This window comes from Jaculus jaculus, chromosome 9 (genome assembly GCF_020740685.1).
Source record: "Jaculus jaculus isolate mJacJac1 chromosome 9, mJacJac1.mat.Y.cur, whole genome shotgun sequence".
In the NCBI taxonomy this organism is placed as follows: Eukaryota; Metazoa; Chordata; class Mammalia; order Rodentia; family Dipodidae; genus Jaculus; species Jaculus jaculus.
The window spans coordinates 100,682,685-100,739,454 of NC_059110.1; the positions used below are offsets into that span (position 1 = coordinate 100,682,685).

The 56,770-nt window shown below is 43.8% G+C and overlaps 1 protein-coding gene across 1 annotated transcript; it reads right to left on the reverse strand.

The window, feature by feature from the left end:
* Positions 1-22,269: 22,269 nt before the first annotated feature.
* Dgke (diacylglycerol kinase epsilon) lies at positions 22,270-50,624 on the reverse strand. The gene is made up of 11 exons (XM_004669977.3): positions 50,161-50,624; positions 43,164-43,323; positions 40,118-40,237; positions 37,520-37,663; positions 37,089-37,246; positions 36,423-36,474; positions 35,174-35,287; positions 30,069-30,140; positions 27,988-28,115; positions 26,696-26,807; positions 22,270-25,551 (listed from the first exon to the last, which is right to left on the reverse strand). Exons 1-11 carry the CDS (start codon positions 50,622-50,624, stop codon positions 25,372-25,374), a joined length of 1,704 nt encoding a protein of 567 aa, XP_004670034.1. The 3' UTR covers positions 22,270-25,371.
* Between the last annotated feature and the right edge of the window lie 6,146 nt (positions 50,625-56,770).

A 56,770-nucleotide genomic window follows, 5' to 3' on the forward strand; every position in this document is an offset into this window, starting at 1 on the left:
TCCGAAGTTTGCAGCGGCTGAAGGCCCTGGAACACTCATTTTTATCTCTGACTGTCTGTCTACTACTCTCTCTCAAATAAATAAATAAAAATGTAAAAATATATTCAAAAAATAAATAAATAGGGCTGGAGAGATGGCTGAGCGGTTAAGGCACATGCCTGCGAAACTAAGAACCCAGGTTCAATTCTCCAGGTCCCACATGAGCCAGATGCACATGGTGGCACATGCATCTGGAGTTCATTTGCAGTGGCTAGAGGCCCTGGAGCACCCACTCTCACTCTCTCTCTCTCTCTCTGTCTGTAATAAATAAATAAATAAATAAAAATAAAATCTAAAAAAACTTAAATAAATTATTTAGAACAAGCAGGGCATGGTGGCATACGCCTTTAATCCTAGCACTTGAGAGGCAGAGGTAGGAGGATTGCCATGAGTTCGAGGCCACCCTGAGACTACATAGTGAATTCCAGGTCAGCCTGGGCTAGACCCTACCTCAAAAAACCAAATGGAAAAGAAAAAGAAAGTATTCATGGGGCTGGAGAGATAGCTTAGTGGTTGTGGTGGTTTGATTCAGGTGTTCTCTTGTTGTGCCAAGACCCCTGACCAGGAGCCAAGTCACCTGGTCACCCAGGAGTCACCCAGAGAACCGCCACAGAAGCCGAGACACTCGAATGCAAAAGCAACAGGTTTCTTTATTGCAAGCCTAGGCCTGGGCTCCGTCCCCACAGTCCGGCACAGCGGTAGTGAGGGAGAGAGCCCCTTTCTTTTGGGGGAAGGGGTTCATATAGGAATTCGAACAAAGAAATAGGGGATAGATACATGATTGGTTGATTTAAACAGTTCTGACTGGCTTGGGATTTCAGCGGGCAAAGTTGGGGGCAGGAGCTAGGGGCAGATGAAGTCAAGTCATCTCCATTGTCCTTGAAGCGGAGATTCCTCAGTTTCTTATCTAAGCAGGTGGTCGGAGGGCCCCCCCACCACCACAGTGGAGTGTTTCTGCAATGTCCTTGAAGTGGAGATTCCTCAGAAACGTTAGGGGGAAAGACAGCAATTAAGCAAGCAAAGTTTACAGAAGCAAAAGGTCAGCACATTGGCCGGCTAGTTCTCTATCTAAGTCAGGCCTGGGCCTTTTTAAAAAATGGTTATATTTGGTCTCACACTATATACTTAGGTGTCCGGAATGCTAGGTTCCCAGCTGATGGAGATTTGGGAATTAATGCCTCTTGGGGCAGTGTATTGTTGGGGGCAGATTTATGGGTGTTATAGCCGATGTCCCATTGCCAGTGTTTGGCACACTCTCCTATTGCTGTTGTCTATCTGATGTTGGTAGGGAGGTGATGTCCACCCTCTGCCCATGCCATCGTTTTCCCTTGCCATCGTGGAGCTTCACCTTGAGTGTGTAAGCCAAAATAAACCTTTTTTTTTTTTTTTCCCACAAGCTGCTCTTGGCCAGGTGATTTCTGCCAGCAATGTGAACCTAACTATAATAATAAAGTTGGTACCAAGGAGTGGCATTGTTACTAGACACCTGACTGGGTGACTTTGGCCTTACGGAGCTGATTTTCAAGAGGAATGTGGAAGAATTTAAAACCTTGGCCTAAGAGATGCCTTGCAGTGCTGTAAGTACAGCTTGATGGTCTATTCTGGTCAGAGTTGAAAGGCCTGAATGCAGTAAGAACTAATGACTATGAGATTTGGCTTATGAGGGTGAGAAAGAGCTTTGCCTGGATTGGGCTAGAAGCAGTTTTTGTGAGAGGCTTGCTGTATTGCCTGTGTCTTGAGACCTTGCATAGAAATAGACTGATGTGAGCAGAGTGATATGGCACAGAAAAAAAAAAAAAAAAAAAAAGAAATCTTTGGGAAACTGCTACCTGTTCAGCTACAATTGCATGAGAGATTACAATCATTGAGATTGGGCCAGCTGGTCTGCATCAGGACAACAGAAGGTATGCAGTCTTTTGGAAGGGTTTGAATGCCAAAGGAGTGTCTTATCATTAAAGTCTGTTTTATTCCCCCCTGGATTAACAAATTGGCACCCCACCTGGTATTATGGAGTATAAGAAACACAGGAAAGAGAGGGTCATTGAATTTGTGTTTTGGAAATGGCCATGGGTGGTGTGTAGCAGGTTTGCTGGATTGCCTGCATGGAGACCCAATGGAGCCGTGAGGATGAACCATGGGTTGTAATGGAGACCCAGTGGAGATGCTGGGACCACGAGATGGCTGCTTAGGAGAGCTGCAGGCCCCGGGTGAAGTTTTCCAAGACTGTGAGTAGCCTAGCTAGAGGGGTGGAATTGGAATTGCTGGTTAGAATTATCGAACTTGGAGACTTGTCACTGACTAGAGTTGTTGGAGTTGGAGCTACAGAGTTTAATGTTTGCCCTGTTTAAATCTTGTGTTGATTGAATATTTTTCTTTCCTATGCCCAGTGTCATCTTTTGCAGTGTAAATGTGTATTCTGTGCCACTATTATTATTATTATTATCATTTTTTTTTTGAGGCACTGTCTCACTCTAGCTCAGGCTGACCTGGAATTCATTCACTATGTTGTCTCAGGGTGGCCTTGAACTCACAGCGACCCTCCTACCTCTGCCTCCAAAGTGCTGGGATTAAAGACATGCGCCATCATGCCTGGCTCCAAAAGCAAAATTCTGAAAAACGATGAAATGTTTCAGCTCACAAACATACAGTCTCTAGAAAGGGAGGGTCTGCATGGGCCCACCCAGTGTCAATCTTTTGTATAATAAACACAGCCGACTTGGAGATGAAAACAAGGTTTATTTTGTCCCCGAATCTGCACTCTGCAGGGTTTGGCAGGGACACTGCATTTCTGCTCTCTTTGGTGTCCACTGTGCAGGCTTGTGTTCTGAGGCCTGTTCACTTGCATGCCTGGCAGGCAGCATTACCTGAGGCAGTCCCACCTGGCTGATTCCCGTCCTATGCAGCGTGTAGGTTTTACCTATGTTATGTTCAAGAAAGGGCTGGGTGCTGAGGGCAGCTATCCCACAGGACCAGGCAGAACCTATATTACCTTATATGACGAAGCCTAAGAAGACATCAGCTGTATTCTCATTAGAAGTAGGAGGAAGGGCTGGGCATGGTGGTGCACATCTTTAATCCCAGGACTTGGGAGGTTGAGGTAGGAGGGTCATTGTGAGTTTGAAGCCAGCCTGAACTCCAGGTCAGTCTGGGCTAGAGTGAGACCATACCTCGAAAAGCCAATTAAAAAAAAGAAAAGGTAGGAAAAAGGGGCCAGTACATATTCATGGAGAGAGGAAATAGACTCACTTGAGGTATGACAAATAGTTTGTAGACTGTCATGTGTATTAACTTATTAACTCCTCCACACATCCCTATGAAGTAAGTTCTATAACTTCATTTAAAAATATTTTATTTATTGATTTATGAGAGAGAAAGAGACAGATAGAAAGAGAGAAAGGGCATTCCAGGGCCTCTAGCCACTGCATACGAACTCCAGACACATGTGCCCCCTTGTGCATCTGGCTTATGTGGGTCCTGGGGAATCTTAGGCTTCACAGGCAAATGCCATAACTGCTAAGCCATTTCCCCAGTCCCTTATAGCTTCATTTTTTCCCCCAGGTAGGGTCTTGCTCTAGCCCTTGCTGACATGGAATTCACTATGTAGTCTCAGGGTAGCCTTGAACATACAGCAATTCTCCTACCTCTGCCTCCCAAGTGCTGAGATTAAAGGTGTGTGTCACCATGCCCAGCTATAACTTTATTTTAAAATATTTTTATTTTAGGGCTGGAGAGATTGTCCAATGGTTAAGGTGCTTGCCTGTAGTGCCTAATGTTCCAGGTTCAGTTCCCCAATACTCATGTAAAGCCAGATGCACAGGATGGCACATGTATCTAGAGTTAGTTTGCAGCAGCTAGAGGCCCTGGTAAGCCCATCCCGTCCATCTGTCTCTCTTCTCTCTATCTCTCCCTGCTTGAAAATAAAGAAATAAGTATTTGAAATATTTTTAAAAAATTACTATTTTTGAAGAGAGAGAGGAAGAGAGAGGATGGGTGCACCAGGGCCTCTAGTCCCTGCAAACAAACTCCAGATGCATGTGGCACTCTGTGTATCTGGCTTTATGACCTGGGAATCAAATCTGGGTCTCTAGGCTTTGCAAGCAAGCATCTTAATCTTGGAGTCAACTCTCCAGCCCAGCAAAATATTTTTATTTTGTTTATTTTCACTTATTTGAGAGAGAAAGAGGAAGACAGAGAAAGAGAGAGAAGGAAAGAAGGAGAGAGAGAGAGAATAGGTGTACCAGAGCTTTCTGTCACTACAAGTAAACAAAATGCACCATTTTGTACATCTGGCTTTATGTGGGTAATGGGGACTCAAACCTAGGTCATCAGGCTTTGCAAGCAAGCGCCTTTAACCGCTGAGCCATCTATCACTTCATTTTATAGACGAGGGACCTTGACAACATTAAGCTACCTGAAGTGAGCCAGGTATGAAAGGACAAGTATTATATGAGTCATTCTTCTGATTCTGATGACAGAATATCCAAGAAAAGCCAATCATGAGAGGAGGGATTTATTTTGCCTCAGGTTCCAGATCATTAGTCCACCTTGGCAGTGAGGTACGGTGGAGCAGCTCCAGAGCAGCAGGTGTGTCTCCATAACTCCTACCTCTGAGCAGGCCGAACACAAAAAGCTCAGGTGAGAAGCAAGGCTTGAGATGGAAATGGGGTAAGGAATTTAGAAGCCCCTGCCCCAAAGTCATGTCCTATACTGTAACAGACTTAAAGTTTTAAAAATTTATATATGTATATACATATATATATATATATATATATATATATATATATATATATATATATATTTTATTTATTTGTGTTTTTTTTTTTTTAAGGTAGAGTTTCACTCTAGTCTAGGCTGACCTGGAATTTACTATGTAGTTTCAGGGTGCCCTCAAACTCACGGTGATCCATTCTCCTACTTCTGCCTCCCGAGTACTGGGATTAAAGGCATGCGCCACCAAGACCCCCCCCCCCCGCCTTTTTTTTAGTATATATATATTTAAATATATATATATATATTTTATTTATTTATTTATTTATTTACTTATTTATTTGAGAGAGAGAGAAAGACAAATAGAGGGAGAAAGACAGAATGAGTGCGCCAGGGCTTCCAGCCTCTGCAAACGAACTCCAGACGCGTGCGCCCCCTTGTGCATCTGGCTAACGTGGGACCTGGGGAACCGAGCCTCGAACCGGGGTCCTTAGGCTTCACAGGCAAGCGCTTAACCGCTAAACCATCTCTCCAGCCCTATATTTAAATATATTTTATTTATTTGAGAGGGAGAAAGAAGGAGAGAGAGAGAAAGAGAGAGAGAATCAGCACGCCAGGGCCTCCAGCCACTGTAAATGAACTCCAGATACATGCGCCCGCTTCAGCCACTGCAAATGAATTCCAGAGGCATATGCCACCTTGTGCATCTGGCCTATGTGGGTACTGGGGAATTGAACCTGGGTCCTTTGGCTTTGCTAGTAAGTTCCTTAACTGCTGAGCCATCTCTCCATCCCTGTAGTAGACTTTTGTATTTATTAGTAGTTCTTTTTTTAAAAGATATTTTAAGAAACATTAAATTTTTTTAAAATTTTTATTTATTTATTTGAGAGCGACAGACACAGAGAGAAAGACAGATAGAGGGAGAGAGAGAGAATGGGCGAGCCAGGGCTTCCAGCCACTGCAAACGAACTCCAGACGTGTGCGCCCCTTGTGCATCTGGCTAACGTGGGACCTGGGGAACCGAGCCTCGAACCGGGGTCCTTAGGCTTCACAGGCAAGCGCTTAACCGCTAACCCATCTCTCCAGCCTGAAACATTAAATTTTTAAAATTTTTTTTGTTTATTTTTATTTATTTATTTCAGATCAAGAGAGAGAGAGAGAAAATGGGCGTGCCAGGGCCTCCAGCCACTGCAAACGAACTCCAGACGTATGCGCCCCCTTGTGCATATGGCTAACTTGGGTCCTGGGGAATTGAGCCTTGAACCGGGATCCTTAGGCTTCACAGGCAAGCGCCTAACCGCTAAGCCATCTCTCCAGCCCTATTTGTAGTTCTTGTACTGCATAGTCTTTTGTGTTGATACTATAGATTTTCTTACTGCTTCAAGGCCATAGTTTGTGTTGCAACTTCTGGCCTGTACTGAAAATCATCTGTCTTTCTTTCTTTCTTTCTTTCTTTCTTTCTTTCTTTCTTTCTTTCTTTCTTTCTTTTTTGTTTATTTTCATTTATTTACTTGAGAGTGACAGACAGACAGAGAGAGAATGGGCGTGCCAGAGCCTCTAGCCACTGCAAACGTACTCAAGATGCATGCACGCCCTTGTGCATCTGGCTTACATGGATCCTGGGGAATTGAGCCTTGAACTGGGGTCCTTAGGCTTCATGGGCAAGCGCTTAACCCCTAAGCCATCTCTCTAGCCCTTGTGTTTCTTTTTATCGCCATAACACAGCTGTCGGCATATCTCTGCTAATTAACCATCATTTTTTGTGTTTTCTGTAAAACTTGTCTTTTTCATACACAAGGTCTCTGGCACTAGGCCAGGGCTTTTAGCTCTGAGACTTAATAGCAAGACTAGTTGGAGATAAAGTGTATAAGCTTTGAGCCACCCAGAAACTGATTCCTCTGGGCCCACACTGGCATGAAAATAAAAGCAATTCTCCTCTCAGTCTCTGGTGCTGGTTCTATGAGACTCAGTTTCCAATTTCAGGTGGGGCTATAAGCTTACTTTAAAGGCCCGCCGCCAGGGACCCACCCATCTCCACCAGGTATGCCTGCTGCCCAGAAGTCCCACGGTCTCTCAGAATGGGCAGCAGCAGGGACCAAATGTTCAAACACAGGAGCCTGTGGGGAATATTTTACATTCAAACCTTAACAGTTCCTTAGACGAGGTGCTGGACAAGTGCAACTTTATAGAGCCAGAAAGCAGAACGGTGGTTATAGGAAGGAGGGAGAATGGGCACTTTACCTTTGGAATGTTTTGGAAAAAGTTTTAGAAATAGATAATGGTGATGATTCAAAAAAAAAAAAAAAAAGATAATGGTGATGGTTGCACAATCCTGTGAGGCATTGGATTAAAAATATTGGGGCTGGAGCTGGAGAGATAGTTCAGCAGTTAAGGTGCTTACCTGCAAAGCCTAACAACTCGAGTTTGATTCCCCAGTGCCCATGTAAAGCCAGATGCACAAAGTGGTGCATGAGTCTGGAGTTAGTTTGTGGTGGCCAGAGGACCTGGCATGCCCATTCTCTGTTCCTCTCTCTTCCGGATGTGGTGGCTCATGTCTTTAGTCCCAGGATGCAGGAGGAGTAGGTAGGATGATTGCTGTGAGCTCAAGGCCAGTCTGAGACTACATAGTGAATTCTAGGTCAGCCTGGGATAGAGTGAGACCTGACCTCCAAGAACCCTCCCCACAAGAAAATCCTGGGGCTGGAAAAATGGTTCAGTGGGTAAGAAGGGTAAGAACACTAGCTGGGCAAGCACGAGGACCTGAGAGGGCTTGTGACAACTTGAATGTGATGCCCTGGCACCCATGTAAGCAGCTGAGCATGGCCACATGCCTGTAACCACATGCCTGTGAGGAACAGAGAGTGGGCCAAATAATCTCTGGGGCTTGCTGGTCAGCCAGTCTGATGGTGACTCCAGGTTCAGTAGGAGACTGTCTCAAGAAAACAAGGTGAGGGGCTGGAGAGATGGTTAAGGCACTTGCCTGTGAAGCCTAAGGACCCAGGTTCTATTCCCTAGTACCTATATAAGCCAGATGCACAAGATGGCGGCATGCACCTGGAGCTGGTTTGCAGTGGCTAGAGGCCCTGGCATGTCCATTTTCTCTATTTCTCTCTCTCTCCAGTAACTAAGTAAATAAAATATTTTTTTATAAAAAAAGAAAAGAAAACAAGGTGAGAGAGCATTTGGGGACAGCTGATGTTCTCCTCTGGCCTGTGCATATATGTTCATTGTCCATGTGAACCTGCCTACACCATACACAACATACTATACCAAACCACACATGCCACATAACAGAATCCCACACAATCAACAAAATCCTGAAAGTGAGGCTGGAGAAATGACTTAGTGGTTAAGGTGCTTGCCTGTGAAGCCTAAGGACCCAGGTTCAATTCCCCAGTACTCACGTAAGCCAGATGCACGAGGTGACATTTGTGTCTGGAGTTCATTTGCAATGGCTAGAGGCCTTGGTGTGCACATTTTTCTCTCTCTCTCTCAAATAAATAAATAAATAAACTATTTTTTCTTAAAATCCTGAAGATGTACATTTTGTTATGCATATTTTGCAAAATGAAAAAGGAGAAGGGACTTGCAGATAAGATGACATCATAGCAGTCATGCCAAAACAGCCTAAAGAGAGAAATAAGAAGAAAAACAGCAAAATACACTCTTCTACCAAAAAGTGAAGGTGTTTAAGTTATTATCAATGACAGCAGAGAAGCAGGAGAGACCCAGATCTTCTAGAAAGAAGGAAACTGGCCTGGCTGGCCCACAGGAGCAGAAACCAGGTGAAGAGGTTTGCCGTTCACATCAGCCTCCTCACAAAGTTAAGAAACCTGAAGGGAAGACAGCAGGGCCTGCTGGGCAGCTGCTGAAGGAGATCACAGACGGGACCAGCTGAGCGGCTCCGATACAACTCAGGCGAGCTGCGCAGCCCCCGTCCCCCAACTGTCAGGGCTGAACTCATCCACCCCCGCCTCCAGCCACACAACATCCAGCACAGCTTATCAGAACACCAGATCCAGCAACCCAAATAGCCTAACCAACTCCATGGTGCAACAGAAAGGGATCAAGGCGGGCTCTGAGCACTGGTGAGACTGGAAGCCATCCCAGAAGGTAACAGGGTTTACGTATACACAAGCAGGCACATAGGCCTGCACTGGAAGTGCTAATCTTTCTTTCCATGCCAGGGAAGGTTATGTGTTATATTTGATGGATATATTCTTGGTTAGCTTTACCCTTGTCAAATAAGCTGCATTTGGTGGTGAATATCATTGCCCTTGACATTTCATGATTTACAGGGCCTTTCTCTTTGTCTTCTGCCATTATTGGGGGCAGGGTTTCACTCAGCCCCAGGCTGACCTGGAACCCATTTCAGATCAGAAGTCACAACTTCCCAGTTGACAGGATTAAGGGTGTGAGCAACACACACGCTTAGGGACTCTGGCTTTATTAGATTGTCTGTTTGTTTTAATCCCCACTCTTACATAAATACTCTGGGCTGGTTTGGATTGAATGTGTATATTGCTCAGTTGAATTTTAGAATTTACCAATTTGCTCTACCCAGTAAACCAGAATACTTGAATAGCAGGTCAACTCAACACTTAGGGTCACGTCTGCTGTTTCTCGCGGAGTATAAGAGCTATACCTTGAACCATAAACTCCTATCCTGAAGATATATAAAGTTAGATTTACATGGCAAAGGACACTGCAGATAATTAGAAAACCCAAGCATCAAATTAAACCAAGATGCAAAAATCTCTACATTATAATACAAGAAACACAAAAAATCAAGACAATACAATTCTACCAAAAACTATAAACCCATCAAAATAATTTCCAGTAAGACTGTTTTAGATGAAATGCCTGATAAAGATTTTTTTAAAATTGATTATATCTAAGCTCAAAGAAATCAAAGAAGAAAACAAACTCCTGAAGGAATCCCAAGAGAACATAGGAAACCAACTTAATGAAATAAGGAGGTCAATACAAGACATGAATAAGGAGTTAGAAATAATGAAAAATTACCAATCAGAAATACTAGAAATGAAAACAGAGTAAGTCAAATAGAAAACTCTGTAGGAAGTCTCACCAGTAGAATGGATGAAGGAGAGAACAGAATATCTAAACTAGAAGACCAGGTGGCAGATCTAATACAGTCCCACAAAGAGAAAGACAAACTTATAGGAAGATATGAGTGGGCATTTCAAGACATGAAGAGATCAAAATAAGAATTCCAGGCATAGTAGAAGGAGAATAATTTCACTTCACAGACATATATTTTCAACAAAATCATATGAGAAAATTTCCCCCAAATAGGGAAAATGATGCCAATATAGATACAGGAATGCATAAAGGACAAAATCAGGAAAGAATCTCTCACTGTCATATTGTAGTAAAACTACAAACACACACCAAAGAAAATACATTGAGAGCAGTTAGAAAAGTCAAGTCATATACAAAGGCAAGTCCATCAGGATAACAGCAGATTACTCAACACAAACTATAAAATCCAGAAGGGCTTGGAATGTTGTATTCCAAATTCTGGAAGGTAACAATTACCAACCAAGATTACTTTATCCAGCAAAGCTATTCATCCAAATTGATGGGGGAAATAATGACATTCCACACCAAAAACAAGCTAAAGGAATATATGGACAAATGAGATAACCCTTACTTTTTTTTTTTTTATAGAGAATTTAATAGGTGTAGGCCCTCTTGCAGCCTATAATTGATGGTAGCTTGATAATGGAGAGTGGGCTTATATTTGGATATGGTTCTAACTTGTTTCCCAGGTCCAGCTATGGGTCCTGTGCCACTGAGGGGATCAGTTAGCCGAATCAAGAGCAGTTGGTTCCCCACCATGGCTGTGTGCCACTATTGCACTTGTGTGGGCATCACAACGGGTTAAAATAGCATTTTACATCCTTTCACCCTAAGATAGGTTAAAAAGCAGAATCCTTCTATTTGTAGTCTCCAAGAAATTCACCTTTCCATATAAGACAAATACTATCTCATCAGTTGACAGGTCATCCCGGCAAAAAATAAACAGATGCATCTGGATTAAATGAGGTCATAGAACAAATGGACCTAACAGATATCTACAGGACACTTCATCCAAATGCTGCAGAATACACATTTTTTTTTCAGCAGCACATGGAACATTCTCTAATATAGACTATATATTATGACACAAAGCAAATCTTAACAAATACAGGAAAATTGAAATAAGTCCTTGTATTTGATCTGATCATGATGGGATCAAACTACAAATCAATAGCAAGAAAAGTTATAGAGCATGCATAAAATCATGGAAACTAAACAATACACTACTAAATGATGAATGGGTCAGTGAAGAAATTAAGAAGGGAATAAAAAACTCATAGAACCAAATGATAATAATACAACATACCAAAATCTTCGGGACACAATGAAGGTAGTCCTAAGAGGGAAATTTAAGTGCCTATATTAAGAAATTAGAATGGATCTGGAAAGGATTATAGTGATGTAACCCAGGCCCAGAAAGCCAAGCGTCACATGTTCTCTCTCATATGTGGATCCTAGCTACAGATGATTGGATTTCTGTGTGAGTAGGAAGAAAACTCAGTAGCAAAGGCAAGTAAGGAAGGGAGGGGGGTATTTAATAGGATGGTATTGTATACATGTAAGTAGAAGAATAGATTAATGGGGGTAAAAAGGCCCAAGTGAAGTCAGGGGAAGAGACTGAGTAAAGGTAAGATGGAGGGAGGGCTAATCAAAATCTAAAAGGATATAAATAAGTCATATGGAAATCTACATTTTTTTGGACAATGGAACACTCAGGAGCTGTTGCTAGAAAATTTTCAGTGCCAGTTGTTGGTCAGAGAGGTCCCTGATACCCCCAAAAGTCATAGGCCATTGATGAGGCCCTTGGTTTCCTACCAGGAATAGATGGTAAGATCCTATTGCTGAAGACTCCACATACTTGGGCTGCAAGGCCAATGAGAAATCCTGCTGGCACTGAGCTGATAACCTCCTCCATGTAGACCAGCTGACAGAAAGCTGGAAGAAGCCATCCTGCATGCCGTTCAATGGGAGAAAGAGAAATCACCAGTGAAGATATTCAACAGTGGACACTGCAAGCCTTATATTTTGCCAGCCACCCCAAATGAGCCAACGGGTGCAATAGTGGCACAACTGTCATGGTGGAAACCAACTACCCTCTAATTGGATTGGAGGCCCGCTCCATGGGAGGGAATACATCCCTGATACTGAAAACTTAAAACAGGGGTAGTCATAAGCCCTAGGCATGTAACGTCTGCTGCTGTCTGGCTAAATGTATATACTATGCTTATCAAACTACTCAGTAAGCACTTCTCTTAATGTTCATACCTTTATATTAATGCTACTCTCACTTTTGGTAGAGAATCTTCTCTTTCAAATGACCTTGGGATGACTCAAAAGGCATAATGGTGCTGGAAAGAAGTGACAGGAGTGCTCAGTATTGCAATATCTCTATCACACCATCCAAGGCTCAGGGTCTATTGCGGAAGAGGTGGCAGAAAGAATGTAAGAGCCAAAGGAAGGATAGGACTCCTTACAATGTGCTTCTCCAGACACAAAATGTCCTGGATATCCATGACCTCGCAGTGCCTGACACTACCTACATAAGACCATCATAATAGGAGGAAGAGATCATGACATCAAAATAAAAGAGAGACTGATTGAGAGGGGGAGGGGATATGATGCAGAATGGAGTTTCAAAAGGGAAAGTGCAGGGAGGGAGGGCATTTCCATGGTATATATTTTTTATAATCATGGAAGTTGTTACTAAAAAAAAATTTGAAAAAAGATTCAGCCAAAAAAAAAAAAAAAATAGAAAGGTCGTAAGTAAACAACTTAATGCTTCACTTTAATGCCTTGGAAAAAGAAGAACAAGGCAAACCAAAAATTAGTAGACGGGAAGAAATAATAAAGATTAGGTCAGAAATTGACAAAATAGAAACAACTACAAAAATAACAAAATAACCCAAAGAATCAACGAAACAAAGAGTTAGTTCTTTGAAAGGATAAACAAGATTGATAAACACTTACCAAATCTGATCAAAAGAAACAGAAGAGACACAAATTAATAAAATTAGAGATGAAAAAGGCACCATCACAACAGATACCAGATAAATTCAAAAAATCATAGGGATATATTATAAGAACATATACTCCACTAAGTTTGAAAATCTGAAAGAAATGTATGACTTCTTTGATTTATATGACCTACCAACATTAAATCAAGATGAGATTAACTACTTAAGTAGACCTATAATAAGTATGGAGATCCAAGCAGTTATCAAAAATCTCTCAACTATGCCAGACATGGTGGCACATGCCTTTGATCCCAGCACTAGGGAGGCAGAGGTAGGAGGATCTCTGGGAGTTCAAGGCAACCCTGAGAATACATAGTGAATTCCAGGTCAGCCTGGGCTAGAGTGAGACTCTACCTCCAAAAACCAAAAACAACAACAACAACAAAAATCTCCCAACTAAAAAAAGCCCAGGCCCAGATGGATTCACTGGTGAATTTTACCAGACCTTCATGGAAGAACTAACACCAATGCTTCTCAAGCTTTTCCATAAAATAGAAAAGGAAGGAATCCCACCAAACTCCTTCTACAAAGCCAGTATCACCCTGATACCATAACCAGACAAAGATAGAACAAAAAAAGAAAATTACAGACCAATTTCCCTCATGAACATAGATGCAAAAATTCCGAACAAAATATTGACAAACAGAATACAAGAATATATCAGAAAGATCATTTACCCAGAATAAGTAGGATTTACCCCAGAGATGCAGGGATGGTTCAACATATGCAAATCGTAAATATAATACATTATATAAATAGACTGAAGGATAAAAATCACATAATCATCTCACTAGATGCAGAAAAAGCATTTGGCAAAATTCAACATCCCTTCATGATGAAAATCTTACAGAAACTGTGAATAGAAGGAATATATCTCAACATAATAACGGCTACTTATGACAAACCTACAGCCAAAAAATAAAAAATAAAATAAAAAATAATGGCTGGAGACATGGCTTAGTGGTTAAGGCACTTGCTTATAAAGCCAAAAGACCCAGGTTCGATTTCCTAGACCTACGTAAGCCAGATGCACATGGGGGCTCACACATCTGGAGCTCATTTACAGTGACTGGAGGCCCTGACATGCCCATTCTCTCTCTCTCTCTCTCCCTCCCTTTCTCTCTCTCTCTCTCTCCCTCCCTCCCTCCTTGCCTATTTCTCTCTCTAATAAAGAAAAATTAAAAAAAAAATCCCTACAGCCAACATAATACTAAATGGGGAAATCTTGAAGTTTTCCACTAAAATCAGGAACAAGACAAGGGTGTCCACTTTTATTTAATGTAGTACTGGAAGTTTTAGCTCTAGCAGTAAGGCAATAGACACACATAAAAGGGATACAAATTGGAAAGGAAGAGATCAAATTATCATTATTTGCAGATATGATTCTATACATAAAGGACCCTCAAGACTCATTTTTTTTATTCAAACCACAGCATCCATGGTGCCACACATTGAGAGAGCAATGGGGCCAGAACTCCAGAGTCACAGAGCTGACCCTCAAACACATGGCCTTCGCCGCCACCTCCTTGCGCACAGCACACAGTGCCTGTACACTTGCGGTTCTGACCAGCCCGGCACTTCTCTGCGGATGTGCTCATTCTCTGCTCTCTATCCAGAACCTAGATTATCTGCTGCTCCTCAAAGCCCAGCTCTCCTGTGTGTGTTGGGGAGTAGGGGGAAGCTCCACTTTGGCATCATGGTGACTTCGCATGGACTCACTCACTCACACAAAGCGTATCAAGGTTTGGCAGGATGTCTCGTAATCTTCTGGGACGTGGGAGGCAGGAGGCCTGAGCAGAACTGTGTGAGCCTGTTGGCTTGCTGCCTTCTCTGTCCTGGGAGCTGTGGTGAGGTGGTTTCTCATCTCTAGGGGCTTCTGCGGAGGTCGGGGGGAGGGGCCTGCCCCGGGCCTCACAGCAGAGCTTCCGACCATCACACACAGCCTAGAGTTTGTGCTTCAGCACCTTAAACCACCCAGCCACTTCCCTTCATCAGGCCTGTTTCCTTCGGGTGGTGTTTTCTAGTGTGTGAGACAAAAATCAAGGGCGCCTGGCACTTTCAGGTTATTCTTTCCCTTTCTGCTTCTTCCCTATTTCTTTCCTCCCTCCTTCCCCCTCCTACTACTATTACTACTTCCTCCTCCTCTCTCTCTCTCTTTAAATTTTTATTTATTTATTTGACAGAGAAAGAGGGAGAGGGGGAGAGAGAGAGAATGGGCACGCCAGGGCCTCCAGCCACTGCAAATGAACTGCAGATACATGTGCCACCTTGTGCATCTGCTTTAAGTGGGTCCTGGGGAATGGAACTTGGGTCCTATGGCTTTGCAGGCAAATGCCTTAACTGCTAAGCTGTCCCTCCATCCCTCACTCCCTCTCTCTTTACTTATGTATGTGTGAGTCTGACAAAGAGAGGGAGGGGGAGGCCGGGTGTGGTGGCACACGCTTTTAATCCCAGCACTGGGGAGGCAGAGGTAGGAGGATCATCACCATGAGTTCAAGGCCACCCTGAGACTACACAGTGAATTCCAGGTCAGCCTGAGCTAGAGTGAAACTCTACCTTGGAAAAAAAAAAAAAAAAGAGGAAGGGGGAGAGGGAAGCAGATTGAGAGAATGGGTGCACCAGGGCCTCCAGCCACTACTAACAAACTTCAGACACATGTGCCACCTTGTGCATCTGGCTTACATGGGTCCTGAGGAACCTCACGTGGGACCTTTGGCTTTGCAGGCAAAACTTTGCGCCTTAACCACTAAGTGCTCTCTCCAGCCCCTCTCCTTTTAGTTTCTGTGATGCTTGTATGTGTGTATATGTGCTGATGCAGTACCCTGTGGGGTTGCCTATTGTAGCTGGAGGAAAACATTGAGTATCCTCCTCCATCCTGCACTCATCTGTTCTTTTTATATGTGTGTGTGTGTGTGTATATTTCTCTTTATATATATATATATATATATATATATATTTTTTTTTTTTTTTCCCTTTACTTATTTATGAGAGAGAGAGAGGGAGGGAGAGAATGGGCACACCAGGCCCTCCAATCACTGTAAACAAACTCCAGATGCATGGGCCACCTTGTGCAGCTGGCTTATGTGGGTACTGGGGAATTGAACCTGGGTCCTTAGGCTTTGTAGGCAAGTGCCTTAACCGCTAAGCCATCTCTCCAGCCCCCTTTCCCCTCTCTTTCCACACAGTGGAGTCTCTTACTGCCTGTAAGCCCCAGTGACTCTCCAATCTCTGCTCTCCACAGGACTGGGGTCACAGATGTGTGTGGCCATGCCCATCTCGTTAAATGGGTTCTGGAGATTAAACTAAGGCCCTCATACTTGCACAGGAAGTCCACTTAACTGCTGAACCATCTCCCCAGCCTGACCTGGAATTCACTGTGTAGTCTCAGGCTGGCCTTGAGTTCACAGTGATCCTCCTACCGCTGCCTCCTGAGTGCTGGGATTAAAGGCGTGTGCCACCATGCCTGGCTAGTATCACTTTCTGTTTCCCTCTAGCTGGCCTGAGCCTGTAGGTTCACAGGTTACTTCTCTGTGAATTTGTAGATGAGTTAAGAGTGTAAACTGTCAGGGCGTGGTGGCATACACCTTTAGTCCCAGCTCTTGGGAGGCAGAGGTAGGGGGATTAGTATGAGTTCAAGGACACCCTGAGACTACATAGTGAATTCCAGGCCAGCCTGGGCTAGAGCAAGAAGACCCTACCTCAAAAAACAAACAAAACAAAACAAAAAAGGAGTGGAAAATGACTGGAGACAGCAGATTACCAGCCAGAACAAGTTCATTGCCAATTCATACTGTCTGAGACACGATGAGCAAGGTCTTTTGTCCTTGGCTATGAGAGTCCTATCTGGAGTCTAGGAAAGAGGGCCCTGACACAATTGTGTTTTATGTGCAGAGAGCTATGGAGGTAGTGGAGGGAAGGAAAAAGTATCTGTTACTAAACCCAACTCCATATAGAGGTCTGTTAGTGATCTGATGAAAGAACTAGCTAGAAACCGCGACCTGGGCAGAGATGGTGTAACTTAGTGATTGGGGAGGGGGGTGTCAGGGAGGAGACAACCCACTGGATTTCCGAGTCAGAAGACGCTGTGGACAGGTATCCTAGCTGTGCAGCACTGGCATGTCACTAACCTTTCTGATCACCATGTCCTCATTTGGAAAAGAGAAATTATATCTCAGTTGGGCTGTGGATAGGAATAAATGTTAATATATAATTGCTTTATAAATCATCAAATGCTCTACAAATGTTATTGTACCACCTAACTCTAGGCCATATGGTTATTTTTGTATGTTTCAGCTTAAATACTGTCCTACCTATGTCAACAAAAGCATTCTATTTATCTTACGCTCACTCTCGTTGTCCCTGGGTATGTCACCGGTCCAGAGTCCAGTGCCATTGCGTTAATCACAACTACAAAAGCCAAGCTGTGGTATTAGACATCGATGGTAATGGCGCCTTTTATCAGATTAAAGCAAGGCTTCTGTTTCACATTAGGGCTTGTTTTTACAGAAAATTCCCTGCAGCTGACTCTGTTTCTCCTAAAGGAAGCAGTACTTCCAAACTACATGTCAGGGCCTCCAGCCACTGCAAACAAACTCCAGATATATGTGAGCCCTTGTGCATCTGGCTTACATAGGTCCTAGGGCATCGAACCAGGGTCCTTTGGCTTTGCAGGCAAACACCCTTAATCATTAAGTCATCTCTCCAGCCCTGTTTTTTTTTTTTTTTTTTTGGTTTTTTGAGGTAGGGTCTCACTCTAGCCCAGGCTGACCTGGAATTCACTATGTAGTCTCAGGGTGGCCTCGAACTCACGGTGATCCTCCTACCTCTGCCTCCCAAGTGCTGGGATTAAAGGCGTGCGCCACCATGCCCAGCTTCTCCAGCCCTGCTTTTATCTTCTAAAACACCATGGGTCCATATTTAAAAAAAAAAAAGAGGGCTGGCTCAGTGGTTAAGGGCACTTGCTTGCAAAGCCTGATGGCCAGGGTTCCATTCCCAGGCTGACCTGGAATTCACTATGTAGTCTCAGGGTGGCCGCAAACTCACAGTGATCCTCCTACCTCCGCCTCCCAAGCACTGGGATTAAAGGTGTGCGCCACCATGCCCGGCTCAATGACCACTTTTTGGTAACTTGACGTTCAATTTATCTCATTATTGCATTAAAATCAACACAAGAGGTCTGGAGAGATGGCTTAGCGGTTAAGTGCTTGCCTGTGAAGCCTAAGGACCCCGGTTCGAGGCTCGGTTCCCCAGGTCCCACGTTAGCCAGATGCACAAGGGGGTGCACGCGTCTGGAGTTCGTTTGCAGAGGCTGGAAGCCCTGGCGCGCCCATTCTCTCTCTCTCCCTCTATCTGTCTTTCTCTCTGTGTCTGTCACTCTCAAATAAATAAATAAATAATGAATAAAAAATATTTAAAAAAAATCAACACAAGATTGTAACTGTTTATGTGTTGTACTTTTTATGTTTTTTTAACAAACAAGCAAACATATTTGACATCCCAAATGCTCTATTTTACATCTGGCTGCAGGCACTAAGCACGACACACACCCAAATCACCAAAAGCAATTAACACCGGGTAATGAAGTGGTAGGCATGACTACTGTAAGAGGGACCAAAGTGACAGCAGGTAGCTGGCTGCTGAAGTGGTCACTGAGCATCCTCAACGGTGTGGGCTCAGAGATCTGTGAGGGAGCCTGGGCGTGAACAGCTACAAAGCAGAGTGCTGGTCTAGCTGCACACACTTATCTGCACGTGCCAAAGGAGGAAGACAATCTGACTCTCTAACTTGTCCTTACTTTGCATTCTGCGTTGTCACCAAGAGGATCAAAGCTCCTCTCCTGCTTACTGCCTTCTGTTGGCACCTTCCTGTGATCTGAGTGAGCCCAAGGTAGACCAAGGAGACAGGAAGTGCCCTTGGTCTGTATCAGTGTCCCAGTCACACAGTTTCTAGAGGGCTTATGTTCTGTAGCTGTTCCCGGAGCACTAAAGAGCTCAACCATTTAAGTCTTGTAAACTTGTTGTAGAGGGTGACTTTAACATTCTTTCCTGAGCTCGGGAGTGTGCCTTTTTGACACCAGTAGGTCCATTTACCACTCATGTGACACAGCAGGGCTATGAGAGTGTGTATGTCCATGTGTATAAACAGTACACAGACGAGTCCTATACTAAAATTAGAGAATTTTACTAACTTACAACTAAACTTGCTACTATACTATGCGACAAAATGCCTTTGAACTGTGAGGTAGCCAAGTAACTATTTCCCAAGCAGCAATCGAGATCTCCTGGAACATTTTCAACGAAAAAACGAGGTTGTAAATGCACAAACCCCACAAAAATCCAAATGAGTCACTGCACCAAGTGGCTCCAAATGCCGTGTGACGACGGTGCGTGTGCAGGCGTGTGCGCGCGCACGTGGAGGTCACAGGTCTCCAGGTGTCTTCCGCAGGTGCACTCCACCTTGCTCTTTGAGAAAGACTCTCACTGAACCTGAGGTTTATGGACTTGGCTCGCCTAGCTAGCCAGTGCGCCCGTATCCATCCCTCCCCATGCTGACATCACACGCGCACACACGCGCACACACACACACACCTGGCATTTCACCTGAGTGCTGGGGAATCTGAACTCAGGTCCTCAGGCTTGTGTGCAAACACTTTACCTACTGGACCATTTTCCCAGCCTCCAAATGCATTTTTTTCTGAAAATAGGAGGATCCAGAATAGAAGAGGGAGTAGTTGGAAAGGGGCTTCAGTGGCAGGAGCTAGGGGAGAGGGAACAAGAGGGTGATGGGAGGGGATTATGAGGGTACATTGTGTACATGAAGGGAGGTTTCAATGAAGTTTAAAGACACCAAAAGACAGGTGATGCCTTACATAGCGTATTTTATTTACAGAAGCCTTTTGCAGCAGCCAGTATAAAAGAGTGGGGCTGTACAGACTGAAGTCAGAAGGCAGAGGCCTCCTGTGCTCTGCTCTTTACTCCTCCAAGACCCTGTGGGTAAGTCTAAAACCTTGGTTCCACCCACATACACATCTGCAGAATACACACCAACTTTCATGTTAACGACAAGCACAATTTGGATAGGATCTTGAAGTATAGCCCAGGCTGACCTTAAAGTCAGTATCCTAGTATTGGGACTATAGGCACATGTCTCCATACTTAGCTACAATTATTATGTTATTATTATTTTTTTAGAGGTAGGTTTTCACTCTAGCCCAGGCTGACCTAAACTTCCTCTGCAGTCCCAGGCTAAAACAAATTCTTTCTTCCTTTGTAAAGTATTTTTATTATTTTTTTTTTTGGGGGGGGGAAGAGACAGAGGGAGGGAGGGAGGGAGGGAGAGGCAGAGAGATTGGATGTGCCAGGGCCTCCAGCCACTGCAAACTCCAGAGATATGCATCATCCTGTGCATCTGACCTATGTGGCTACTAGGGAATTGAACCTGGGTCCTTAGGCTTTGCAGGCAAATGCCTTAACTGCTAAGTCATCTCTTCAGCCCCTGAAACAGTTTTTTAAATTTTTAGTTTATTTGACGGAGAGGGAGAATGAGAGAGAGAGAGAGAGAGGGAGGGAGAGAGAGAGAGAGAAGGAGGGAGAGAGGAGAGGGGGGAGGCATGTCAGGACCCTCCACCACTATATATAAAACTCTATATGCATGAACCACCTTGTGAATCTGGCTTACATGGGTTCTGGGGAACCGAACCTGGGTACTTTGGCTTTGCAGGCAAACATCCTAACTACTAAACCATCTCTTCAGCCCTTTAAAAATAGTTTATTTTAGCCAGGCGTGGTGACTCATGCCTTTAATCCCAGCAAGACCCTGCCCTGAAAAACCAAAAAAAAAAAAAAAAAAAAAAAAAAAAATTATCTGGGTGGGAGGGGCAGATAAAGAGAGAATGGGTACACCTGGGCCTTCAGCCACTGCAAAAAAATTCCTGATGCATGTGCCACTTGTGCATCTGCCTTACATGAGTCCTGGGGAATCGAACCTGGGTCCTTTAGCTTTGCAGGCAAGTGCATTAACCACGAAGCCATTTCTCCAGCCCCCCAGATTCTTTTATTTTTATTTTTTTTTTTTCTGAGGTAGAGTCTCACTCTAGCTCAGGCTGACTTGGAATTCACTATGTAGTCTGGGGTGGCCTTGAACTCACAGCAATCCTCCTACCTCTACCTCTTGAGTGCTGGGATTAAAGGCATGCGCCACCATGCCCGGCTCCAAAAATTCTTAATGGAACTTTTTCAGAAGAGTTTTCGGGAGAAAATGACTGCTTCATGGTAAATAAAAACAATTGTAACAGCATCCAAGTTGGGCATGGTGTCTTACACCTATAATCCCAGGACTGAAGAGGCTGAGGTAGGAGTATTGTCATGAGTTTGAGGTCAGCCTGGGCTACAGAGAGACCTTGCCTCAAAAAACCAAAAAGCACATCTATTATTTAGTGTTTCTGAGAGTACTTTTCCAGTGAAAGCCAAAGTTCAGTGCGCACTGGAATCTTTTGGGTGTTGTTAATTAAAACAAAGATACTTGGCTGGGGAGATGGCTTAGCAGTTAAGGCACTTGCCTGCAAAGCCAAAGGACCTGGGTTCAATTCCCCAGGACCCACATAAGCCAGATGCACAAGGTGGCACATGCAGCTGGAGTTCTTTTGTAGTGGCTGGAGGACCTGGCACACCTATTCTCTATCTGTCTCTCTCCTCTCTCTCTCAAGTAAATAAGTAAAAATAAAAATATTAAAAACAAAATAAAACAACACAACAGAGATGCCTCTGTCCCAAGAGACCATGACTGATTCCCTCAAGAGTGGCGGTCAGGAACCCATCTTGCAGGGGTCTGCCTGCCTCACTCTAAAGCTCAGATGGACTGCACAAACACACTCAGTCCTGAGACAGGAAGCAGGTGAAGGGAGACCTTCAGAAAGGCAAAACATGCTTTATGTATCTGGCTTATGTGGGTTCTGGAGGATCAAACCTAAGTCCTTAGGCTTCACAGGCAAATGCCTTAACCACAAAGCTATCTCTCCAGCCCGGGACATGCTTTGTAAACCAAGACCGAAACAAGTCCTGTTGAGCTGCTGAGTAGTTCCTCTATAAGCTGGAGGTAGTAACAAAACTATTTTTTCCTTTTAAAATGTCTAGAGTTAAAAGACAGATCTGTGTTAACATTCAACTGTCCTAAATGTGTAGAACCAAACATGTAACAAAATCCCACAAAAACCTATCACAATATTTCTGAGTACAAAGTGCTGGTTTTCTTGCTTCAATATTACCATTTTGAGGGGAAATCCCTCAAAACTGTCACTCATTCCATTTTCCTTTTTGGCCAAATTATGCATATAGGGCCATATTAACTTTTATAAATTAACAAAACCTTAAACATTTTCTAGCTAGTGCAAATTAAAGATCCCATAACATATGTTAGAAACAATTTTACTTTATATTACAAAGGCAAATTATTTTTCTTTTGACATGCTGGTAGTAGTACTCATTTTTATAGCACAAAACTGACTGCAGTTTCTGAGTCACAGTAGATGTCACAACTAAGTGTGTAAATGTACTTCAAAAAGCAAATACTTTGATTTTCACACACCATAAAAATAAAAATAAATAGTTTTGGCTATAAAACTTTTATAAATATTATCTACTTATAGTTTCACAGCTAGCTAAGGAACACTGAAAGCATTTAAATGCTGCCGTCTTTTTTTAGACAAGAATCCTTGACCTCTACTAGGCAGACAAAGCACTGAAGACCATCATCTGCCTGAGGTCCCCAAGAGCTGTCCCTGCAGGCAGTGGGCACGTCACCACACCGACAAGGGCCCAGAAGCCAGGAGGGCAGACAAAGATGAGAAATGTGAACGCAGATGAGGAAATATGATTTACTTCATATACTTCTTCCTGAGAACGTGTGTTATTTTAACAGCAGGACAATTATATGCGGAACAGAAAAATCTTATGGTGAGCTATTTTGTAAAGTACAGAATCCTCGGTAATACAAGCTATCACTATCCTAATATCTAATTTGCAAGCATGAGATCTTACAGAGTCTATCTAAACAAGGCACATGCCTGTACATTTATCTGATGTGCTGGGTGAACTAGTGTCTAAAATGGTAAGTGAATTTTACCATGACAAACTCATGTCATATGTCATAGTGTTCTTGAAGTTACTAAGGGCCGAGTGAGGAAGGCAGAAGAAAGTTCATGAAGGTCAGCAGGAAAAAAGTCCTCGGCAGATTACAGTTGAAAAATGGTTAAATACATGAGACATTGGACACAAACCTGCTCTAAATCCAGTGTAATATTATGGTTATAGTAGTTTAAGCAATTAAAAAATAGTTATTTTAATTGATAGTCCAAATGAATTTTCCATTACTAATTAGCATTATGACTCACAGGTGTAACCTACAGTAAAGTGGGCTTTAACAGTGCACTTGGGAAATGCGATGTCTATGACCATTCTGACCATGAATTAAAGGATAAACTTCATTATGCTCAAAAACCGATAAAGTTCATAAAGAAAATCTGCACATCTCTCCCACTACCTCCGCTGTGGTTATCCAGTATGAAAGGCTTCTGAAACAACCTGTGCAAACAAATCTTTCAATACCAGACTCTGGCATCACCTGTGAAGAGCTGGAAGAGATTAATTTAGCAAAGTGGAAATATTTGCCACAATGTACTCATTCCCACATACATACCAAGTTGTCCTTTTAAAACATGTGACTCACATGAAGTTTATGGTAACTCATGGATAACAGAATTGTAATAGACCTTTAAAAGGGAGTTAATGGTGTTTTGGGGGATACATTCTGGTCTTCTGGTAATTAATGTCATGAAAAGACCACCACAAACCAACCATTTCTCAGAAAACCACCAAACTGCCATCCAAGGGCAGGCTGGCTGACAATTGCAGAACAGCACCCTCCGATGGGCAGTTATGGAACTGCTTTCAGTAAGCACTCAACTGAGGGACAGACAGCAATGAGACAATTACTCCAAGTCCTTTGTCAGTGTTTTTCATGCCTCTCCCTCACAAACACTGAAAATTGACAATGGGAGAGTAATAGATATCAGAATTAGATGAGGACTTTAGTGGGAAGTTTTATCTGACTGTGCCAGCAGAATTTGTGACCACTTTACCTCACTAAATATAGCTGTATAAATAGTGTAAACACTGAACACAAGTATCATGCTACAAAGTAATAAATAAGTTAAAAATATAGATCTTTCTCATTTAAAATAAATACAATAGAAACATCTTAGCAGAGGTTTTTCTCACTTCTCTTAGCAAAGGTTATAGCTCCAAGGGGAAATTCTGTGAAAGTGCTACTGTATTCAAAATACTGCAAGACCACTCAACCTTGAAACATGAATCAGCCTTGAACTGTTGAGCTTTTTTTTGAGCAACTAATTGGACTTGGTAAGCTTCTCTCAAGCACCCCCCCTCCCCTGTTGTCAATGCTCTCTTTAATTAAACAAGAAGTCAGTGGACTTCAGCTTGGAACCTAACCCTTATCATCCTAAGTGCTCTAAGTGTTATTTTGCACCAAATCACCTTTTTGGTTCTCTTCTGATAGGAGAAAAGATCCAATGCCTGGGGTATAGTTCCATGGTAGAGTGCGTGCCTAGACTCCCACAGGACCTAAGCCTCAGCCCTGCCAAAATACACATCCCCCCCACAAAAAAAACAGTAACAAAACAACCACCACCAAAAATGCAACAAAACTGAAACAACAACAACAAAAATTCTGCATTTCAGTTCAATTCAGCCATTAACATAAACACCTGGAGTTAGGTCAAAAAATGACACTAAAGTAGAAAAATATAACACTGTAAGTTAAGTGTTGTCTTTCTTTGCAAGAATTCAGGATGTGGGCTCCATGTGAAGTGCAGAAAACCTTGAGCCACGCTGCAGGAGGAAGCCACGTGTTAATCACTCCAGTTCACAAAGGCAGGTTAACTTTTAAAATGGCATAGGGCCACCACATCAAAAACTAAGATGGAAATGATTTTTTTCTCCCACATCAGTCCATCAAACCTGTTATTCAAAAGTAAGGAATGAGATAGTGCATTCTTCAGAGTGAACCCCATTCAAAAAAATACAGCCACATCTTTGTGTAACTTTTTTTTTTTTTTTTTTTTGAGGTAGGGTCTTGCTCTAGCCCAGGCTGACCTGGAATTCATTCTGTAATCGCAGGGTGGTACTGAACTCATGACGATCCTCCTACCTCTGTCTCTCCAGTGCTGGCTGGGATTAAAGGCGTGCCACCAGGGCCGGCATGTGAGTAACTTTTTTGTGGCCTTTTCAAAGTTAGTAATATATGATCAAAGTATCCTGCTGAACACAGGTGTCTATAACAACTGGGAGTCTGGCTGCGTGGGAATGCTATTTGCACAAACACACACCCATTACACTGTGAGTGGAATGAAGACTGGGTAGTGGCAGAGGCAACCTCGTGGACAAACACGTATGCATGGACTCCTTTGTGTGGACGCTGCTTTCAGCGTCCCCATCTACTCAGCTTCCTTTAAGTCTTCTTGATCCGAAGCACTGGAGATGTCATCATCCGTCTGTTCTCCAGAGAAGTACAGCATCAAGGCATGTGTCTTGTGTGTTATGGTGACGGTGCAGGGCCCTTGGGCCCATGGCTCCCCATCCACCTGCATCGGCATCATTGAGCATTTCAGAATCAGCTAGTACCAAGAAATAAATAGAACAAAAGTCAGGTGTAGGGTTTTCCTTACTGATATCACCCATGATCCCTTGACCTGCTTTTTTTGGTTTTTCGAGGTAGGGTCTCACTCTAGCCCAGGCTGACCTGGAATTCACTGGGTAGGCTCATGGTGGCCTTGAATTCATGGCGATCCTCCTACCTTAGCTTCCTGAATGCCTAATAACCCTCTGCAAAATTTTTAAAATATTTTTATTTATTTATTAGCGAGAGAAAGGTAGGGAGGGAAAGAGGCAGGTAGAGAGAAAGAGAGAATGGGTATGACAGGGCATCCAGCCATGGCAAATGAACTCCAGATGCATGGGCCACCTTGTGCATCTGGCTTACATGGGTCCTGGGGAATCAAACCTGGGTCCTTTGGCTTTGCAGGCAAGGGCCTTGACCACTAAGCCATCTCTCCAACCCCTTTTGTAATTTTTTTTAAATAAAAATATTTATTTGACAAACACACAGAAAGAGAGAGGGAGAGAAAATGGGCACGGCAGGGCCTCTAGCCACTGCAAACAAACTCGAGATGCATTGCATCTGGTTTACGTGGGTACTGGGGAAGTGAACCTGGGTCCTTAGTCTTTGCAGGCAAGCACCTAAAGTGCTAAGCCATCTCTCTGGCCCCATTTTAATTTTTTTTTAAAAAATATTTTATTTGCTTATTTTGAGAGGGGGGGTGGGGAGGGAGGGAGAGGGGCAGGGAGGCATATAGAATGGGTGTGCCAGGGCCTCCAGCCACTGAAAACAAACATCAGACACATATGCCACCTTGTACATCTGGCTTACTTGCATACTGGGGAATTGAACCTGGGTCCTTAGGCTTCACAGGCAAGTGCCTTAACCACTAAGCCAACTCTCTAGCCCTGCATTTTAATTTCTGAAATTAATTTGAATATACTTTGATTTGTGAATCATTTTCAGTGGACTAAATTTTAGTTCTCTAATTGGATTAAGGGCCATCTTTTCTGTTGTTTCCTACCTACCCAAGACCTTGGTATACAATAAGCAGTCGTGCGCTGAACCGCTGCTCAGGGAAGTGATACCGCACACTGCCTCGCACGCGGCGACGGCCTGGAGGTGCACTGGGCCCTCAGCAGTCACAGGGCTGCTGCACCTACCCGCACTGTATGCGCCTGTCCTATTCGAAAAGGGTTTGCCAGTTTTACTTGAATCTGAGCACAGTGGAAAGAACCGTAGACCCCGACAACTTCTAGTAACCCGTCATCATGCCTGGCGTTGGAAGAGGAAATAAGGATTACACGGTGTCATTCAAACGTCAGCACACTTACATCTCATAACCCACGGACCTAGGGGGAATACCAATAACCCCACTGAGCAGGACCCTCAGTGGAATGGGGGCAGGGGGGAGGGAAATGGTGGTACTAACATAAGATGTATTCATACAACTTTCTACTTAAAAAAAGTCAGCATGTAAGTTAGGGTAGTTACTAATCTTTTATTTTGGTGTTTCGAGGTAGGGTCTCACTCCAGCCCAGGCTGACCTGGAATTCACTATGGAGTCTCAGGGTGGTCTCGAACTCATGGCGATCCTCCTACCTCTGCTTCCCAAGTGCTGGGATTAAAGGCATGTGCCACCATGCCCGGCTAAGTTACTAATTTTTTAATTAAATTAAATTAAAAGTTTTTTGTTTGCTTTTTGATTTTCAAGGTAGGGTTTCACTCTAGCCCAGGCTAACCTGGAATTCACAATGGAGTCTCAGGGTGGCTTCAAACTCATGGTGATCTTCCTACCTCTGCCTCCAGAGTGCTGGGATTAAAGGTGTGTGCCACCACGCATGGCTTAAAAAAAAAATTATTAGAGACAGAGAGAATGGGCATGCCAGGGCCTCTAGCCACTGCAAAGGAACTCCAGATGCATGTGACACCATGTGCATCTAGCTTTCATGGGACCTGGAGAATCAAACCTGGGTCCTTAGGCTTTGCAGGAGGTACCTGAACCGCTAAGTCATCTCTCCAGCCTTTTTTTTGAGGTAGAGTTTTACTCTAGCCCAGGCTGATCTGGAATTTACTATGGGGTCTCAGCTCCCGGTGATTCTCCTACCTCTGCCTCCCAAGTGCTGGGATTAAAGGCGTGTGCCACTATGCCTTGTCTTTAATTTTTACTTTTGGCAGTTACTTTTTAACATAGGGAGCCATCAATTTAGTAAATGTTTATATTGACATATATAGGAGTAAAAATCTGAGGGAATTATGTAAAAATCTATAAAGAACAATAGAATCCTTCAAAACAGACATCAGCTGGGCATAGTGGTTCACAAGTGTAATCCAGCATTAGGGAGCCTGAGGCAGGAGGAGTGAGTTCAAGGCCAGCATAGGCTACATAGAGACAACTTGCTTCAAATCAAAACAAACCACCACCACCAACCATCCAGACTGCAAATGTACAAACCTGGCTAGAGGGTAGGTCTCATCGCCCATCCCTTCCCACAGTCTGCAGCCACCGCCCCAGTATCCAATGTTCAGGACGATAATACCTTCTAAGTTAGGCAGTTCAACTCGCTCACCATCCAGTTCTAGCTTTAAAGAAATATAAGTATTAGTTACTACAGTGCATACTGTTTTTATTTATCTATTTAGAATTCATACTGATTTTAACTAGCCTTTCCTTTCCATCTCTTCAGTAGAAGGGTTTGTAAAAGATATTTAATTTATAGGAGAGGGAGAGAGAATGAAAGAGAGAATAAGTATGAGAATGCATGTGTCAGGGTGTTTTGCATTGCAAATGAATTCCACCAGATGCATGTGCCACTTCATGCATCTGGCTTTATGTGGGCTCTGGGGAAGTGGATCAGGACTTTCATTTCAGGCTTTGCAAACAAGCACCTTTAACCATTGAGCCATCCTTCCAGCACAGAACTGTTTCTTTTTTGGTTTCTTGAGGTAAGGTCTCTCTCTAGCCCAGGCTGACCTGAAGTCTCAGGGTGGCCTCGAACTCATGGCGATACTACTACCTCTGCCTCCCAAGTGCTGGAATTAAAGGTGTGCACCACCACGCCCGGCGCTCCAGAGCACTTTTGTATCAATTAGGTATTGCAAAAATTCAGTGCTATCACATGCTTCACTCTACTGACAGTATCAAAGCCCAGAATAAAAGAGAGCATGATGAACAAGCATGTGCTTTTGTGAAACTGAGGGACAGTGGTTCACACTGATAACCCCAGCACTTGGTGGCTTAAGGCAGGAGGATTAAAAGTTCAAGGCCAGTCTTGGCTACAAAGCAAGTTCCAGGGCCTACTTGAGCTATATGGCAAGTTCCTATTTAAAAAAAAAAAAAAAAAAAGGACTGGAGACGTACGTAGCTCAGCAAAAAGAGGTAACAGTGCTTAACAGAGCTCGAGGGTCTGATCCCCACCACACACACACACACACACACACACAAATTCTTTGACAGAGAATCTTCTATTGCTTTTCTGCGGTGGCTTTCCAGAGGCTTTCAGGTGCTGGCTAACTGGCAGCATGTCTCCCGGGCCAGTGCATTCAACTTCCTTACTCCATGCTCACTTTATTCACTTTCCTCCCGAGGTGCTTCGCATCTCTCCTGTCTTTCTTACTTTACTAGCCTTTTAGGTTTCTCTATAGAATGTCTTCGTTGTTGCCATTAACCTCTACAGATTCTTTTTGGAAGCAAGCAAGATAAACAAGATTTCATTATCATGCTATCAGGGATCTTTAGCAATCAACAATCACTAATATTCTATTCTTACTGTTTATAAATTATTACTTTGTTTAAAATATAAGAGTTAGCTCACAAAATAATGTGAATTCAATTTTGCTTTTAAACTTTCTCTGAGCATTTCTGATGAGTCAAGCACTGTATTGGGTAACTTTAAATTTGATACCACTCTTCAAGAGATTGCTGCTCAATGGTTGAAAGTGCTTGCTTGCAAAACCTGACAGTTGATTTCCCAGGATGCAGATTCACAAAGTGGCACATGCATCTGGGGTTGTTTGCAATGGCAAGAGGCCCTGGCATATCCATACCCTCTCTCAAATCAATAAGTAACAATTTATTTGCTGGGCATGATGGTACATGCCTTTAGTCCCAGCACTTGGGAGGGTGAGGTAGGAGAGGAGGATCATTGTGAGTTCAAGGCCAGCTTGGAGCTACAAAGTGAGCTGCAGGTTAGCCTGGGCTGGAGTGAGGCCCTGCCTTGGAACAATAAACAAAAACAATGGGTGCCATTGGGCACATCCACTCAAGAGATTCTAGATATAACCCTGGGTCCAAATCTGGTGCCCCGACACAAACGAATTCAGGCAGTCTACTTCCAAACAGTTTTGTTTTCTGTGTAAGGGGAATATAAGACTGGCTTACAGGGTTGTGGTGATAATTTAGAGAAATAATATATGTAAAGTATTTGGCATACAAATAACTACTTAGTATCTATTGGCAAAACAAGAACTTTAGCATGTTAAAAAATAGTAATCCAGAAAACACATAAACCTTTAGAAAAGGTATTGATTGCTTACCTCAATTTTTTTGTTCAAATCTTTACATTCCTGTACTAAACAATCTCTGGTTCCATAGAATAAATAAACAGCCTATGAAAAATGGACAAAAAACATGACATTTAAACAGTATCACAAACCCTGCAAACATTAAGAAACAAGACACTAGGGGCTGGAGACATGAGTCAGTGGTTTAGGTGCTTGCCTGCAAAGCCGAAGGACTTGAGTTTGACTCCCAAGTACTTACGTAAAGCTAGATGCATAAAGTGGCGCATGTGTCTGGAGTTTGCTTGCAGTGGCAGGAACACTTGGTATGCCCATTCTCTCTCTATCTGCTTCTTTCTCACAGGGAGAGGGAGGCAAGGAGGGAGGAAGGGAGGGAGGGATGGAGGAAGGCAGACACTATAGCAAAGCTCCTTGCCCCGCCTGTTGGATGGTGTTTCCTGAGTGGACTAGGACCAGATGGACAGAGGGTGCCACAGGGGATGCTTCTCCTATGCAATCACCTTTGGGCTTTTCATTGTCACGTCTCATCATGTTATGCTACTTACAGCCGAAGAGTTCCGTACGGACTGTGGCACAACAGATGAATCCACACTGAGCTAAGTCCCCAACTTCCCCCCTTTAAAAGCAGTTACTTATTTTGTATGTGTGTACAGCGTGTGGTGTATGCTGTGTATGTGTGCATGTGAAGGCCAGAGAACATTGGGCGCCCTTCTTTACTGCTAACCAGCCAAATCCCTTGAGACAGTGTCTCTCCTTCAACCTGGAGCTGCCCCGCTTTCTGTCAGTGAGCCCCCAGTACTGCCACACTCAGGTTTTTAAAAAAATATTTTTATGTATTGATTTGCGTGTGAGAGAGGCATGCACACACACCGAGAGAGATGAGTATGGGAATGCCAGGACCTCTTGCCATTGCAAACAAACTCCAAATACATACATCACTTTGCGCATCTGGCTTTACCTGGGCACTGGGGAATGGAACCCAGGCTGTTAAGCCTTACAAGGCTCAGCCTTATATATATATTTAATGGCAAGGTCTAAGTCTCTGTGTAGCCTTAGGCTGGTCTCAAACTCACTGCAATCCTCCTAACTTAGCCTTCCTGTACTGGGACTAAAGGCATGCACCACCATGCCTGGCCACGCTCACTCTTTTTTTTTTTTTTTTTCCTGAGGTAGGGTTTCACTTTAGCTCAGGCTGACCTGGAATTCACCATGTAGTCTCAGGGTGGCCTTGAACTCATGGTGATCCTCCTATCTCTGCCTCCTGAGTGCTGGGATTAAAAGCGTGTACCACCATGCCCGGCCATGCTCACATTTTACAGTTTTTTTGAGGTAGGGTCTTGCTCTAGCCCAGGCTTACCTGAGGTTCACTATGTGTCTCAGGATCCTCCTATCTTGGACTCCTGAGTGTTGGCTTGCAGGCGTACACTCCCACGCCCAGCAATGCTCAGCTTTTTACATGGGCTCTAGGGAGTGGACTCCGGCACTCTCAGGTCCTTATCCTTAAATGGAAAACACTTTTAAGTGTTGTGCCATTTCCCTAGTCCCCTTTTCTGTCTTTTTCTTCTTCTTAGTTTTTTGAGGTAGAGTTTCACTCTAGCCTAGGCTGACTTGGAAATATCTTGGAATTCACTATGAAGTCTCAGGGTGGCCTTGAACCCACCTCAATCCTCCTACCTTGCTCTCCCAAGTGCTGGGGTTAAAGGTGTGTGCCACCACACCCGGCCTCTTGTCATTTAAGAAATATATTTAGTGCAGTTAAAGGCACATGCAGAGCCTGGTTCAATTCCCCAGTATCCGTGCATGTGAATTAAAAAAATATGTTTATTTGCAAGGGGAGAGAGAGAGAATATGAATGAATGAATGAACGAGAATAGGCCTATCAGGGTATCCATAAGCTACAAACTCCAGATGCATGTGCCACTTTATGCATCTGGCTTTACATGGGTAATGGAGAATTGAACCCATGTTATTAGGCTTTGCAGGAAAGCACCTTAACTGCTGGGCCAAATCTCCAGCCCCTGAAAATTAAAAAATATATATATTAGGTTTTTTTGAGGTATGGCCCTGCTCTAGGCCAGGCTGACCTGGGAATTCACTATGTAGTCTTAGGGTGTTCTCAAACTAATAGCAATCCTCCTACCTCTGCCTTTGGAGTGCTGGGATTAAAGGTGTGTGCCTCCATGCCTGATTAGGAAATATTTTATTCATTAGCCAGATGCACAAAGTAGTGCATGCAGTGGCTAGAGGCTCTGGAGCACCTATATTTTATCTCTGCTTGTCAACAAATCAATTAAAACAGTTATTTATTTATTAGTAGAAAGGGAGGGAGGTGGGGGGAGGGGGAAAGAATGGATGCACCAGGGTCACTTGCCACTGCAAATGAATTCCAGATGCATGTGCCACCTTGTGCATCTAGCTTTAGGAAAGTACTAGGGAATCAAATCCAGGCCGTCAGGCTTTGCAAGCAAGTTCCTGTAACCAGTGAGCCACCGCTCCAGCTCTGCCTCTTTGAAGGGGCAAGAGGTCCAATCCTCGTGTGCCCATACTCACTCTCTCTCAAGTAAATAAATACACATGGGCTGGAGAGATGGCTTAGTAGTTAAGGTGCTTGCCGGCAAAGCCAAAAGACCCAGGTGTGATTCTCTGATATGCAAGAACGCCGGATGCACAAGGTAGAGCATGCGTCTGGAGAGTTTGCAGTGGCTGCAGTCCCTGTGTGCCCTTTATCTCTCCATCTGCTCTGCCTCTTTCTCTCTCACCTAAGTAAATAAGTAAATAAAATATTTAAAAAATAGAAATATTTATGGAGGATACCATATGTGGAAGCTAGAAAATTCTTATTTTTCCAAGTACTTCAAATTACTTAAAAGAAAACACAGATGAAGCCAGGCATGGTGGCACATGCCTTTAATACCAGCACTTGGGAGGCAGAGGTAGGAGAGTCAGTGAGTTCAAGGACAACCTGAGACTACACAGCGAATTCAGGTCAGCCTGGGCTAGAGTGAGACCCTATCTCAACAACAACAACAACAACAAAAAACCCCACAGAAAATGCAGAATCATAAATCTAGGAAACATTTTATAATTAACTTTGAATGCAGAAAGGTTGAGAGAAGTACTGAGAGGCTGTTAGTTACCAACTGTGTCAACAGCAATCCTTCTGGCTTTAGAAACCTTGTTAATAAAAGGCAACAATTACAAAATTTGCAATCTTTGTAAAACAGAACCAATGATACAACTGTTTTATATGCATTTTTCACAGTCAAAAGTCATTTGGGGCTGGAGAGATTGCCTAGTGGTTCAGGAGCTTGCCTATGAATCCTAAGAACTCATGTTTGAATCCCCAGGTCCCATGCAGCCGGATGCACAGAGACACAACGCACACAATGTTGCACACATGCACGGGGGGGGGGGTTTGTTCACAGTGGCTGAAGGCCCTGGTGTGCCCATTCTCTCCCCCCCTCCCTCTTTCTCTCTCTCAAAATAAGTAATTTTTTAAGTCATTAAAAAAAAAAAAAACAACTGCAAAACAAGGGTAGTATACTTCCCAGTGAGTTGCTGGACAGAGAAGCCTCTGATGCTCCCAAAATAATAGAGGCTGTCGTCAGTGGTCTTAGCTGCCCACCAGAACTAGATCCTACTGCTAAAGGCATCACATGTTTTGGCTGTAGGACACTAAGAAATAAAGCTAGAAGGGAGCTGGAAGCCTCCTTCCTGCTGACTAGCTGTCACAGAGCTTGAAAGTGCTATGCAGCCTTTTGGGGGAGAAAAGTCATCAATGGTCTTAACCAGCATTGAGCCCTGCTACACAACTGGTCAGCCAGGCACAATGTGGCAACTGGTACAATGGTTGCATGTCTGTTATGGAGTAAACCAATGGGTCTCTGATTTGACCTGAGGTCTGCTCCACAGGAGGGACACTTGCCTGATGCTGTAAACCGGGTCAAAGCCTATGTTGGGAAGGTCATAAATCACAGAGGGAAAGGTACTACTGTTGTTTGGCTAGATTATGCCCAGTAAAGTGTCCTCTAAATATGTTTATGCACATATATTAGTGATGCTCTCACTTTTGGTTAGAGAAGCTTCCCTTTTCAGATGATGGTGATTGATAGGGAGCCTCAAAACTCATCAAAAACGCTAAGAAGTAACAGCTGAGTTTAAGCACTAAATGAGACATCTCCATCACACACTCCAAGGGTCAGGGACCATTGCAGAAGAGATGGTGGAAAGAATGTAAAAATGAGGAGGAATGCCTTGGCAATGCTGTCTTCCAGATATAAAGTGGCCACTGCACCTTACAGTGGCTGATGCTACCTACCTACACAAGATCTGCAAATAGGAGGAAAAAATGACATCAAAAAAGATGAGGAACTAGTTTGAAAGAAAGTTGTTCAGTGAAGGGGTCAGGGGTAGGGAAGCAAAGGACAGTGGTAGGAGGGAATTAATATCAGGATACATTATATATATGTATGGAGGTTGTCAATACAAAGTTAAAAAAATATAAAGAATTAAGACAGGAAAAATGAAAAAAAAAAAAAACAAACAAACCCACAAACCCTCAAACAAAACTTCCATGAAAGGAATTAGCTGTGCTGGGAACCAGAGCAGTGCCCTTGGCTAACAGCCGTGGTAAACAAGCTGCTCCTTTCGCTGGCCAACAACTTCACCAAAAATTTGTTTTTCCTAAAATTTCTTTCAGATATTAGCTGCCATTCAAAAATATTTTATATTCTTTTATTTATTTGACAGAGAAAGAGGGAGACAGTGAGAGAATGGGCACGCCAGGGCCTCCAGCCACGTGTGCCCCCTTGTGCATCTGGCTAGCGTGGGCCTGGGTCCTTTGGCCTTGCAGGCAAATGCCTTAACTGCTAAGCCATTCCACCAGCCATAGCAATCATTTAAGACATGCTATCACATATTCCATGCAGTGTCTATTCCAGCTTCAAATTTTAAAAATTTGGTTTACAATTAGTAAAATACATTTACGGAGTTGACCTGAAATTCTATACAAAAGACAAGTAAATTTTTCCATAAGTTAGTTCAGTGCTAAATATAATTGAACTATTGATTTTTACTGTACCTTCGGTGATAAGCAGGAAATGTTATTTTATCCAACACACCTTATTAAGAATTCTGCTAGAAAACAGAGATGGAGCCTTCTCACGATGAGCATGAAAATTGAGAGCCATCAGAGCATCGGGTCCAACAGAAAAGTAGTTGTTCATCGTGAATTCCTGTCAGGGAAGGCATAAGCAACCAATGATGCTTCAGACCTATGTGCATCTTACTTTGATGTTTTTGAAATATGAATATCTGGTACTGAGAGTTCTGTTGGCTAAAGTTTCCGGCTGGTAACTATGAACATGAATCCCACATTCCCTTTCTGCTCACTGTTCTGCACCTCAGACCTGAGCACCTGCAAAGGCTCTGCTTTTCGCAGAGGCTCTGGACGCCTCCGTCCTCACCGCATGTGCCTCGCGCCTTTCGTCCAGCTCTGGCTCTGTGGGTCTGTTCTGGCTCTCACTTAACCGCGTCTTTTCCCAAGGTAGCCTAGTCTTCAACATGTCTAGCTTTGTCCTCGTTCCTGAGCTTTAGAGCCTGAACCTCCAGCTTCTGGCTCAGTACCTGTCATCTGGTTGACATGTCCCAACTACCCATACCTTAAACTCCTTAATTTTACTTATTTTGGTTAATATCCTTTCCATATACCCAATCATAAAAATTAGAAGTTTAGTGGCACTATGTATTTACTCTCTTTCCAAGGTGTGATCGTCCTAACTAAAGCATTTCTAAATGGTCCTCATCCTCAAGTTCCCCTTATTTATTTTCTTGTATGGGCATGCAAGTAATTGGCACACAATTGTGGGGTCAGGGGTATAGAAAAGTGGTAGAGTACTTGTCCAGCATAGGTGAGGTACTGGGTTTGATCCCCAGTACAGCAAACAAAAACAATAGTAAAATACTGATCTATAATCTCTGGGCCATTTACTATTTGTTAAGCATGCTTCACCTCGGTGTGTACAGAAAGTCTACTGTTAATCCAAATTAACCTGACCTGCTGGCGCAGAGCATTTAAGCTTGAGTCCAGCTAGGCGCCTGGGGATGTGGCACAGCATTCTCCCAGCATGCAACAGACTCAAGAGTTTGATCCCTAAAACTCCAAAGCGGAACAGAAACAAAAAACCACCATAAAAAAATAAAAGCAAAACCAGTACAATTCATTGAGTGAGGCAGAGACACTGGCCTTTCTTTTGTAATTAGCTCCCTGGAGATACTAGGTCTCTGTATCCTACTTCAGGGGGAATCTTGTGCAATGGAGATAGGTGCACATCTGCTAAAAGTACTTACAAATGAAGCATAACAACGCACCTTGAGTTTTCTTAAGTTGTAGTATCCTTTATTTGTTACCTGCACTTTCCATCTACAAAACAGAAGTTAAAAAAATTAGCACTTTTAAAAGCTCAACCACCCCCATCCTCTAGATACGTATACATTTTAAGTTTTTCTACTAAAACAGCACTTGAGAAAATAACCACTTTTAAGTATGAAAAATTTGGGAAAGAACCCAGCATAATTTGTAACTATGAACCATTTTAAATAACAAAATACTAGCATTTATATATGTACAACATAATACTTTACATTTAATTTTATTTTTGGTTTATTTATACTTAGTTTCACTCTGCAGCCCAGGTGGGTCTGAAGTTCACTTTGCAGACCACACTGGCCTCCTGGTTCAGCTTTCTAAGTGACAGGATTACAGGTGTGAGCCACTGGGCCTGGGAAATCAGTTTTTTTTTTCCGAGGTAGGGTTTCACTCTAGCTCAGGCTGACCTGGAATTCTCCATGTAGTCTCAGGGTGGCCTCAAACTCATGGTGATCCTCCTATCTCTGCCTCCCGAGTGCTGGGATTAAAGGCGTGCACCACCATGCCCGGTTTCACATTGAATTTTATAGCTATACAAATCTTTATTTACAAACAAAGTAATATTCCCAAGGGTCAAGAAATAAACTTTTTGGCAAAGTGGAACTTACCGATCTAGTTTGATGCCATCTGCTTCCATTACATTTCTTAACACCTGTGCAACTGGGATTTCTCCAGCATAACCTGTACCCCAACCCAGTGTGTTGGACAGATCATTGCCTGTTCCCAGAGGCAAGACTGCAACCTGTGGAATGTATTTTTCTTGTCCCTAGAATACAGAAGATGTATTTCAGATTTTTCTCTTTAGACTCTTTGTAGCACATATTACTTTCTAAAATTCAAATCCAAAGCAATCAAGATATAAATGTAAAAGTGTACATTACACTAACTGCTTAGTCCTAATATCTAAGTTTTGCTTATCCAAATTGGCTATGTCTTCTTTTTTTGGCATTGCTGGGATCAGTCCCCCCACAGGCTGGGTGGGTGCTTCACCACTAAGCCATCGCCTTAGCCCCCACATGACAGTTCTTAAAGCAGATACCTTTATCTTCATTTCGTCAATTGCATCCAGGACCCAGCCCACAGTCCCATCTCCTCCACACACAAGGACTCGAACTGAATAGTAGGGAAGAAGAGTACAAAGTTGTAGGGCTTTGATTGGTGGAGTTTTAGTTACATCAAACACCTAAAAATGAAAAAAGAAAAATTAACGTTTTATGTTTATTATTATTTATTTTTTATTATATTGTTTGATGTCCAAAGTAGGGTTTTGCTGTACTCAGGCTGTTCTGGAATTCACTATGTAGTCCCAGGCTGGCCTTGACCTCACCACGATCTTCTTACCTCTGCCTTTTGTGTGCTGGGATTAAAGGCTTGCGCCATCACACCCAGCTAAGAAAAGTTATTTTTACCCAATATGTCTTTTATTGGAGGACAATTTCCTTCTAGATGAGCAGAGGTTAAGTAACAATGCTGTGTATTTACCTTAAGAACTGGCCAGACACCTTGCCAGGCTTTATATTCACTGTGGTTCACCCCAACAGACCTATGAAGCAGGAATCAGCTTCATTCTACAGACCAGGAAAGCAGTCTGTTAGTCTACAGATTAGCTGGACAGAAGGGCCCAGCTTCCTCCCCACTTTACTGGCACTGAATTCCTTTTTTTTTTTTTTTTTTTTTTTTTTGAGGTAGGGTCTCACTCTAGCTCAGGCTGACCTGGAATTCACTATGGAGTCTCAGGGTGGCCTCGAACTCATGGCGATCCTCCTACCTCTGCCTCCCAAGTGCTGGGATTAAAGGCGTGGCCAACACGCCTGGCTCATGTATAATCTTAAGGCACAACCTTTTTTCTTTATTAGTTTAAAAATCAAGGCATAGGGCTAGAGAGATGGCTCAGCAGTTAAAGGCATTAACTTACAAAACTTGCAGGCCCAGAATCAATTCCCTAGTGCCCATGTAAAGCCAGATACACAAAGTAGCACATGCTCCTACAGTCTGTTTGCAGTGGCAAGAGGCCCTGACATAACTACTGTCTCTCTGCTTGAAAATATATATTTTTAAAAAACTCAGCCAGGTGTGGTGGCGCACACCTTTAATCCCAGCACTTGAGAGGCAGAGGTAGGAGGATCCCCATGAGTTCGAGGACACCCTGAGACTATAGTGAATTCCAGCTCAGCCTGAGCTAGAGTGAGACCCTACCTCAAGAAACAAAACAAAACAACAACAAAAACCTCATTTGAAGTGAACAAGTTGACCATTTTTAGCTTACGCAACTACCACCAGAGTTAATAACTTTTTCCTTTTTCTTTAGTAAGATGCCTCCTTTGCAGTCACTTGCATTTCTAGCCCCAGCCTCAGACAGCCTACTCTCTCTCTACTGATTGCCTTGTGTGGAAAGACCTAGGAAAGCCCCTTCATCCTGGCCTCTTCCATTTACCACAGTGTCTTAAAGTCCATTAATTATATCATTGAAAAGTATTTCATTTTATGAGTCCACACATTTTGTTTATCTAGTCACCAATTGATAGGACAGTTTAACTGTTGACGCTATTATGAATAACGCTCCTCTGAACATTTGCATGTAAGTCTTGTGAGATACATAGCTTCATTTCCCTTAGGTAGATTCCTGGAAGTGAGAGTGAGATGCTGTGGTTACTATCTTACTACATGCATTAAATAATCTGCATGTGTATGAGCATACAAGGGCATCTTGCTGCTATAAAGAACATCAGATACTAGCGACACTTTATGTATCTGGCTTATGTGGGTGGCTTAGGACTTGAACTCCACAAACACCTTTAATCATTGAGCCATCTTCCCAGGCCCTTTACACATATTTGAATGGCTTGATTCTTTTGGGTGTTTATTTTAAGATTTATTTTTATTTATTTATTAGAGAGAGAAGGAGGGGGACAAACAGAGAGGGAGAGAGAGAATGGGTGCACCAGGGCTTTTAGACACTGCAAACAAACTCCAGATGCAAGCGCTACCATGTGCACCTGGCTTATGTGGGACCTGGAGAATTGAACCTGGGTCCTTAGGCTGTGCAGGCAAGCACCTTAACCACTAAGTCATCTCTCCAGCCTCTTTTTTGTGATGATTAAATATATATATATATATATATATATATATATATATATATATATACACACACATAAACTTTTTTATTGATGATAACCTCCACACATACAGACAAAATAATATGATCATAATCCCTTCCCAAATCCCCTTTCTTCTTTTTTTTGGGGGGCAGTTTGAGGTAGGGTCTCACTCTAGATCAGGCTGACCTGGAGTTCACTATGGAGTCTCAGGGTGGCCTCAAACTCATGGCGATCCTCCTACTTCTGCCTCCCAAGTGCTGGGATTAAAGGCGTGTACCACCATGCTCAGCTTCCCTTCTTTCTTCTAACTAGACATTTCTATTTTGACATCATTTTTTTTCCCTTCCTATTATTCAAGTCTTGAGTAGGTCAAGTGAGACACCATGAGGTCACAAATGCCATGATTCTTTTGTAATTATTATTCTTTCCTATAACTAGGCAATTAGTTAATTAAATACCATCAATACTCACTATATTTTAGGAAAAATAAAAAGCTGACAATTAGGAGACATACACAGGCAAGTTTCTTTGTTACTTACCTGGACTGGATTTAAGAGGATCTTAAATTCTCCCAGCAGTCCTTCTCCCATGTTAGTTCCACTACGAGAGTTGGCCAGGATTATTAACGGGGTCCAATGCTTCCCCAACTTAGAGGCTAGCTGTGAAATTAACACAAGGAAAGAAAGGTTTAGTTTATGAGAAATGGCAAACTTGACAGTTTTCATTCCTTGGTAAAAATGGGGTTGTAATTTGCTGAACTAAGAACTATAACAGCACGGAAGATGACCTTATACAGACAAACTTAACAGTCCAGTTAATGGACAATTCTACATTTTTTTTTGGCAAGTTATCTAAGATATGTTTATATTTATTTTAAGAAGGAACTCATTAATAAGGCAGGCCAGGGCTGGGGAGATGATGGCCCAACGGTTAAAAGCCTAACAAGCTTGTGTATGATTCCCCAGTACCTACATAAAGCTAGATACACAAAGCGGTGCATGCACCTGAAGCTCATTTGCGGTGGCAAAGGCCCTAGTGTTTCCCTCCTCACACACTCTCTGTATACACTTGAAAGTAAGTAGTTTCTTAAAAAAATGAGGGCTGGAGAGATGGCTCAGCAGTGAAAGGCACTTACTTGCGATGTCTGACAGCCCAGGCTCAATTCCCCAATAACCATGTGAAGCCAGATGCACAAGGGGGCACATGCATCTGGAGTTCATCCGCAGTGGCAGCAGGCCCTGGTGTGCCTGTTCTCTCCATCTCTCCCTCTCTAAGTGAAAATGTTTTTTTAAAAAGGAGCCATAGGTTAGAGAGATGGATCAGCAGTTAAGGTACTTGCTGCAAAGCCTAAGGACCCAGGTTCAATTCCCCAGTACCCAAATAAAGCCAAATGCACAAGGTATGGAGATTATTGTTATTATTTTTACAGTGGCTTGAGATCCTGGTATACCCATTCTATCTCCCTCTTTCTCTCAAATAAATAAATATGAGGCAGCCATTTCATTGTTAAATTGTTGGTATAAAATTCTGACTTGAGTGGAAAGAAATTTATCAGTAACTCTGATTAACGTTTTAAACTTTGCTTCTAAAGCAATCAACATTATGTATTTTTTAAAATTTTATTTATTGATTTTGAGAGACAGAGAAAGAGAGAGGCAGATGGAGAAAATGGGGCATGCCAGGGCATCTAGCCACTGCAAATGAATTCCAAATGCATGTGCCCCTTGTGCATCTGGCTTATAGGAACATTGGGGAATTGAACCTGGGTCCTTAGGCTTTGCAGGTAAATGCCTTAACTGCTAAGCCATCCCTCCAGCCCGACATTATGTATATTTATTTATTTATTTGAGAGAGTGAGACAGGGAAAGAGGCAGAGAGAGAGAGAGAGAGAGAGAGACAGACAGATAGACAATGGGCCTCCAGACACTGCAAATAAACTCCAGACACATGTGCCACCTTGTGCATCTGGCTTATGTGGGTCCTGGGGAATTGAACCAAGGTCCTTTGGCTTTGCAGGCAAAGGCCTTAACTGCTAAGCCATCTCTCCAACCCATGTGTTCTTACACATAGCCATCTATCCTTACCTGACAGTCTTAGAAGCAGAAGTGTTTCTTGTTGTTGTTGTTGTTTGGTGCCCAGGCTGATCTTGAACTCAAAGCAATCTTACCTCAGTTTCCAGAGCACTGCAGAAGTGTTGTGTCTTATCTGGAGTATTTGCATATACATAATGAGGTATCTGGAGTATTCGCATATACATAACGAGGTATCTCGGGATTGGGCCTAAGTTATTTCTAGTGTGCCCACTTTATTTTGTTGTTTTTAAAATATATTTAATTAATTTATTGATTTGAGCAAAAAAGGGAGAGAGGGAGAGAACAGGCACACTAGGGCCTCTAGCAATTGCAAACAAACTCCAGATGCATGCGCCCCCATTGTGCATCTGACTTACATGGGTCCTGGAGAATTGAACCCAGGATCCTTTGGCTTTGCAGGCAAATGCCTTAATTCTAAGCCATCTCTTCAGCCCCTGTTGTTTTGTTTTTTGAGGTAGGGTCTAGTGCAGGCTGACTTGGAACAATTCACTCTGTGGTCCTAAGCTGGCCTTGAACTGACGGTGATGTTCCTACCTTTGTCTCTCAAGTGCTGCAATTAAAGTCATGTGCCACCATTGCCAGTTTAGTGTGCCTACATTTTGACCACAACCCATCATATGACATCAGGAGTGGGATTCTCTAGTAAAATGTTTGGATTTTCTGTTTTTAAATTTGGGATGCTCAACCTGTAATATTTATGACATTCTAATTCTTTCAACCATTCACAGGATAAATTTTTATCTTTCCCTGATTCCTTGTTTCACCTTCCTTTTTTGGATATATTCTAGTGCAGATTAGTTTGTGAAGCTTCTTGTCTTTGTGGTGGTGGTGGTGGTTTTTCCTGAGCTGGGGTCTCACTCTAGGCCAGGCTTACTCTCTAGTCCCAAGCTTGCCTCGAACTCAGTGATCCACCTATCTTTGCCTCCTGAATGCTAGGAATGAAGACATGGGACATGACATTCAACTTTGTTGCTGTTTTTTTTTTTTTTAAAAAATATTTATTTTATTTATTTATTTGAGAGTGACAGACACAGAAAGAGGCAAACAGAGAGAGAATGGGCGTACCAGGGCCTCCAGCCACTGCAAATGAACTCCAGATGCATGCACCATCTTGTGCATCTGGCTTATGTAGACCCTGGGGAATTGAGCCTTGAACTGCTTCATGGGCAAGTGCTTAACCACTAAACCACATCTCCAGCCCTGTTGCTGGTTTTTGACACAAGGTAGCACCCAAGTTGCCCAGAACTTGTGACATAGCCCAGGCTGACCTTGAATTCTTGAGCCTAATGCCACTACCTCCCAAGTGCTGGTTAAAGGTATATATAACACCATGTCTCACCTTGGGTAAGGATATAAAACCATAATATTTAATATTCTCTGAGTTTTAAGCTTAACTTATTTTATTCCTGATTTTTCTCAAACAAAAAATTATCTTACACATGTTAAACAACTTTTAAGAACTCAACCATATAAGAAAACATAAACTCATTACCATTTCATAATCTGTTTTTTTGTCTTTACGCATCTGATTAATGGAAGTTAAATAACCTGGTGGAATGATGAGGTTTTTAAATTCTCCAAAATCACACTTTTCATTCTTTAAGCTACTTTTCATGCACTCATCATGTACTGTTTTCTGACACCAAATGCACCTAAGAAAAGGAAGAAACAATGTCATTAATTTTAAGCCATGATTTTACTGAATCACAAGCCAAAATTTCTGTCAAAAACTAAAACAGTAATTATGTCACCATTGAGTATAAAATCTGGCAAATGTATCCCTTTAGTTTACTTTAACATTACTTTAATAGTTTCTTAGCTTGAATTTATTACATAGTAGACATTTACAGATATATTCTTCATGAACAAAGTCAGGTTTTATGCGTTAATATTACCTATAGATACACTAGTGCTTTAATTGAAGCACTTCCATGAGGTCTATAGTCTAGCTGCCCACATGTGGCCCTTAAGAGCTCCTCAGGTCCAGTTTGGAAATTTTAAAAAATATATTTTATTTATTTATTTGAGAGAGGGGAAAAAAAGAGGTAGAAAGAGAGAGAGAAAAAGAGAGGGGGGAGGGAGAGGGAGAGAGAGGGAGAGAATGGGTGTGCCAGGGCCTCCAGCCACTGCAAACAAACCCCAGACCCATGCACCCCCTAGTGCGTCTGCCTAACATGGGTCCTGGGGAAATGAACCAGGGTCCTTTGGCTTTGCAGGCAAATGCCTAAACCACTAAGCCATCTCTCCAGCCCAGTTTAGAAATTTTAAAAAAATGTTTATTTATGTATCTATTTGTTTATTGAGAGAAAGAGAAAGAGAATGAGGCAGAAAAACAGAAAGAGAATGGCCATGCCAGGGCCTCTAGCCACTACAAATGAACTCCAGGAACATGAGCTGTCTTGTGCATCTGGCTTACGTGAGTACTGGGGAATCAAACCTGGGTTGTTAGGCTTCAGAAACAAGCACATTAACTGCTAAGCCACCTCTCCAGCCCCTTTGGAAAATTTAAAATTTGTCTTAAGTAAGACAGCCCATTTATTTTAGGCAGCTGATAAACAGTTTACATGTTTGCTTTTGAAATACAGACAGAACAACTTGTGCATTCAGATTTCTCTACATTTTGGGGGCTGGGGTCCACAACAGGCAAGGAATAATGCTTAGGCTGACCTGGAATCCATTGTGTATTCTCAGGATGGCTTAGAACTCACAGCAATTCTCCTACCTCTGTTTCCCAAGTGCTGGGGTTAAAGGTGTGCGCCACCACACTCAGCTTTTAAGATTTAGGATTTCTATTATTATTCTGCTAAGTATTTAATCCACTTTAAGATAAGGCAGATCAGACCAGACAAAAGCAGGTCACAGAAGAATAACAGATATAATTAATTAGAAGAGAAAGAATAAACACTCTTCTGCCTGTATGTTAACACTTGGTCTTCTTTTATAAAGTTTTTTTTTTCCCCTTTCAGATGTTGAGATTTATCAAGGGTCCTATTTATTGTTAAAAAGTAAACTGGGCATGGTGGCACACGCCTTTAACCCCAGCACTGGGAAGGCAGAGGTAGGAGGACCGCTGTGAGTTCCTGGCCACCCTGAGACTACATAGTGAATTCCATGTCAGCCTGAGCTAGAGACCCTACCTCAAAAAAAAAAAAAAAAAAGAGTCAGATGGGGGCTGGAGGGATGGCTTAGCGCTTAAGGCACTTGCCTGCAAAGCCAAAGGACCCAGGTTTGATTCCACAGGACCCATGTCAGCCAGATGCACAAAGGGCACACTGCAGACTCAGTGAGAGAGCTAGATCCCCAGATCAATTAACTCTAAATGAGTGTTTTATCCTTATTTTCCCCCAAATCAATATCAATACAAAAACAAATTGGATTTAGGGAATATGGTGACATGAACTCAGGGTGGCCAATGGGCTAAAGTCCTGCAATAAGGAAGAGGGTCACAACATCTTTCTACTTGTCTGTGACTATCTTGATTTAATCGTATTTTCTGGCATTATTATTATTATTTTTGTTTATCGAGGTAGGGTTTCACTCTAGCCCAAGCTGGCCTGGAATTCACTATATAGTCTATATAGTCCATATAGTCTCAGGGTGGCCTCAAACTCACAGGGCTGAGATTAAAGGCGTGTGCCACCATGCCTGGCTTTGGGATATTTATTAACAGCCCTCCCTTCTGCTCTCAAATGTTTCCCAGTTTGGACAATAAATTGACACCTAAAAAGGAAAACAAAAAAAGTAGTCTTTAGCACACTGCCACAAAACATGCCCAGTTGAGTCTAAAGCCTGAAGGCGTGCACACACCACACAGCCTCTCTCACTGAGTCTGCAGTCACCACCTGCTATCACTCTTTTGAAATGTTTTGTTGTTGACCTGTCTCCAGAGTTCACCAACTTCTTTAAGAATGAGGGCCAGATAGCAGGACCCTCCCCAGTGCTAGATAAAATCCTGACAGGAACAGTCTGATTTGTGCTCAGAGATTCTGCATAGTGATGGTTAAAATAAACCAGTTCAGAACATTGTAGAATGCATACAACTTCAGGACATTGTGCTCTGTTCTCTTGGAAATGATAAACACGTCCTAAATTATACACAGGCAGTTTCTACCATGGATGAGGGCACAGCATACTGGGAACAGACTGTTCTGTAACCTGCAAGAATGAGCTAATGAGGAGATCTAGCATTATATTACAAGCACCCATTGTGTTCACTGGAGGACACAAAATTAAAGGGCATAATACAGTAGTGTTCCTCCAACTTCGGAATTACCTGCAGGGTTCAATACCTCAGTCCAAATTCCTCATTTGGTGGGTTTACAGTGGGGATACAGCCTCCAGGTAAAAAGCAGAGGACAGGGGCTGGAGAGATGGCTTAGCAGTAAAGGCATTTGTCTGAAAGCCAAAGGACCCAGGTTCAATTCCCCAGGACCCATGTTAGCCAGATGTACAAGGTGGCACATACATCTGGAGTTTATTTGCAACAGTTGAAGGTCCTGGCATGCCCAATCTCTCTGTATTTCAAATAAATAGATAAAAATTAAAAAATAAAAACAGAGGACGACCCAGTACATGTGAGCTTCAGATTAACACTGGCATATATCCCGATGACTGTAAATCCTTGGCACTGGGGTGGTAGTTAACTCCTGTACTAACAGCCAATAGCAAGATTACTTCAAGTTTGAGGGCATTTGGGATACACAATGAATGCCAACCCAACCTGGTCTACACAGAGGGATCTTGTTTCAATCCCCCCCAAACCCCCAAATTATTGGCTAGATCTAACAACAGATTCTGAAGTGATATAGACTGTTGGTCTAAGGATCATACTGAGAATTTGAGGTATAATTATGTTATCATCAAAGAAAAATATGAGGAAGGAAAGCTTTTGAAAATGGGCAGTAAGAAAATGGCAAATATCTATATATTTTATCTATTTGTTTGAGTGAATGTGAGGAAGAGGCACAGAGAGACAGAGAGAATGGGGTCACCAGGGCCTCTAGCCACTGCAAACAAACTTTACATGCATGTGCCACCTTGTGCCATCTGGTTTTATGTGGGTCCTGGGGAATAGAACCTGGGTCCTTTGGCTTTGCTGGCAAGTGCCTTAACTGCTGAGCCATCTCCAGCCTAAAATCTGAATGATTTTAAAGCCAAGCAGGGGCTTTATTAGATTTTGTAGTTTTAGATCATTCAAATGGAGTACCAGAAGCACCATGATCATCTATGAAAGAGTATTTAAAACAGTTATTTATGGAAACCATTCTTACCCTCATTTCAATTCTGCACACAAAGGGAAAGAATTATAGCAATACTTAATTCACTGTGAAATTATTATACTATCAAAACTCACTGATAAAGATGAAAGAGAGGTCACACAAAAGGAAACCAGAATTTTAAAGATACCAAATAAAAATGAATGGCTATAAAACTGCAGTTCTCTAAAACATATTATTTTGAAAATTTATTAAATCTAAATCTGACATTTAAAGTAAGATTTAAGATTGTGATGGCGAGGTAATATGATGGAGAATGGAATTTCAAAGGATAAAGTGTGGGGGGGGAGGGAGGGAATTAACATGGGATTTTTTTATAATCATGGAAAATGCTAATAAAAATTAAAAATAAATAAATAAATAAAAACCTAAAAAAAATAAAGTAAGATTTAAAAACAGCTGGGTATGGTGGCATACACCTTTAATCCCATCACTTGGGAGGCAGAGGTAGGAGGATTGCCATGAGTTTGAGGCCATCCTGAGACTCCATAGTGAACTGAATTCCAGGTCAGCCTTGCTAAAGTAGGACTCTACCTCAAAAAATCAAAAATGATTTAAAAAACAGAGGGAGCTGGAGTTAAGTGGAGCAGTTAAGTGTTCTTCCTGCACAAGCATGAAGGCCTGATTGGGGGCAGGGGTCCTGAAACTGCAGGAGTTCGAATCGCCGAGGGAGCAGAGACTCAACAAGCTATAAAGAACTCCGGCTCAAAGCAAGGCTCAGAAGAGCAATGGAGGGACGGCAGGTCCAATCCCCTTAGGCCACGTGGTGACTTGAATTGGGTTCCATAAACTCATGTGTTTTGAGCGCTTAGTCCCCAGCAGACAGCAACTTGGGAGGTGGAGCCTTGCTGGAGGAGGTCTGTGGTGGAGGTTGGACTTTCCAGAGCTTGGCTCACTCTGCTGCTGCTGTTTCCACCTGCTGTGGCACAGGTGATGCTCTGCCTCTGTTCATGCCATGCTTTCCTTGCCATCATGGCGCTTCCCCTCTGGACTAAGCAAAAATAGCTACTTTTTTTATTCTATAAGCTACTTTTAGTCAGGTGTTTTGTTCCAATGACAAGGTAGCTACAACAGGTGGGGACCTCCCACTGCAGGTCCAAGAACGGGGAGCTGCACCACACCATACACACTCACACACGCACACAAAAAGGAAGGTCAAAGTTCGGATCCTCAGAACTGAGGTAGTCAGACGGTAGTTCAGGCATCGGTAATCCCAGTGCACTTACAGCAAGAGGGAGGGGAGACAGCAGAAGCCCAGAGCTCCAAGGCCACTGGCTAATGCCGCATCAATCCTGCTTGCTCAAACAAGGTGGAGGATGGGGACTGACACTTGAGGTTGTCCCCTGACTACACGCACGCTGTGGTACCTATGAACCTGCCTTCACATAACCAAGAACACACACACATCATATACACACAATTAAAAAAAAAAAGATTTAAAAACAGACCAAGTGTGGTGGTGCACCCCTTTAACCCCAGCACCCAGGAGGCTAAGGTAGAAGGACTGCTGTGAGTTCGAGGCCACTCAGCCACTCTGAGACTACATAGTGAATTCCAGGTCAGCCTGGGCTAGAGTGAAAAACCTTGAAAAACCAAAAGATTTAAAAACCAGTATTGACAAAATAGTCTTCATGATATTATAAGAAATTTTATTTCTGAGAAGAAAAAAAAAAGCTTCTTGCCAGTAAAAGCTTTCAACTTCAGCTCTTAAATGTATTCTAGAGCCTTTCTAGTTGTCTGGAATAAAAACCCATGACACGGTGATGTGTGGGTATTAGAAATACTGGAAACCAGTCCTAAGCTGCCTTCAGTTTCTCAGCTGTGAAACGAGAAGGGATGATCTGCACAGCACCGCCTCTCTCCATCAGCGTTTAACACGGCACCTTCCTCAGACTATCGACAACACCAATGTGCTGCTGCGGTTCAGCGTGTTTGCAGAAGCCATCATGAGTTTTCCCAGGTCACTTATCTAAGATGCTACAGTCCTGAAAGACCTGACAAAACAAACATGCCTTTGAGTGGCTTTTAAATTTTAATTTTTTTTAATGAGAGAGAAAATTGGGGTGTCAGAGTCTCTAGTCACTGCAATGGGACTCCAGACAAGTGTGCCGCCTCGTGCACCTGTGTCACTTTGTGTGTCTGGCTTACACAGATTCTGGGGGTTGACCCTGGGTCCTTAGGCTTTGTGGGCAAGCATCTTAACTGCTAAGCCATCTCTCCAGCTGGCTTTAAAATTTTTTTATTCGTGTGTGTTGAGTGCAGGAGGGGGAAAGAGGGCAACTGTTCCTGTCAGCCCTTACCTTTTGAAGCAGACTTCCTCTGTACTATTTGCTGTGCTGGTCACCAGTGAAATGTCTGAGAAATTCTCCTGTCTCCACCTCCCATCTCACTATCAGCATTGGGGTGCTGGGATTACAGAAGCCTTCACCACGGCTTTTTTCTTTTTTTTTTACTTGGAGTGTGGGTATTGATCTCAGGGACTCCTGATTGAGCAGCCAGAGATTTTATCCACTGAGCCATAAACTTTATTTCACTAACAACCATACTAGCAAATTTAAAGTGGGGTTGGAGAGATGGCTGTGCTTAAAGGTGCTGCTTGCTTGCAACGCCTGACAGCCCAGGTTCAATTTCCCAGTAACCACCCAAAACCAGATTCACAAAGTGGCACACGCGTCTCAAGTTCATTTACAGTGGCAGGAGGCCCTGGCACACCTATACTCACTCTCCTCTCTCTCTCAAATAAAGAAATGAAAATATTTTAAAAACGAGAAAAAGAAATTTAAAGCGATGCTTTGGAATGAATGACACTTGTTTTCCTAGTGCAAAAACCGAAAAATCAATCTGTTTTGTGACTAAAAGGAAGCTCCTCCGTGCATAATTTTTCCTTACGTCAAATGGGGAGCTAGGCACCCAGTGGCAACGAACCAGGAAGCACATTAAGAGACCTCTGCATGACAATTAAGAACCCCAATTTATCACCCCCAAAGGGCAGGCAGGCTGAGGAGTGGAGGCTCCAATGAGACATCTCTAGCAAGCTTCCCACAGAGCCACTGTATTCTGCCCAACACCCGGGGATGGGGTGGGGATGGGTGGGTGGGTGGGTGGGAGAGGACTGTGGGTGCGTGGTGGAGGCCGGGTGCTCAGATGAGGTCAGGCCTGTGCACGCACCGTGGGGCAAGCGCGATTGCCCCACCCCCCACCGAAGGCCCCTACCTGTAATCGCAGAGCTTGGGCTGACTGCCGCACTGCTGCTTGCAGAGCGCGCAGTAAGTGCACAGGGGCACGTTGCCGCGGATCCAGTGGTGGGGCATGGCGTCGGGGGCCTTGACGTCGCTCTTGAGCATGATCTCCTTGCACGGGAAGCGTCGGTCGGCTCTCTTGAGGCAGCCCTCGTCGACGCGCAGCCCGCAGCAGTCGCAGAAGGCTCCCTGCAGGATGTGCTGCGCGCACACGCAGCAGTAGGTGGGCTGGCTGAACAGGTCCGTGTCGCGCCACCCGTGCTGGCTCTGGCGGAAGATGTCCCTGCGGTGCAGCTGGCGGCGCGAGCGCTGCAGGCTGCACCACAAGGTGATGAACACGGGCAGCAGCACCGAGCACAGCGTCCACAGGACCAGGTGCCCGTCGGCCAGCAGGCTCTGCGCGGGCGGGCCCGAGGCCGGCCGTCTCTCCGCATCCATCTTCTCCGGGACAGCCCCCCCAACCCCGTCCCCCGCCGCCCCTCCGCAACGGGATGTACTGGGAAGACAGCCAGCAAGTGCGAGCGGGTCCAGCCCGGCCCCCGCCGCGGAGATCCGGGACGGGGCCGGCGCCCCGCAGGTGTCTCCGGCTCACCTCGTCGGCCCGCGCGCCCGCGGGCTCCGTCCACCCCGCAGGCCCGGTGACCCGCTGCCCGCCACTGCGTGCACAACGGCCGGCCGCCCGGGCCCCGCCCTTCTCGCGAGGCCTCACCCCGTGAGCACCACCCCCCGCACCCCGCGCCCCACCCCGGCTTCCGTCACCGCGCGGGGCCGGCGTGCGGACCCAGGGATGCGCGTGCGCTCGCGCGGTGGGCACGCGCGCGTGGTGCCGGCCGCGGCCGGGCGCGGGTGGGCGGGGCCTACGGCGCGGCGTCCCCGGGGCTGGGCGGGGACTCAGGAGGGGCGTCGCGGGCTCGGGGGCGGGGCCAACGCGGCGAAGGCTTCCCCTTATCACAGGCGATCGTGGGAGGGGCGGGGCTTAACAAAGTCTGGGGCGGAGCAACCATGGGGATGTTAGGTGGGTGGTCGAGCGTCATAAATTTGTAATCGCAGGACGTTCTGTTATCAGTGATTTACAGCACGTGACCTTCGGCCTGATTTTTTTTTTTCCCCTGCCCCTCCCACACACCCCATCCTCATTGGTGTAGGTGGTTTTCTTTGCAAAGTGGGACATGGCACAAGTCAAAAACTGGTTGATGTCACAGCGCTCTTGCACTTACTTAGTCGTGCTACGCGCCCAGCCTTCTTTTTTTTTTTAATGTTTTGTTTATTTTTCTTTATTTATTTGAAAGTGACAGAGAGACCAAGAGGCAGAGACAGAGAGAGAGGGAGAGAGAATGGGCGCGCCAGGGCCTCCAGCTACTGCAAACGAACTCACCAAGCGTGCGCCCCCTTGTGCATCTGGCTAATGTGGGTTCTGAGGAATCGAGACTCGAACCGGGGTCCTTAGGCTTCAACAGGCAAGCGCTTAACTGCTAAGCCATCTCTCCAGCCCACGCCCAGCCTTCTTGTTGACATTAATCACACAAATACTGGCTGATCGCTTACCATGTGCCAGTTACTTGTGCAGGAAATCCCAGCTCTCACGGGTGACAGGCCAGGTGAAACATCCCTAACAAGAGTTAGTTACCGACTCTGCTGTAACAGTTTACCACGCCTTAGATCACTTTGTTCCACTTAGGTCATCCAGGTGAATTGCAGTTTTAAGCCATGTTGACATTGTTGCTGCTGGAAACTTGCCCTGAGGAATCTTGCTAAAATGCAGACTCTGGGCTGGACCACTGCTTCCCTTTCTCAAGAAAGAGGCCTAAGAATCTGCTTTTCGTTTTTCTTTATTTGAGAGAGAGAGAATGGGTGCACCAGGGCCTCCAGCCTCTGCAAACAAACTCCAGACGCATGCGCCACCTTGTGCATCTGGCTTAGGTGGGTCCTGGGGAATGGAACCTGGGTTCTTTGGCTTTGCAGGCAAGTGCCATAGTCGCTAAGCCATCTCTTCAGACCTTCTTTTCTTTTTTTTTCTTTCCTTTTTTCTTTCTCTTCCCTCCCTCCCTCCCTCCTTCTTGCTCTGTCTCCCACTCCTCCCTCTCTCATGTTTTTGAAAGAGTCTCATTTCTGTAGCCCTGGCTGGCTTAGAACTCACTATGTAGACCAGGCTGGCCTTGAGCTTTTGGTGATTCTTTTGCCTCTGTCTGCCTAGTGCTGAGATTACAGACATGTTCCACCATGCCTGCCTGTGAGATTCTGAATTTGTGTATGTGTGCCCATGCCTTTGTGCATGTACAAAGGTGCCTGTGTGAGCAGGTACACATGCATATATGTGTGCACACACACACATGTAGAGACCAGAGGAGAACCTCAGTGTCCGCAAGCAGTGTCCACCTTTTCTGAGACAGAATCTTTAGCCTGAAACTAACCTAGTTAGGCTAGGCTGTGAGCTCCCTTGGCCCTGCCTTTGCCTTGCAAGTGCTAGGGTTATAGCTATGTGCCACCATGCCCAGCTTTGTGTGTGTGTGTGTCATTTCACATGTTATTAAAAGTCATAGTTAGGGACTGGAGAGATTTCTTCGCGGTTAAAGGTGCTTGCTTGCAAAGCCTGCTAATCCAGGTTCGATTCCCCAGTACCCACATAAAGCCAGATGTGCAAAATGACACATGTATCTGAAATTCATTTGCAGTGGCAAGAGGCCCTGGCACACCCATACTTTCTCCCTCTCATAAATAAATAAAAGACAATTTAAAGTCAGATTTACTGTCTGCATAATATTCCACTCAGCGATATAACTTACAGTTTATAACCCTATTTCTGTGGCAAGTGAAGTTGCTTCTATCTTGCTATTGTAAGCGTCTCTGCTTAGTATGACTTCCTTAGATTCTCACATTTAACTAAAGAATATGAAAAGGTTTTCAACAGTTGTAAGGTGGGCGTGGTGGTGCCAGCTGTCATTCCTGCACTAGGGAGGCTGAGGCAGGAGAATTACTATGAGTTCAAGGCCATTCTTTTCTTCTTTATATTTTACTTATTATTTGCAAGTGGGGAGGGGATGGGCGCACCAGGGCCTCCTTCCACTGCAAATGAATTCCAGATGCAGGCACCATATTGTGCGTCTGGCTTTATGTGGGTAATGGGGAATCAAACTGGAGCCATCAGGCTTTGTAAACTAGTGCCTTAACCACTGAGCAATCTCTTCAGCACTTCAAAGTCAGTCTTAAACTCTGTTCTAATTTTTTTGTTTTTTAAAAACATTTTATTTATCTATTTTATTTATTTGAGACAGAGAGAGGGAGAGACAGAGAGAGTGAGAATGGGCATGCTAGGGCCTCCAGCCACTGCAGATGAACTCCAGACGCATGTGCCACCTTGTGCACCTGGCTTATGTGGGATCTGGAGAACCAAACCTGGGTCCTTAGGCTTCATAGGCAAGCACATTAACCGTTAAGCCATCTCTCTAGCCCTCCCCCACCTTTTTTTTAAGGTAGGATCTCACTCTAGTCCAGGCTGACCTGGAATTCACTATGTTGTCTCAGGGTGGCCTTGAACTCACAGTGATCCTCCTACCTTTGCCTCCTGAGTGCTGGGATTAAAGGCGTGTGCCACCACGCCTGGCAAAACTCTGTTCTAAAATAACAGCAGGGCTGGAGAGATGGTTTAGCAGTTAAGGCCACCTTAAGTGGTTAAGTATGAAGCCTAAGGACCCACATTCAATTTCCCAGGACCCATGTAAGCCAGATGCACAAGGTGGCGTATGCATCTGGAGTTCCTTTACAGCAGCTGAAGGCCCTGGCGTGCCCATTCTCTCCCTTTATTTGCCTCTCCTCTCTCTCACCAGATAAATAAACAAATAAAATATTTAAAAACAACAAAACAGTAGTCTTTCTGCTGAGTTAATCTCATCTGATAAATTTGTCTGAATAGGAACAGCATTATAGAAATGACCACATCTGGACTAGGCGTGGTGGTGCATGACTTTAATCCCAGCACTTGGGAGGCAGAGGTAGGAGGCTCTCCATGAGTTTGTGATCACTCTGATACTACAGCCTGGGCTATAGCAAGACCCTACCTCAAAAAAAACAAAAACAAAAACAAAAAAACAAAAAAAGAAAAATAAACAATCACATCTGAAGAAACAGACTTTGTTTTTGTTTTTCTTACATTGAGCCTCAAGCTCCTTCATGCTAAGCCCATGAACTACCCCTGAGCTACACCACCAATATGTAATTATTACTGTTGTTGTCAACCTGTGTGGACTGGTTAGTAGGTCCAGCCACTGTGCTGTTTGTCACCCCCATTTTACACATGATCCAGTTTGCTTGGTATTACACAGCTCTGAGTCACCTGACCCCAGGTCTGTCTCATACCAAAGCCATGATGCTCTTCACCCTGACAGGGTGCTGAGGCCTTGTTTCGGAGCCACCTGCAGCAGTGTCATTTAAGAATGTGGAAGCCCATGCCCTGACCAGGGCTTTGAGCCGGGGTCATGGTGGAGCTGGAAATCTGCCTTCACACATCCACCACGTCTTCTACTACTTATTCAAGTGATTTTTAAGAATATTTATTTATTTATTACAGAGAGGAAGAGAAAAGATGGGCGTGCCAGGGCCTCTAGCCACGGCGCCACCTTGTGCACCTGGCTTACGTGGGACCTATGTAGTCTCAGGGTGGCCTTGAACTCACAGTGACCCTCTTACCACTACCTCCTGGCTCCAATATATTTTAAAAGTAAAGAAATGCCGGGCATGGTGGCGCACGCCTTTAATCCCAGCACTCAGGAGGCAGTGGTAGGAGGATCACTGTGAGTTCGAGGCCACCCTGAGACTACATAGTGAATCCCAGGCCAGCCTGGACTACAGCAAAACCCTACTTCAAAAAACAAAACAGAGCCGGGCGTGGTGGCGCACGCCTTTAATCCCAGCACTCGGGAGGCAGAGGTAGGAGGATCGCTGAGAGTTCGAGGCCACCCTGAGACTACATAGTGAATTCCAGGTCAGCCTGAGCCAGGGTGAGACCCTACCTCAAAAAACAAAAACAAACAACAACAACAACAAAAAAAAAAAAACAGAACAAGCAAACAATAAAAAAATATAAGTAGGTTTACTTATTTGAGAGAGGGTGAGTATGGGTACACCAGGGTCTGCCACTGCAAACTCCAGACAAATGCACCACTTTGTGCATCTGGGTTTACAATGGTACAAAGTGCTGAAATGTGTTTGGAGTTTGTAGTGGCAAGAGGTCATGCCACACCCACTCTCTCTCTTTCTCTCCTTGCAAATAAATAATAAAATGTATTTTAAAAACCCAAAGATTAGAACTGGAGAGATGGCTTGGTAGTTAAGATGCATGCCTGTGAAGCCCAAGGAACCAGGTTTAATTCTCCAGGTCCCATGTAAGCCAAATGCACATGGTGTCACATGCATCTGGAGTTAATTTTCGGTGGCTAGAGGCCATGGTGTGCCCTTTCTCACTCTCTCTCTCCCCCTCTCTCTATCTCTAATAAATAAATAAATAGAAATCTTAAAAAAACAACAACGAAGATTAACCATCATAACAGGGACTCACTAAGTCTGTGGCTGTCCCAGACAATTCTCTGGCCTCAGATGCTAGAGTGGCTGAGATAATCCTTACTCAGAGTGGTTTATTTTGATTTTTATTAGTTTTTATTGATTTGTTTGCCAAGTCTTTCTTTCCTTCCCTCCTTCGTTTTCTTCCTTCCTTTCCCTACCCTTCCCTTCCTATTTCCTTCCTTCCTTCCTTTCTTTTTCTTTCCTTTTCAGCCTTCTGTTCATGTTGTTGGGAGCAAACATGGTCTCTCAGGAGAAATTCATATTATTATTCCATCTCTTTTCACAGATTTGATTACCTCAAGGTTTTGTGTATGTTGTTGTTTTTATTTGTTTTTGTTGCCGTTGGTGACAGGGTCTTGCTATGTCGACCAGATTAGCCTTGAACTCAGTTCTTCTTCGTCTTAGCCTCCCCACTGCTATGATTACAGGTTTGCCCCTAAGCCTGGCCCTAACATTATCTTCTTTTTTCTAATATTTATTTTTATTTATTTATTTGAGAGAGAGAAAGAGGGAGAGAGAGAGAGACAGAGAGAATGGGACTGCTCCAGGGCCTCCAGTTGCTGCAAATGAATTCCAGACGAATACACCACCTTGTGTATGTGACTTACATGGGTCCTGGGGAATTGAACCTGGGTCATTTGGCTTTGCAGACAAGCACCTTAACTGCTAAGCCATTTCTCCAGCCTCCAAATTTATTTTCTTTTAAGTTTGTCTTCTCTTCTCTATCTTGAACCTGAAGAAGTCCTCAGGCACTGAGGTTGGAGAGTCGCTGCTAGACTCTCCTGGCTATAGATGTTTAGTCAGCCTGAGATACAAACCCAGAAAAACAACCCCTGTTTCTGTATTCTACTCCCCCACCCCTGCCCCAGAATTAGTGCTGTCTCTTTTAGTTAAAGGCCAGGTGTTTTTCCTGAATAAATATAATATGACATTAGTCAGCAAAGTGGACTCAGACGTTATTCTGCCCATGGTCCCCTCCTCTCCTGGGATCATGTCTGCATTTTACATTCCTGCCCCTCTGCCTCCTT

What these genes read in the sequence shown, in the direction of transcription:
- Dgke (XM_004669977.3), bottom strand. Translation starts at nt 50,624, where the DNA reads ATGGATGCGGAGAGACGGCCGGCCTCGGGCCCGCCCGCGCAGAGCCTG. An exon ending in TTGACGAAATGAAGATAAAG is followed by an intron (nt 37,247 to 37,519) that starts GTATCTGCTTTA and finishes TCTGTATTCTAG; the next exon opens with GGACAAGAAAAATACATTCC. An exon ending in GATGGCATCAAACTAGATCG is followed by an intron (nt 36,475 to 37,088) that starts GTAAGTTCCACT and finishes TCTGTTTTGTAG; the next exon opens with ATGGAAAGTGCAGGTAACAA.